This window comes from Mus musculus, chromosome 12 (genome assembly GCF_000001635.26).
Source record: "Mus musculus strain C57BL/6J chromosome 12, GRCm38.p6 C57BL/6J".
In the NCBI taxonomy this organism is placed as follows: domain Eukaryota; kingdom Metazoa; phylum Chordata; class Mammalia; order Rodentia; family Muridae; genus Mus; species Mus musculus.
Window position 1 is genome coordinate 59,933,663 of NC_000078.6, and position 72,089 is coordinate 60,005,751.

Consider the following 72,089-nt stretch of genomic DNA (forward strand, 5'->3'; position numbering starts at 1 on the left):
AGGCAACCCCAATAAAACTCATTGGTTCACCATGTTGGACTTTGGTAATATCCTTTGGTCTATTATGGTCTCCCTATCTTGGGTGAGTAGATATGTCTGCAGTGTCTCCCCAGGAAAAGTCTTGTGGGGCTGGTGAGATGGCTCAGTGGGTAAGAGCACCCGACTGCTCTTCCAAAGGTCCAGAGTTCAAATCCCAGCAACCACATGGTGGCTCACAACCATCCGTAACAAGATCTGACTCCCTCTTGTGGTGTGTCTGAAGACAGCTACAGTGTACTTACATATAATAATAAATAAATCTTTTAAAAAAAGTCTTGTGATGTAACAGCATACTATCTCCTGTGACTACTGTTTGTGATAAATATGCATCCCACCACAAACTAAAATGCTTGAGTGAGCAGCTACTATGTTACTGATAAAGAATGCACTTCTCACAAATATATATATATATATAGTCAGAAGGAGATGGCTGGAAGGAAATAGGTTGATGATTGGAAAGAAGGAATGGAGAAGAGGAAAGACTTAGTGCTTTAAGGTAACTTAAACATTTAGAAACTGAAATCAGCTAGACTTCCCAGATTCATAAGATAGCTTAGCTGCAGAAGATTTAAGCACAGTTTTAGTATAAAAGATCACAGTTTTGACACACCTGTTCTTGTTAAAATTCTTATTTTACTGAAAGAAAACAAATACACTAAAAAAAGAAGTAAATGTCACTTGGGCATATTGAATGAAACTTATATCATGTGATGATAGCTAAAAAAATTCAAAGGCCAGATGGTTTATATCAAGAAGATAAAACAGTTATTATCATGGATTAGATGAACATCAACAGAAGGTTATTGCTAAAAGCCACAGAATTGACAGAAACAATGCATACAAAAAGAACAAAGTAGCTTTTAAATGTTCAGAATTAAATGCTCTTAAATAAACTATTTAGCTTCCAAATGATGTATTTCACTCAACATTTTTTTTGCTATAAATTAATGATGTCTATTAGTTACTCATGATATCAAAGACTTAATATGATTTTATAAAGATACAAGGAGAATTAACTTGAATTTGAAATGTTAATAGAGAGAGTATAAGCTGGCCACTTTAATACTAGAAAACAAGAATCCAAGTTGTAGTTAGTGTTGGGAGGTGAGCAGAGATGTGATTTAATGCTTGAGCAAAATGTACTTTGGTCAGACAGCGAAAAGCTAGTCTCAGGAGGAATTTTATCTATAATTACATTTTATGTGTGAGAATTACAAGACAAAGGCAAGGACACTGAAGAAATGTTGAGTGAGCTGAAGGGAAACTTTCTCAGACCAGGACAGTGTTAAGAAACCTAATCTCATGAGATTCTGCACATTTAAGAGTGTTGCTTGGTGATGTGAATGTTCAGTAGTTACAGCATAATATAATTAACTGCAGTGGCGTGAGGAACTGTGAGGGGAGAGTAATTATGATAGTGATCAGTATAGCTTTAAATAAGAACATCTCTTTACTTAGAGGTTGAATGCAGAGAAGGATTGAGGAGGAAATACTTCTGCTTAGAGAGACTAGATGGAGATACATTTCACCAGAAGTGCAGGGTTGGAAACAAAAAGTTTCACAGTGGCACCCTCCTTATAACAAAATCCTTGACTTTTTAGAGGTATGGAGCAAAAGAGTCCCAGAGAATATCAAATCCTGGTTTTAGGGATTGTTCTCTTTTCCTGCAGTTGTATGCTACTGAGTTTCTCATTGAGATGTCAAATGCCCGACACAAACAATTTAAAAGAAGAAACTACTTATTTTGCCCACAGTTTCATATAAGCCCATTATATGTGCAAGGGGGTGTGGTGGAAGGGCATCATGGAAGAATACAAGCAAAGAGGGACAGTAACTGAAGGAAGTCACAGCAAGATATGGCTCCCAGGGATACTCTGAGAAGCAGGTCTCTCACCTTTGGTAGTTTCACATCTTCCCAACAATATATTCACATTTTGAACTTGAACTAAACCATAGATTAACTCTGAGTCCTTATTGTCTGTTCAAGTTTGGACACACCTATGTCATGCTTTACCGATCTAGACATTACTCAGCCCAGCTATAATGAAAGATTAACCACTGTATTATGAGTAGATATTCAAAAACACATAATAATAAACATAAGACAAAATTCTTCTAATCAAGAGAGATTTCTATATGTATGCAGCTTGAAGGGAAAAACATCAATGGGAAACTGAAATTAAAAGTGAATTCTATGGGAGACTGTTTTCCAGGAGGGTTGTCTTCTAGATGGACTCTGCAGGTAGCATGCAATGCTCTGTGTCTGTGTTTGGAAATGAGTGAGACATTTTCATTCATCTCTTTAAGAAAAATTCTGAATCTATTTGTGGTGTATTTTTTCTGGACAGAAAGGACATTTGAAATTAAAACAAAATTTTATTTTTCAACTGACACCACCCACCCCCATGTCAGAAATGGTCTCTACCATTACAGGACGAGATATTCCAGAGTTCATTGCAATGAGGAAACAGTATCTCTTCGGAATATATAGCACTGAATGCCTTGCATGTTATTTGTTCTTTTGAGTAGACATTGTATTCTCACATGGTTAGAGGTGAGGATGTCAGAGACACGAAGGAATGAGTGTATGTGTCTCCAGGCAGGAACAGATTTCTTATGCTGTTTCTTTCAAATAAAAATATGATGTCATGCCTGATATGGTTACATTCAGTGCGGGTTGGATGGTTTTCTTTTTCTTTTCAAAGTACTTGTAAAAGATTTCACATCAGAGCATCTTGCCAGCCGGAGAGATTAAGTGGACACTGACACAGACTTGATGGAATGGCGCAGAATGATACGTTGTGAAGGAGAAAGCACAGGAAGTGAAGAACCCAAGTGCTTCTGAAGAGCATAAGTTGATTCTAGACAAGAGGTTGAAAGCCTATTGAACTCGCCTATGTCAGGGTCAAGAATCCATATTTCTAGCCCTGAGTTCTATGACACATGTCCTATTCTTGTATTGATGTTTTTGCCATATATTTTATTGATTACTTATTATTGATTTATTGTGTACCTCTAAGGTGATGGTCCCCTTTGTCACTCTTTTACATTTGTTCAAAGGGTGTGTGACAGATGCTAGATGGTGGAAAGAAGAGCTGACAGTCCTTTCCTTCCTTGAGAGTCATCCTAAGGGGAGTTTTATTTATTTATTTTCAGACGGCTACTGGCGGGTATCAGGTTAATGACTTTAAATGCCAATAATAGAAAGAGTAGATATATTGTTTCTGTATCAACACTGAATGGAGTATAAAATCCATTCCTAGACATTTACAAAAATACCTTTCAGACAGGTGTGTTAGTGATACCTGAATTCATGCAAACATTAACACAGTTTAAAGTTGATGCCTGCAAACGATATCTATTTGCAATGATTTCTTCATTGTTCAAAATGATAATTGTGGAAATACGAGTGGAAGTTATAGAGGAAATTGGGCTGGAGAGTTGGCTCAGCCCTTAAAGGCTAGGCTCACAGACAAAAATATAAGCCATAGAGAAAACTAACATGTATAATATTTTAATATTAATCTCTCTTATCATTATTTTAAAAGTCTGTAAACATAATGTAAATACAGACTATGTCCACCTAACCACATTTTATGATTTTCAAAATTCAGATTAGCATTTGAATATAACGTAGAATTTCTTTTTTAACGTTTTCCTTTACTCTGATTTAAAATAGCCAGAGTGATGAAGTCAGAATTTGTAGGCCCAAACTTCTGCATCTCCAGTAATTTCACTCTATAAACTAGAGAACACGAGCTCTTCATTTGGTTTAAGAATGGAGAAGTTTCTGGAAATAAGGGGCTGCCAGCTATAGGTCTCTTGACTAAAGTCAAACCAAATGGACTGTGAAATGATTACATCCATAAAAGACATGTAAAAAGGCCAATGTGAGGATAATGGGAGATGTTCACTCTAAACTCCGAAGAAGCTCATTGTTGTGTGGATGGAGCTGGCAAACAACATCTTTGTTTAGATTAGTACATGCTGCACGAAACTGCAGGGCTGAAACTTTAGCTGCAGACTGAGTGGGTTGCTATGCAGTCATGTTTGATAGCAGGAAATGAAACGAGGCCTCTGCCTTATTTTTTTTCTAACAGAAATTCTTTTAGCTTGTGTATTAATCTGATTTCATAATATTTTATTGTTTCCTGCCTAGGGATTTGATCTAGGAAAATGTAATATTATAAGGTTACGATATTCGCTTATTGGGTGATTTAGTTGGGAACAATTTTAAATCACATCATTTAAAGTAGGAAATGATTCCCAGTCTACTTGCTTAGTTTGTTAGACCAGAAAAGCAGAGAGCTGTAAATTATCAGTATTTCACAAATGCACTTTAAGCAATGTTAGGAAATATGTTCTAAGAAAGGGATACTGCAATGAATCTTTGAAAATTATAAAGTTCAGAACACATGCTCTATGCTATGCCAGGTACATTTAACTGCAGAGGTTGTTATCATTGCCCGGTTTTAAGACAGGAGATGGGTAAAGGCTTCCTCTCTTCTTAGCCCTGAACAAATGACCTCGTCTAAACTGTTGTTAACTTTTGAGTATTAAAATCATCATTCTGGATTTATTTGTCTTCTCTCTTAGCTGTGTTTCTTCCCATTGATACTGTACTTTTACCCTGGCCCTGAAATCAACACATCCATTGGCTTTGTGGTGAACCTAATTGGAATCAAACTGAAGTTTTCATACAGAACATCCTGATATCTTCAGGAGAATTTTCATGAACATAAAAGCAATATAATTAAAATCTGGAGTTCTGGGACTGGAGAGATGGCTCAGAGGTCAAGAGGGCTTACTGCTATTCTAGAGGACTGGGTTTTGGGTCTCAATATACACAAGCTGTCTCACAACCACCTGTAATTACTGGTCGAAGAGATCCAATTTCCTCTCCTGGCCTCCTTGGCTGCCAGATTCCCATTTAGGCATAACACACACAGGTACACATGTACACACACACACACACACACACACACACACACAATTACAATTTTAAAAAAGAAATCTATTAAACTTTTTCATTGAAAATTATAATATACATTAATGTATTTACTATAGCATATTCCATGATAGCACTTATAAGATACCATGTAATTTTATTCATGTACCATATAATCGACTTTTACCTTTAAATATACTCTTACTTTTTAATTAATTAATTAACTAACTAACTAACATCCCAAGCACTTCTCCCGCCTTCCTAGTTTTCCCTCACTGAACCTTCTCTCCATCACCATCACCCCTCCCCTTCTTCTCTGAGGGGGATGTTTCCCCACCTGGCAATGTCCCTCACCTTGGCACATCAAGTCTTTTCCAGATAAGGTGCATCCTCTCCCACTGAGGCCAGACAAGGCAGCCCTGTGGGAGAACAGATACCACAGTGAGGCTACAGCTTTAGGGAGAGACTCTGCTTCAGTTTCTGGGGGGCCCACATGGAGACTGAGCTGCACTTCCGTTGCATATGTGCCAGGAGCCTCATTTCAGTAGATTTGTTCTTTGGTTTGTGGCTCAATTTCTAAGAGCTCCCAAAGGGCAAAGTTACTTGACTTTGTTGGTGGTCCTGTGGGTTCCCATACCCTTCAATTCCTCCATCTTTCCACTAACTCTTCCATAAGAGTCTCCAACCTCTGTCCAATGTTTGTCTGTGGGTATCTGCATCTGTTTCAGTCAGCTACTGGATAGAGCCTTTCAGAGGAGAGTTATGATAGACTCTTGTCTACAAGCACAACCTAATCATTAATAGTGTCAGGGATTGGTGCTTGTCTGTGGATGAGTTTCAAGTTGGGCAGGTTATTGGTTGGCCATTCCTTCAGTCTTTGCTCCATCTTTGTCCCTGTATTTCTTTTAGACATAACAAATTTTGGGTCAAAAGTTTTGTGGGTGGATTGGTGTCCTTATCCTTCCTGGATGTAGGAGGTAGCCTCTTCAGGTTACATGTCCCCATTGTTAGGCATCTCAGAAAAGGTTACCCCATTGACTTCTGGGAGTCTCTTCTCTCTCAGGTCTCTGGGACTTCTTAAAGATCTCCACCCCCCCCAACCCTTCTTCCCTTGAAGATGCAGATTTCTATTTAATCTTCTGACCCTGTAGGTCTCTGTTCTGTATCTCCCCACACCTTGAATCCTCTCCACTCTCTCCTCTCTCCCACACAGTTCCCTTCCTCCCTCTGTCTCCTATGACTAATTGGTTCCACCTTCTAAGTGTGATTCAACATCCTCAATTAGGCCTTCCTTCTCGTTTACTTCCTTTGGCTTTGTGGGGCTTGTTTATGGGTATTCTGTGCTTTATGACTAATAACAACTAATAAGTGAGTACATCGCATGCCTGTAATTTTGAGTCTGGGTTACATCATTCAGGATAATATTTTCTAGTTCCATCCATTTGCCTGCAAAATTTATGATGTCCTTATATTGAATAGATGTGAAGTATGCCATTGTGTAAATGAAACACATTTCATGTATCCATTCTTCTGTTGAGGGGCATCTGGCTTGTCTCTAGTTTCCGGCTATTGCAAATAAAGCTACTCTGATTATTGTGGAGCACGTGTCCTTGTGAAATGGTGGTGAAGCCTCTTTTGGGTATATGCCCAGGAGTGGTATAGCTGGGTCTTCAGGTTGAACTATTTCCAATTTTCTGAGAAACCGACAGATTGATTTTCAGAGTGTTTTACAAGTTTGCAATCTCACCAGTAATGCAGGGGTGTTCCTCTTTCTCTACATCTTTGCCAGTATGTGCTGTCATTTGAATTTTGATCTTAGCCATTCTGATTGTTGTAAGGTGGAATCTCAGGGTTGTTTAGATTCACATTTTCCTGATGATTAAGGATATTGAGTATAACTCAAAGTGCTTCTTGGTCACTCTGTTGAGAATTCTCTGTTTAGCTCTGTACCCCATTTTTAATTGGGTAATCTAATTTTTTTGAACTTTAATTTCTTAAGTTCTTTATATATTTTGGATATTAGCCCTTTGCCAAATGTAGAGTTAGTGAAGATCTTTTCTCAACTGTCTTATTGACAGTTTTCTTTTCCTTACAGAAGCATTACAGTTTCAGGAGGTTCTATTATTAATAGTTGTCCTCAGAGCCTTAGCCATTGGTGATCTTTTCAGGAAATTGTCTCCATGCCAGTGAGTTCAAGGCCATTTGCCATGATCTCTTATTGTATAGATTTTTATGTTGAGATTCTTGAGCAAAGTGGCTTTATATAAAATTAACTCAAAGAAATTAGTACCCATCCTTCATACAACTGATAAATGGGTAGAGAGAGAAATTAGGGAAACAATACCTTACACAATAGTCACAGATAATATAAAATATATTGGTGTAATTCTAACCAAGCAAGTGAAAGATCTTTATGACAAGAACTTCAAATCCCTGGAGCAAGAAATTGAAGAAGCTATCAGAAGTTGGAAAGATCTCCCATGCTGATGGATAGACATGATTAATATAGTGTAAATGTCCATCTTAACAAAATGAATCTTCACATTCAATGCAGTTTTCATCAATATTCCAAAACGATGTTTATAGACCTTGAAAGAACAATTCTCAGGTTCATATGGAAGAACAAAATAACCGGATATACTAAATAATCCTGAACAATAAACGAACTTCTGGGGGAATCACCATCACTGAACTCCAGCTGTACTGCAGAGTAATAGTAATAAAAACTGCAAGGCTTTGGTACAGAAACAGACAGGTTGATAAATGGAATCAAATCAAAGACTTAGAAATAAAACCACACACCCATGGTCACTTTAGTTTTGACAAAGAAGCGAAAACCCTATAATAGAAAAATGAAAGCATTTTCAACAAATGGTAATGGTCTAATTGGATGTCTGCATGTAGAAAAATGTAAATAGATCCATATATATTCCCCTGCACAAAATCTCAAGTTTCTTATTCCTAATCTAGGTGTGGTAGTGCTTTTTTGTGCTCCCAGCATTGAAAGGGCAGGGCAGGAAGGATGAGGAACTGAAGGCCAGTCTTAGCTTTACAAGATTTTAAGATAATCTATGTTCCATTAGACCATCCCAAAAAGATTTATTAAGGTCTGATGTTTTTTCTTAGTGCTATGCATTCTATTCCCAGATGGAATTTTACTTCCCCTGAGAGATGTCTTATTAATTCATTCAATCCAAGTAGTTGGATTTTTTTAAAGATCATTTTAAAAAACAAACTACTCACATTGCAAAAAGTTAGCAATCCTTGACTAATCTAACCACTTCATTGTACTTTCTTCCATCTCAGAAGTTGCCCAAGCATGTTTGCATTGAACATATGGTGAGATGAATTCGGTGATATGTTTCTGTTTCTCAGCCATTTTTGTTCATAGTTACTGATTATTAATCCTGTTGTAGGAATGGAATTCATATCTACCTCCAAACCCACTTGACTTTGTGAACCTAAAGGTACCTGATCATAGAGTTCATTCCAATATAAACATTCCCCAAATCACTAGGAAGTGCAAGAATATGGATTTCAGAACCATCTTTGGATTATATACAGGGAAATTTAGTTTATAAAATTATTGACATACCTGATGATAAATGGTGTCCTAGATTGCTTTTGTTTCTATGACAAAGACACAATGACCAAAGTCAATTTAAGAGAAGAGTTTATTTGTTTTACATGTCCTGACCATATTTAGTAACTGAGGGAAGTAAGGGTAGAATCTCAAGCAGGTGCGGAGGGAGGTACAATGGGGGAGAATCTGCTTACTGACTTGCATACTCTGGTTTGCTCACTATTTTTACACAGCCCTAGATTATCTATCCATAGATTCTATCACCAATTTCAAACAAAAATCGAGGAAATGCCCTACAGGTGTGTTCATAGTCCAATGCAATTGGAGTAACCCCTCAAATGACATATTTTTCTTCCTAGATGACTTTAGTTTTCATCAAGTTGACAAAAAATTTAACTAGTCCAATCATCATTTTAAGTTTAGCTACAGCACAAAATACTTGAAATGCTTGAAAATTTTCAGTTTTGTATGAAGGAAATTTAAGAACAGGTTTTTTTTTTCTAATTTTGTGAAAATTATAAGCATTTAAATTATTAAATCATTAATAAACTACCTGGCATCAGTAGAAGGAAAGGTCCTTGGTCCTGTGAAGGCTCGATGCCCAAGTTTAGGGGAATGCCAGGGCAATGAGGTAGGAGTGGATGGGTGGGTGGGTGGGAGAGCACCCTCATAGAAGCAGGGGGAAAGGGGATGGGATATGGAGTTGGTAGAGGGGAAACTGGGAAAGGGGATAACATTCAAAATGTAAATAAATAAAATATATAATAAAAAAGAAGAGGAGATATTTCTAATTGTGTGTGTTTGTGTGTGTGTGTGTGTGTGTGTGTGTGTGTGTATGGTTTGGTGAGTATAGCTTAGCAGGCTGTCAGCAAATGTGGCATAGTGTTTCATAGATGGATCTAAGCTGGCTTGTGGCATATTTGAAAACCAACTACTAGAGCTTATTCTTTAATAATGATGGAAAAGAGCTTAAACTTCAGAAGCAAACCCTATTTTTGTTTCTTTATTACATAGAAAGTTGAGGGATAATATTTAAATAATAGACATAAATTGCAAAAACTGTATAAAAGTGCAATTGAAAGTTGACAACAGATAGTTTCTAATAAAAAGAAGCAGTATTTTGATCTCGAATATCTTAATGAAACACTGTATCATAGACATAATTTTCAGTTTTGGAATCTGAGAAGTTTAAGATCATGGTCTCTGGTTTCGTTATGGGTTTGAGCTTCCTTCCAGGCTTCCAAAGTGCTTTTTAATTTTATCTCCATATACTCTTAAGGGACAGATGTAGAGAAATACTCCATTTCTCTTCTGAGACCACTAATCCTACCTTGTGAACCTCAACTTTCTGACCACATCTAATTCCAATTACCACCCAAAGGCAATTATCTCCAAGTGAAATCACATTGAGGTTTAGGGCATGGTGGGTAAATGGAATAGTCACAAACATTAAGTGTATAACCAAAAACCCGAAAATGTCTTGTGTGTACCCATAGAAAATAAATCTTTTTTTTCTTTTTTTGCAGGCAACTTAGAAGCCTAGAAATATTAAGTTAAAAGACCAATTTACTAGTTTCTAATTATAAAAAGAGAAGTTGTGGATCTCACTAGAGAGATGAAAAAAACCCATTTCAATATGAATATGCAAGTAAAAAAGACAAATAGTGAGATCAAACAAAATGGTAGAGGAAACATTCACGATGAGTGGAAGAAAAGTTGAAAAGTAGATGACAGTTCTAGGAAATAACTGACAGTATGTCTATTTCTCACATAAAAACAGCAATCTGAAGTGAGGCCCTGAGCAAACGAGGCTCAGAAATGACAGAAAGAAATGACAGTATCATCAGCCACTTTGCAACTAAAAACTTACAATGAGAAACCAGCTCTTCCTTGGTCTACAATGCTGAGATGACTTGGTTGTAGAAATCTCTGAGTAAAACAGATACGTTAACAAAAGAAACTAGATCTAAAGGCACGGCATTTCATTTCTATTTTATACCTCATTTAGGGTATAACATGATTTGTAGACTTGAGAGTGCAGGGAAAGGGTCAAGGTATTTGAAAATTCTTAGAATAGGTAGTTGTCTTCTATAACTGCAGCATGACTACTGAGCAAGGATGAGCCTCCTTCCCAGGTCTTATTTTTAAAGCACTTTATGGTGTCTTGTTTATAATATATTGTTTTTATACTTCTTATTTTATGTAGTTTTTATATATCACTCTTTCATGATGCAATATGCAATTTATTTCTAATTTGCCTTTCATTTCACATGCATATATAAAAGGTACTTGCATAAGACACAAGCAAAAAAATATCTGTATACATTTATTAAGATGGATTTAATTTCTTTATGTAGTTTTTATTTTGTGAGCTTCATTTATTTTTGAAACATAGTTTCTCTTTGTAGCCCCAGGCTATTCTCAAATCCATGATTGTCCTGTCTCAATCTGCTTGCTGTTGTGATTACAATTATGAGCAATTGTTGCAGGAATCTCTATGGAGTAAGGACCCTCATCAATGAAAATGGGAGATAAGAGCTGCATTGACAGATTGACTGTAGCCAGCATAGCTGCTGGAAGTCCAGAATCCAGTTTGCATTCTTATTTTATTCCACAGGTGGGCTGAGCAAGCAAGCAAGCAAGCAAACAAACAAACAAACAAACAAGCAGGACTTTCCAGAAGCATTCCCTGCAGTTAGCTTGTTTTGATAAAAAAAACTTATGTGTTTATGTCAGTAGTGGTCTCTACAATCCATGCTTAAATGGCAGAACTGTCTCTCCAGACTCCTATAATAAACAATTGTTTATTTTCTTTTTTTGGAACTCTGCATTATGAATTTTCTTTTATTTTTCATTGTTATTTGATATTTTTTTATTAGATATTTTCTTTATTTACATTTCAAAATTTGTCCCCTTTCCTGGTTTCTCCACTGAAACCCTGTATCCCATTCCCCCTCCTGCTACTCACCAACCCACCCACTCCTGCTTCACTGTCCGGGCATTCCCCTACACTGGGGCATCGAGCCTTCTCAGGACCAAAAGTCTCTCCTCCTATTTATGCCCAACAAGGCCATAGATAAACCCTTAGCCAGACTAACCAGAGGGCATAGGGTCAGTATCCAAATTAACAAAATCAGCAATGAAAAGGGAAATGTAACAACAGAAACTGAGGAAATTCCAAAAATCTTCAGATCTTACTACAAAAGCCTATACTCAACACAACTGGAAAATCTGGATGAAATGGACAATTTTCTAGACAGATACCAATTACCAAAGTTAAATCAGGATCAGATAAACAGTCTAAACAGTCCCATAACCCCTAAAGAAATAGAAGCAATCATTAAAAGTCTCCCAGCCAAAAAAAAAAAAAAAAAAAAAAAAAAGCCCAGGACCAGATGGTTTCAGTGCAGAATTCTATCAGACCTTCAAAGAAGACCTAACACCAATACTCTTCAAACTACTCCACAAAATAGAAACAGAAGGAACACTAACCAATTCGTTCTATGAAGCCACAATTATGCTGATTCCTAAACCACACAAAGATCCAACAATGAAAGGGAACTTCAGACCAACTTCCCTTATGAATATTGATGCAAAAATACTCAATAAAATTCTTGTCCACCGAATCCAAGAACACATCAAAGCAGTCATTCACCATGATCAAGTAGACTTTATTTCAGGGATGAAGGGATGGTCAATATACAGAAATCCATCAACGAAATCCACTACATAAACAATCTCAAAGGAAAAAAAAAAAAACCCACACAATCATTTCATTAGATGCTGAAAAGCATTTGACAAAATTCAATTGTTTATTTTCTTAATGTTGTCAAATTAACTTCTTTTTTCCTTACTACTCCAGATATAGAGATACAATTAAAGGAATTCATATAAATTTTATTCAATGGCTAAATAATTATTTACAATTAAACTTTTGATTCATTTTTAATTTATTCTGGGGACAATGTAACATGTGTACCCATGGTTACTAAGTTATTCCCAAAACCATTTGTTTTTTAAAAGTTCATCTTTTCCTCAATAATTCAAGATTGTACATTTATCACACATTGAATTACTGTATGTGATTGGGTGTATTTCTGTGGTTTCTTATCTTGTTACGCAGATCCTTTTCTATGTGTTTGCTATGAAACCATGTTGCTTTAATTATAGGTACTTTATTATATGATAGTATGTATAATGTTTGATAAGTACAGACTGTTGCTATTTTTCTTCTCTGGTTTCCAACTGTTTTCCCCCTCTTCTGACCTGTTTGTGCTTCCACATAAATTAGAGATGATTGCCACATTTGCATATTCACTTAGGAAAGCTTGTTATCTTTACTACTTCATAGTGTTCCCCTAACAATCTTCAGTAGCTCCTGTCTTTGAAGACACAGAAACTTACTATCCTCCACAGGTCTACATCCCTTTGAAGCTGCCACAATAAGTCTTTATTTCCTTTAGGTTCTGCTGCTCTCTAGCCAGTCTCAAGATGCTTCCCTTGGTTGTAGATTAATGGAGGTCTCTTTTGTAGGAGGACATTAGTTTTATTTAGAACCAACCAAATGACTCCATTCTGACTAGATTATAACCATTAAAATTGTGATTTCAAAAAAACAGCCAGATTAATTCAGATTTCAGATATTAAGACTTTGACATATGTATTGACAGGAAAATAGTGTTTTATCATACTATCATCTAATCTCAGGAAAATGGACAATCCATTTTTGTTTGTGTGTGTCTCTCTGTCTTTATGTATGTATGTATGTATGTGTGCATGTATGTATGCATGCATGTATATACCACATATTTATTTCACTAGGACAAATGTAGATCATTTTATATTTTCTCTCTAATATTTTTGCATATATGGAGATATTATTTTCTTTTTTTTACTTATTAGGTATTTTCCTCATTAACATTTCCAATGCTATCCCAAAAGTCCCCCATGCCCTGGCCTCGACCACCCTACACATCCACTTCCACTTTTTGGCCCTGGCGTTCCCCTGTACTGGGGCATTTAAAGTTTGCAAGTTCAATGAGCCTCTCTTTCCAGTGATGGCCGACTAGGCAATCTTTGATACATATGCAGCTAGAGTCAAGAGCTCCAGGATACGGGATCCTAAGACCTCTGGTGAGTGGAACACGGTGCCTGCCCCAATCCAATCGCGCAGAACCTGAGACTGCGGTACATAGGAAAGCAGACTACCCGGGCCTGACCTGGGGCACAAGCCCCTTAGCTCCACTCGAGCCCCGGGCTACCTTGCCAGCGGAGTCGCCTGACACCCACAAGGGCCCACACAGGATTCCCCATGGGATCCTAAGACCTCTGGTGAGTGGAACACAGTGCCTGCCCCAATCCAATCCCGCAGAACATGAGACTGCGGTACATAGGGAAGCAGACTACCTGGGCCTGACCTGGGGCACAAGCCCCTTCCGCTCCACTCGAGCCCCGGGCTACCTTGCCAGGGGAATCACCTGACACCCGCAAGGGCCCACACAGGACTCCCCACAGGATCCTAAGACCTCTGGTGAGTGGAACCCAGCACCTGCCCCAATCCAATCACGCGGAACCTGAGACTGCGGTACACAGGGAAGCAGACTACCCGGGCCTGACCTGGGGCACAAGCCCCTTTCGCTCCACTCAAGCCCCGGGCTACCTTGCCAGCAGAGTCGCCTGACACCCGCAAGGGCCCACACAGGATTCCACACGGGATCCTAAGACTTCTAGTAAGTGGAACACAACTTCTGCCAGGAGTCCGGTTCGAACACCAGATATCTGGGTACCTTCCCTGCAAGAAGAGAGCTTGCCTGCAGAGAATACTCTGCCCACTCAAACTAAGGAGAGTGCTACCCTCCCAGGTCTGCTTATAGAGGCTAACAGAGTCACCTGAAGAACAAGCTCTTAACAGTGACAACTAAAACAGCTAGCTTCAGAGATTACCAGATGGCGAAAGGCAAACGTAAGAATCCTACTAACAAAAATCAAGACCACTCACCATCATCAGAACGCAGCACTCCCACCCCACTTAGTCCTGGGCACCCCAACACAACCGAAAATCTAGACCCAGATTTAAAAACATTTCTCATGATGATGATAGAGGACATCAAGAAGGACTTTCATAAGTCACTTAAAGAATTACAGGAGGGCACTGCTAAAGAGTTACAGGCCCTTAAAGAAAAGCAGGAAAACACAGCCAAACAGGTAGAAGTCCTTAAAGAAAAACAGTAAAACACATCCAAACAGGTAATGGAAATGAACAAAACCATACTAGAACTAAAAAGGGAAGTAGACACAATAAAGAAAACCCAAAGCAAGGCAACGCTGAAGATAGAAACCCAAGGAAAGAGATCTGGAACCATAGATGCGAGCATCAGCAACAGAATACAAGAAATGGAAGAGAGAATCTCAGTTGCAGAAGATTCCATAGAGAACATCGACACAACAGTCAAATAAAATACAAAATGCAAAAGGATCCTAACTCAAAACATCCAGGAAATCCAGGACAAAATGAGAAGACCAAACCTAAGGATAATAGGAATTGATGAGAATGAAGATTTTCAACTTAAAGGGCCAGCTAATATCGTCAACAAAATAATAGAAGAAAACTTCCCAAACATAAAGAAAGAGATGCCCATGATCATACAAGAAGCCTAAAGAACTCCAAATAGACTGGACCAGAAAAGAAATTCCTCCCGACACATAATAATCAGAATAACAAATGCACTAAATAAAGATAGAATATTAAAAGCAGTAAGGGAGAAAGGTCAAGTAACATATAAAGGAAGGCCTATCAGAATTACACCAGACTTTTCACCAGAGACTATGAAAGCCAGAAGAGCCTTGACAGATGTTATACAGACACTAAGAGAACACAAATGCCAGCCCAGGCTAATATACCCGGCCAAACTCTCAATTACCATAGATGGAGAAATCAAAGTATTCCACAACAAAACCAAATTCACACAATATCTTTCCACGAATCCAGCCCTTCAAAGGATAATAACAGAAAAGAATCAATACAAGGACGGAAATCATGCCCTAGAACAAGCAAGAAATTAATCCCTTAACAAACCAAAAAGAAGACAGACACAAGAACAGAATGCCAACTCTAACAACAAAAATAAAAGGAAGCAACAATTACTTTTCCTTAATATCTCTTAATATCAATGGAATCAATTCCCCAATAAAAAGACATAGACTAACAGACTGGCTACACAAACAGGACCCAACATTCTGCTGCTTACAGGAAACCCATCTCAGGGGAAAAGACAGACACTACCTCAGAGTGAAAGGCTGGAAAACAATTTTCCAAGCAAATGGTCTGAAGAAACAAGCTGGAGTAGCCATTTTAATATCAGATAAAATCGACTTCCAACCCAAAGTTATCAAAAAAGACAAGGAGGGACACTTCATACTCATCAAAGGTAAAATCCTCCAAGAGGAACTCTCAATTCTGAATATCTACGCACCAAATGCAAGGGCAGCCACATTCATTAAAGACACTTTAGTAAAGCTCAAAGCACACATTGCACCTCACAAAATAATAGTGGGAGACTTCAACACACCACTTTCATCAATGGACAGATCGTGGAAACAGAAATTAAACAGGGACACAGTGAAACTAACAGAAGTTATGAAACAAATGGACCTGACAGATATCTACAGAACATTTTATCCTAAAACAAAAGGATATACATTCTTCTCAGCACCTCACGGGACCTTCTCCAAAATTGACCATATAATTGGTCACAAAACAGGCCTCAACAGATACAAAAATATTGAAATTGTCCCATGCATCCTATCAGACCACCATGGCCTAAGACTGATCTTCAATAACAACATAAATAATGGAAAGCCAACATTCACGTGGAAACTGAACAACACTCTTCTCAATGATACCTTGGTCAAGGAAGGAATAAAGAAAGAAATTAAAGACTTTTTAGAGTTTAAGGAAAATGAAGCCACAACGTACCCAAACCTATGGGACACAATGAAAGCATTTCTAAGAGGAAAACTCATAGCTCTGAGTGCCTGCAAAAAGAAATGGAAGAGAGCACATACTAGCAGGTTGACAAAACATCTAAAAGCTCTAGAAAAAAAGGAAGCAAATTCACCCAAGAGGAGTAGACTGCAGGAAATAATCAAACTCAGGGGAGATATCAACCAAGTGGAAACAAGAAGAACTATTCAAAGAATTAACCAAACGAGGAGTTGGTTTTTTGAGAAAATCAACAAGATAGATAAACCCTTAGCTAGACTCACTAAAGGGCATAGGGACAAAATCCTAATTAACAAAATCAGAACTGAAAAGGGAGACATAACAACAGATCCTGAAGAAATCCAAAACACCATCAGATCCTTCTACAAAGGCTATACTCAACAAAACAGGAAAACCTGGAGGAAATGGACAAATTTCTGGACAGATACCAGGAACCAAAGTTGAATCAGGATCAAGTTGACCATCTAAACAGTCCCATATCACCTAAAGAAATAGAAGCAGTTTTTAATAGTCTCCCAGCCAAAAAAAGCCCAGGACCAGACGGGTTTAGTGCAGAGTTCTATCAGACCTTCAAAGAAGATCTAATTCCAGTTCTGCACAAACTATTTCACAAAATAAAAGTAGAAGGTACTCTACGCAACTCATTTTATGAAGCCACTATTACTCTGATACCTAAACCACAGAAAGACCCAACAAAGATAGAGAACTTCAGACCAATTTCTCTTATGAATATCGATGCAAAAATCCTCAATAAAATTCTCGCTAACCGAATCCAAGAACACATTAAAGCAATCATCCATCCTGACCAAGAAGGTTTTATTCCAGGGATGCAGGGATGGTTTAATATACGAAAATCCATCAATGTAATCCATTATATAAACAAACTCAAAGACAAAAACCACATGATCATCTCGTTAGATGCAGAAAAAGCATTTGACAATATCCAACACCCATTTATGATAAAAGTTTTGGAAAGATCAGGAATTCAAGGCCCATACCTAAACATGATAAAAGCAATCTAGAGCAAACCAGTAGCCAACATCAAAGTAAATGGAGAGAAGCTGGAAGCAATCCCACTAAAATCAGGGACTAGACAAGGCTGGACACTTTCTCCCTACCTTTTCAACATAGTACTTGAAGTATTAGCCAGAGCAATTCGACAACCAAAGGACATCAAGAGGATACAAATTGGAAAAGAGGAAGTCAAAATATCACTTTTTGCAGATGATATGATAGTATATATAAGTGGCCCTAAAAATTCCACCAGAGAACTCCTAAACCTGATAAACAGCTTCAATGAAGTAGCTGGATATAAAATTAACTCAAACAGGTCAATGGCCTTTCTCTACACAAATAATAAACAGGCTGAGAAAGAAATTAGGGAAACAACACCCTTCTCAATAGTCACAAATAATATAAAATCTCTTGGTGTGACTCTAACTTAGGAAGTGAAAGATCTGTATGATAAAAACTTCAAATCTCTGAAGAAAGAAATTAAAGAAGATCTCAGAAGATGGAAAGATCTCCCATGCTCATGGATTGGCAGGATCAACATTGTAAAAATAGCTATCTCGCCAAAAGCAATCTACAGATTCAATGCAATCCCCATCAAAATTCCAACTCAATTCTTCAATGAATTAGAAGGAGCAATTTGCAAATTCATCTGGAATAACAAAAAAGCTAGGATAGCAAAAACTCTTCTCAAGGATAAAAGAACCTCTGGTGGAATCACCATGCCTGACCTAAAGCTTTACTACAGAGCAACTGTGATAAAAAATTCATGGTACTGGTATAGAGACCGACAAGTAGACCAATGGAATAGAATTGAAGACCCAGAAATGAACCCACACACCTATGGTCACTTGATCTTTGACAAGGGAGCTAAAACCATCCAGTGGAAGAAAGACAACATTTTCAACAATTGGTGCTGGCACAACTGGTTGTTATCGTGTAGAAGAATGCGAATCGATCCATACTTATCTCTTTGTACTAAGGTCAAATCTAAGTGGATCAAGGAACTTTACCTAAAACCAGAGACACTGAAACTTATACAGGAGAAAGTGGGGAAAAGCCTTGAAGATATGGGCACAGGGGAAAAATTCCTGAACAGAACAGCAATGGCTTGTGCTGTAAGATCAAGTATTGACAAATGGGATCTAATGAAACTCCAAAGTTTCTGCAAGGCAAAAGACACCATCAATAAGACAAAAAGACCACCAACAGATTGGGAAAGGATCTTTACCTATCCTAAATCAGATAGGGGACTAATATCCAACATATATAAAGAACTCAAGAAGGTGGTTTCCAAAAAATCAAATAACCCCATTAAAAAATGGGGCTCAGAACTGAACAAAGAATTCTCACCTGAGGAATACCAAATGGCAGAGAAGCACCTGAAAAATGTTCAACATCCTTAATCATCAAGGAAATGCAAATCAGAACAACCCTGAGATTCCACCTCACACCAGTCAGAATGGCTAAGATAAAAAATTCAGGTGACAGCAGATGCTGGCGTGGATGTGGAGAAAGAGGAACACTCCTCCATTGTTGGTGGGATTGCAGGCTTGTACAAGCACTCTGGAAATCAGTCTGGCGGTTCCTCAGAAAATTGGACATAGTACTACCGGAGGATCCAGCAATACCTCTCCTGGCATATATCCAGAAGATGCCCCAACTGGTAAGAAGGACACATGCTCCACTATGTTCATAGCAGCCTTATTTATAATAGCCAGAAGCTGGAAAGAACCCAGATGCCCCTCAACAGAGGAATGGATACAGAAATTGTGGTACATCTACACAATGGAGTACTACTCAGCTATTAAAAAGAATGAATTTATGAAATTGCTAGCCAAATGGATGGACTGGAGGGCACCATCCTGAGTGAGGTAACACATTCACAAAGAACTCACACAATATGTACTCACTGATAAGTGGATATTAGCCCCAAACCTAGGATACCCAAGATATAAGATACAATTTGCTAAACACATGAAACTCAAGAAGAATGAAGACTGAAGTGTGGACACTATGCCCCTCCTTAGAATTGGGAACAAAACACCCATGGAAGGAGTTACAGAGACAAAGTTTGGAGCTGAGATGAAAGGATAGACCATTTAGAGACTGCCATATCCAGGGATCCACCCCATAATCAGCATCCAAACGCTGACACCATTGCATACACTAGCAAGATTTTATTGAAAGGACCCAGATGTAGCTGACTCTTGTGAGACTATGCCAGGGCCTAGCAAACACAGAAGTGGATGCTCACAGTCAGCTAGTGGATGGATCACAGGGCTCCCAATGGAGGAGCTAGAGAAAGAACCCAAGGAGCTAAAGTGATCTGCAACCCTATAGGTGGAACAACATTATGAACTAACCAGTACCCCAGAGCTCTTGACTCTTGCTGCATATGTATCAAAAGATGGCCTAGTCGGCCATCACTGGAAAGAGTGGCCCATTGGACACGCAAACTTTATATGCCCCAGTACAGGGGAACGCCAGGGCCAAAAAGGGGAGTGGGTGGGTAGGGGAGTGGGGGTGGGTGGGTATGGGGGACTTTTGGTATAGCACTGGAAATGTAAATGAGCTAAATACCTAATAAAAAATGGGAAAAAAAAAGAGCTCCGGGATACTGGTTAGTTCCTAATGTTGTTCTGCCTATAGGGTTGCATATCCCTATAGCTCCTTGGGTATTTTCTCTAGCTCCTCCATTGAGGGCCCTGTGATCCATCCAATAGCTGACTGTGAGCATCTACATATGTGTTTGCTAGGCCCCGGTGTAGTCTCACTAGAGACAGCAATATCAAGGTCCTATCAGCACAATCTTGCTAGATTATGCAATGGTGTCAGCGTTTGGAGGCTGATTATGGGGTGGATCCTCAGATATGGCAGTCTCTAGATGGTCCATCCTTTCATCTCAGCTCCAATCTTTGTCTCTGTAACTCCTTCCATGACTGTTTTGTTCCTAATTCTAAGAAGGGGCAAAGTGTCCACACTTTGGTCTTCTTTCTTCTTGAGTTTCATGTGTTTTGCAAATTGTAACTTATATCTTTGGTATTCTAAGTTTCTGGTCTAATATCCACTTATCAGTGAGTAAATATCATTTGAGTTCTTTTGTGATTGGGTTATCTCACTCAGTATAATGCCCTCCAGGTCTAACCATTTGCCTAGGAATTTCATATATTCATTTTTTTTAATATCTGAGTAGTACTCCATTTGGTAAATGAACCACATTTTTTTTTATCCATTTCTCTGTTGAGGGGCATCTGGGTTCTTTCCAGCTTCTGGCTATTATAAATAAGACTGCTATGAACATAGTGGAGCATGTTTCTTTCTTACTAGTTGGAACATCTTCTGGATATATGCCCAGGAGAGGTATTGCTGGATCCTCCGGTGGTACCATATCCGATTTTCTGAGAAACTGCCAGGCTGATTTCCAGAGTGGTTGTAAAAGCTTGCAGTCTCACCAACAATGGAAGAGTGTTCCTCTTTCTCCACATCCTAGCCAGCATCTGCTGTCACCTGAATTTTTGATCTTAGCCATTCTGACTGGTGTGTGGTGGAATCTCAGGGTTGTTTTGATTTGCATTTCCCTGATGATTAAGGATGCTGAACATTTTTTCAGGTGTTTCTCAGCCATTCAGTATTCCGAAGGTGAGAATTCTTTGTTTAGCTCTGAGCCCCATTTTTTAATAAGGTTATTTGATATTCTGGAGTCCATCTTCTTGATTTCTTTATATATATTGGATATTAGTCCTCTATCTGATTTAGGATAGGTAAAGATACTTTCCCAATCTGTTGGTGGCCTTTTTGTCTTATTGAAGGTGTCTTTTGCCTTATAGAAGCTTTGCAGTTTCATGAGGTATCATTTGTCAATTCACGATCTTACAGCAGAAGCCATTACTGTTCTATTCAGGAATTTTTCCTCTGTGCCAATATCTTCGAGGCTTTTCCCTACTTTCTCCTCTATAAATTTCAGTGTCTCTGGTTTTATGTGGAGCTCCTTGATCCACTTAGATTTGACCTTAGTGAAAGGAGATAGGAATGGATCAATTTGCATTCTTCTACTTGATAACCACCAGTTGTGCCAGCACCATTTGTTGAAAATGCTGTCTTTTTTTCCACAGGATGGTTTTAGCTCCCTTGTCAAATATCAAGTGACCATAGGTGTGTGGGTTCATTTCTGGGTCTTCATTTCTGTTCCAATGGTCTACTTTTCTGTCATTATACCAGTACCATGCCGTTTTTATCACAATTGCTCTGTAGTAAAGCTTTAGGTCAGGCATGGTGATTCCACCAGAGGTACTTTTATCCCTGAGAAGAGTTTTTGCTATCCTAGGTTTTTTGTTATTCCAGAAGAATTTGCAGATTTTTCTTTCTAATTTGTTGAAGAATTGAGTTGGAATGGGGATTGCATTGAATCTGTAGATTGCTTTTGGCAAGATAGCCATTTTTTCAATGTTGATCCTGCCAATCCATGAGCATGGGAGATCTTTCCATCTTCTGAGATTTTCTTTAATTTCTTTCTTCAGAGACTTGAAGTTCTTATCATACAGATCTTTTACTTCCTTAGTTAGAGTCACGCCAAGGTATTTTATATTATTTGTGACTATTGAAAAGGGTGTTGTTTCCCTAATTTCTTTCTCAGCCTGTTTATTATTTGTGTAGAGAAAGGCCATTGACCTGTTTGAGTTAATTTTATATCCAGCTACTTCATTGAAGCTGTTTATCAGGTTTAGGAGTTCTCTGGTGGAATTTTTAGGGCCACTTATATATACTATCATATCATTTGCAAAAAAGTGATATTTTGACTTCATTTTTTCCATTTTGTATCCCCTTGATCTCCTTTTGTTGTCAAATTTCTCTGGCTAGGACTTCAAGTACAATGTTGAATAGGTAGGGAGAAAGTGGGCTGCCTTGTCTAGTCCCTGATTTTAGTGGGATTGCTTCCAGCTTCTCACCATTTACTTTAATGTTGGCTACTGGTTTGCTCTAGATTGCTTTTATCATGTTTAGGTATGGGCCTTGAATTCCTGATCTTTCCAAGTCTTTTATCATGAATGGGTGTTAGAGTTTGTCAAATGCTCTTTCCTAATCTAAGGAGATGTTCATGTGTTTTTTGTCTTTGAGTTTGTTTATATAATGGATTAAGTTGATGGATTTCTGTATATTAAACCATCCCTGAATCCTTGAAATAAAACCTACTTGGTCAAGATGGATGATTGCTTTAATGTGTTCTTGGATTCGGTTAGCGAGAATTTTATTGAGTATTTTTGCATCGATATTCATAAGGGAATTTGGTCTGAAGTTCTCTATCTTTGTTGGATCTTTCTGTGGTTTAGGTATCAGAGTAATTGTGGCTTCAAAAATGAGTTGGGTAGAGCACCTTCTACTTCTATTTTGTGGAATAGTTTGTACAGAACTTGGATTAGATCTTCTTTGAAGGTCTGATAGAACTCTGCACTAAACCCATGTGATCCTGGGCTTTTTTTTTTTTTTTTTTTTTTTTGGTTGGGAGACCATTAATGACTGCTTCTATTTCTTTAGGGTATATGGGACTGTTTTGATCGTTAACTTGATCCTGGTTTAACTTTGGTACCTGGTATCTGTCTAGAAATTTGTCCATTTCGTCCAGGTTTTCCTGTTTTGTTGAGTATAGCCTTTTGTAGAAAGCTCTGATGGTGTTTTGGATTTCTTTAGGGTTTGTTGTTATGTCTCCCTTTCTATTTCTGATTTTGTTAATTAGGATGCTGTCCCTGTGCCCTCTAGTGAGTCTGGCTAAGGGTTTATCTATCTTGTTGATTTTCTCAAAGAACCAGCTCCTCGTTTGGTTGATTCTTTGAATAGTTCTTCTTGTTTCCACTTGGTTGATTTCTCCCCTGAGTTTATTTCCTGCAGTCTACTCCTCTTGGGTGAATTTGCTTCATTTTTTTCTAGAGCTATTATGTGTGTTGTCAAGCTGCTAGTGTGTGTTCTCTCTAGTTTCTTTTTGGAGGCTCTCAGAGCTATGAGTTTCCCTCTTTGAAATGCTTTCATAGTGTCCCATAAGTTTGGGCATGTTGTGGCTTCATTTTCATTAAACTCTAAAGAGTCTTTAATTTCTTTCTTTATTCCTTCCTTGACCAAGTTATCATTGAGAAGAGTGTTATTCATTTTCCTCGTGAATGTTGGCTTTCCATTATTTATGTTGTTACTGAAGATCAGCCTTAGTCCATGGTGGTCTGATAGGATGCATGGGACGATTTCATTATTTTTGTATCTGTTGAGGCCTGTTTTGTGACCAATTATATGGTCAATTTTGGAGAAGGTACCATGAGGTGCTGAGAAGAAGATATATCCTGTTGTTTTAGGATAAAATGTTCTGTAAATATCTGTTAAGTCCATTTGTTTCATCACTTCTGTTAGTTTCACTGTGTCCCTGTTTAGTTTCTGTTTCCAAGATCTGTCCATTGATGAAAGTGGTGTGTTGAAGTCTCCCACTATTATTGTGTGTGGTTCAGTATGTGCTTTGAGATTTACTAAAGTTTCTTTAATGAGTGTGGCTGCCCTTGCGTTTGGAGCATAGATATTCAGAATTGAGAGTTCCTCTTGGAGGATTTTATCTTTAATGAGTATGAAGTTTACCTCCTTGTCTTTTTTGATAACTTTGGGTTGCATGTCAATTTTATTCGATATTAGAATGGCTACTCCAGCTTGTTCCTTCAGACCATTTGCTTGGAAAGTGTTTTCCACCCTTTCACTCTGAGCTAGTGTCTGTCTTTTTTCCTGAAATGGGTTTCCTGTAAACAGCAGAATGTTGGGTCATGTTTATATAGCCAGTCTGTTAGTCTATGTCTTTTTATTGGGGGAATTGAGTCCATTGATATTAAGAGATATTAAGGAAAAGTAATTGTTGCTTCCTATTATTTTTGCTTTTAGAGTTGTCATTCTGTTTTTGTGGCTGTCTTCTTTTTGGTTTGTTGAGGGATTACTTTCTTGCTTTTTCTAGGGTGTGATTTCTGTCCTTGTATTGGTTTTTTTTTTTCTGTTATTATCCTTTGAAGGGCTGGATTCATGGAAAGATAATGTGTGAATTTGGTTTTGTCGTGGAAAACTTTGGTTTCTCCATATATGGTAATTGAGTGTTTGGCTGGGTATAGTAGCCTGGGCTGGCATTTGTGTAATCTTAAGGTCTGTATAACATCTGTCCAGGATCTTCTGGCTTTCATAGTCTCTGGTGAAAAGTCTGGTGTAATTCTGATAGGCCTGCCTTTATATGTTAGTTGACCTTTTTCCCTTACTGCTTTTAATATTCTCTCTTTATTTAGTGCATTTGTTGTTCTGATTATTTCTGATTATTATTATTTTGTGTCGGGAGGAATTTCTTTTCTGGTCCAGTCTATTTGGAGTTCTGTAGGCTTCTTGTATATTCATGGGCATCTCTTCCTTTAGGTTTGGGAAGTTTTCTTCTACAATTTTGTTGAAGATATTTTCTGGCCCTTTAAGTTGAAAATCTTCATTCTCATCTTCTCCTATTGTTATCCACATGTTTGGTCTTCTCATTGTGTCCTGGATTTCCTGGATGTTTTGAGTTAGGATCTTTTTGTGTTTTGCATTTTCTTTGATTGTTGTGTAGATGTTCTCTATGGAATCTTCTGTACCTGAGATTCTCTCTTCCATCTCTTGTATTCTGTTGCTGATGCTTGCATCTATAGTTCCAGATTTTTTTCCTAGGTTTTCTATCTCCAGTGTTGCCTCACTTTGGGTTTTCTTTATAGTGTCTACTTCCCTTTTTAGGTCTTGGATGGTTTTATTCAATTCCATCACATGTTTGGTCGTGTTTTCTTGCAATACTTCTGTCTATCTATCTATCTATCTATCTATCTATCTATCTATCTATCTATCTATCTATCTACCTATCTATCACCTATTTTTCTATTTAACATCTATCTATGTTAGAGGGCTGTGTATTCATGGATTCAAACAGTACATATTTGAAACCATTTGAAACCAAGATTATGCTCATAAGTACCAACACTTAAAAGACAAGAACATTTCTTTAAGTTTGAGGCTAGCTTGAGTATGTGGTGAGTTTGGAGCTAACCAGAATTAAATGGATGATAGCAGGACCCTGTCACAAACAAACAAAAAAACAAACAAACAAAGGAAAACCCCCACACACAACCAAACAAAAAACCCAGACAGACAAATTGATAGATATATAAACACAAAATTCCATTAAAAAAAATCCTTGGATTATGATACACTTACAACATGTTTTTTTTTTCCCCCTTTCCACCTCCAAATTCTTCTATATACCTCTCCCCACACTTCTTCAAATTCATGGCCTCTTTTTGATTTAAATTATTAATGCTTGCATATTTCTAAATGTAACCTGCTCAGTCCACATAAAGCTACTTGCATGTATGATTTTGGGTCTGACCATTTGGTTTTGCACAAGCAGTAGTTGTACTCTTCCTTGGGGAATATGATCCCTCCTGATCGCAGCTTTTCTCAGGCACCTATAAATCTTTCCGTAGGGTTGAGACCTGCTGGAATTTTTTTTTCTGGGTTCAGATTTGTGTCACCTTGTTCAGCTTACATTTGGGCTGTCTTGTTGGTGAAACTTTTCTGATGTAGCCCCAGACATCACTGAGAAGTACAATCTCACAGGAGACTCCTTGATCTTCTGGTACTCAAAATCTACACCCTTGCCTTCTGAAATGGTTCCTGAACCTTAGGTGGCAGAGTGGTTAATAGATTCCCTGGGACTGGGCTCCACATCTTGCATTTTGATTGATTGTGGGTTTTTTTTTTTGTTTTTTTTTAAATGGTCTCTGATGTAAAGAGAAGGATTTTTGTTGTTGTTATTTGTGTTTTTGTTGTTGTTGTTGTTTTTGGATGAGAGGTAAACACTTCACTTGTCTGTGGGTATAAGGACAAGCGATTACAGATTGTTGTTAGGGACTATGTTGTGTTGGTAAATTAGTGGTTATAGATTCTCTTCCAATAACCATAACTTTACTATCATTAAGTAGTTTCCAGTACCAAAGGCTATTTACAGATCCGGTGCAATCCCCATCTTGTTTGTCACAGAAATGGAAAAATAAAATTCTTTATTGAAAATACTCAGACTTTTCTTTTTATTAATGTTTCCAAAAACAATATAACATAACAACTATCTAGAATTTATATTACATTATGTTAATTAGGCATTAAAACACCCTAGAAATTATTTAAACTATATGAGAAAAAATATTCACAGGATGTATGCAAATATTATCCTATTTAAATGAAGATGTAGAACAAATACAAACAGAAGTCCTGGAATGACAACTGATTGATACTGAGAGATGTTAATATTTTTGTTGTTGGTACTGATCTGATGAGATGGATCAGTAGATAAATTTGCCTGATATGAGCTCATTCCCCAAATCCACATAAAGGTAGAAAAGGAGAATCCTCTGTACACACACAGACACAGACACAGACACACACAGACACAGATACACACAGACACACACACAGACACACACACAGACACACACACACACACACACACACACACACACACACACACACATAATGAAAATTCAAACCAAACACAAGGAAATACCTATCATATTGTGATCATAAAATGCATGTTGAACTTGGCTAGTCTTTTATTCATGTATGAAGAAAAGTCAATTAATATGATGAATTTTATCAAAGACTTTCCTAGTGTTAAAATGTGTTTAAATAACTGAAATAATTGGACAACATTTTGTCATGATGATTTTGTAATGTAGTTATATATCTTTGCCTACATTTTGTTTAGTATTTTCTCTTAATATTTATAAATGACCATATTTGTAGGTTTATTTTTTATCTCAAAAAGGGTACTGACTTTATGAGGAAACTTAAAAAATTCTTTTTTATTTCTATGAAATAGAAATAAATTATGGCTCTGTGTACCAGAGGTTTTCCATGGAGATCTCTGGCCTGGCCTCACGCAAGAATTCCAGCGAAGGGAAAGCAAGTGTAGGCGAGGCAGGGGGTGGGGTGGGGTGTCATTTCCTCTTCTTAGCTCCACCTCCTTCTCTGCCAAGCCTTCCAGGTTATTGCTCTGAGTCAGGTCGGGCTGGGCTAATGAGGAGTGCAACTAGCCAATGAGGAGTGCGGCAGAGCTTTAGGCAGCACTTCAGGAAAACAGACCTCTTCCCAAGTGTTAACAGCTCAGATGACAAAGTAGTTCTTGCACCTTTAATCCTTCTGGATAGGATTCTTATATACAGTTTTGGAGTGGGTAAGGGTCGGACAACAGGTACTTCTCATTGGTTTGGTCTGAGAACTTTGGGGAAACCTTATTTGCATGTGGGAGGGCTTGCTGCTGATGGCCACAGACCTCTCTGTTGGGGGATGGAGAGGTGTGGGAGACTGTAGCTATGTGACAGGAGCCAGGGACCCAGAGGCATGGCAGAACACCTTCTGTCCCAGGCAGAAATAACCACCCACAGGATCACTGGGGCTCCAAACTTTTGCTGGACCTGGGACCAGGCTGTCTCTGCACAATCCACTGTCCCACAATAAATAGACTATATTAAATACTCTTTGATGGGTAGAGCTTTAATAACAATGAACTCCTATGGAGTTATAGAGGCTTAGTGCTTTTCCTTGACTGACTCCTTAACACTGTCTGTTTTTTTTCTGTTGTCAGCTTGTCTTTGGTACAGTTCCTTATAAAAGTATCAATTTCTTCTAAGTTCTTAATTTCACTTAGATACAGTTGAATGCAGTATTAAACAAAGTATTTTATAATTGTAAAAATACTTCCTTATGGGCTCATTATCATAGAATCTTTCTCCATTTAGTTAGTTCTGTAATTACTTTCAGTACTATTTTTGAAATTTCAGTGTTTATATCTTGAAGTTTCACATAACCTTAAATATGTTTTTTATTTTTTTTGGTGCTATTATAAATGAATTAGTTTTCTCAAGTTATTTTGGCTTTGTTTATTGCTAGGATATAGAAATAACTTGTTTGATATATGTATCATATTGCTTGTGAGGTACTGGATTTATTGTTTTTGGAGTTGTTTTCTATTTATTTTCCAAGATTTTCTATAAGGTAGATAAAGCCATTTGTGAATTGGGAGAATTTTATTTTTTTCCAATTTGGATATTGTCTTTTATTTTCCTTTTACTTAATTTCTATGGGCAGACATATAGTACTCAGCTTAAATAACAAAACATTTCCCAACAATGAAACAATTTCTTCACTGTCTTTCTGACCCCTGGTGCTATTGCCAAAGAGCACAGGCCATCACTACAGGCAGATGCCATGCAGTGTCTAAATTATGGTCTTACTCTTCCTGCAGAAATGTCACCAAGAAGTCTCCTCAGTGACACTCTGGTCATCACACCAGTGATTCCACCTTTATGAGCTGCTATCAATGTCATAGAATCTTTTTATTGTTTTTCTCATTTTGTTTTGATAATTTTAACCTAGTATGTACTTTATTTATGTTACTATTTATAAGTATATTCTCACAACCTTTATTTCTCTAGAAAGCCAGCACCACAAAGTAGGTGCATTTGCCCCACTTGGTCAGTGGTACCTCTATTTACTCAGAAAGTCTAGGAGAGTGGCTTGTACAAAATAGGTGATAAACATTCATTAAAATGAATAGTTGGGGGATTACATAGTCTTTTTTTCTTTCCATTTGGAATTAGTAAATCCCATGAAGCAGAATTAACTATATATATGTGTTTTTATATTATCTCATAATAACCCACAGAACACCATAGCTTTTGTGGTATCGTACTTAGCTTTTGAACTTTATTATTCACGTAATTTTCTTTGGCCATGTCACGACCATAACTGTATTGTGAGGGTATAAAAACCTAACCAGGACTTATTATGTTTAAAAATAATATTCATTAAAATAGTTGAAACTAAGTGAGGATGTTGACTACATGTCTTAACCCAATTTTAATTCTAAAACATAAAGATAAATATTGTTCCCTCTTCAAGGAGAATTCTCTTTGTGTTTAGATCACAGGATATTTTCATTTCTATGTCCAGCATAAAGGTAGCATGCCAGTAGTTAGAGAATTTAGAACCAGAGAAGGATCTATAATAAATAATTGAATTAAGACAATTACTTGGCAATGCCTGAACATGAGGCAGTGTAATTCTTAGACCATAAGGCCTTAACTAGTTCTCATGTCAATAGGAAACATTTATTGTTAACCAGAAGTGTCCAGTGTTCACAGTATCCTCTGCACTCAGGCTTACATTCCAGAGCGATACCTAGAAATTACGTAAATAAAATCATGACTATGGAAAAATAAAACTGAAAGGGTATTGCTCCTGAAGAATATTTTCAGAGGCTCTATGGTGTGCTGTGGTGCACACACAGATACACATATTCCTCAAAAGTCTCTGTTTAAAGAATTTTTCAACTTTTATATCATGAGCCATTGAAGTTCTGTTTAGCAAACTTCTCCCTGTGCCTACGAGTTCAAAGCTCTTTCCCACTTTTTCTTCTATTAGATTCAGTGTATCTGGCTTTATGTTGAGGTTCTTGATCCACTTTGACTTAAGATTTGTACAAGGTGACAAATATGGGTCTATTTTCATTCTTCTACATACAGACAGACAGCTAGACCAGCACCATGTATTGAAGATGCTTTTTTTTCCATTGTGTATTTTTGGTGTCTTTGTCAAAGATCAAATGACCATAAGTGTGAGGTTTTATTTCTGGATCTTCAATTGTATTCCACGGATCAACATGTCTGTCTCTGTACCAATACCATGAAGTTTTTATCACTATTGCTCTGTAGTAAAGCTTGAAGTCAGGGATGGTAATTCCCTCAGCTGTCCTTTTTGTTAAGAATTATTTTCACTATTCTGTGTTTTTGCCTTTCCAGATGAATTTCAGAATTAATCTTTCCATGTCTTTGAAGAATTATGTTGGGATTTTGATGGGGACTGTATTGAATCTATAGATTGCCTGTGGTAGGATGACCATTTTTACTATGTTAATTCTGCCAATCCATGAGCATGGGAGATCTCTCCATTTTCTGAGATCATCTATTTTTTTTTTGACAGACTTGAAATTATTCATACAGGTCTTTCATTTGTTTGGTTAGAGTTATTGGTCACTCTTCTCCTTGATACACATTTCAGAAGGATTCCTTATGTGAAAAACTATAGTATTGCATAAGGTTTTTAAAAGACATCTGAATGCAAGACCCTGGCAGTTGTAGATGTATTTTGTATGCTTCAATGGTGGGTAAAGGGCTGAGGAACCAGCACAAACCATGTTTATTCCACAGAGCTTCATGTCAGCCCTTCATACAAGCACCAACACTCATGTCTTGGTCTCATACTGGCTATTTCTTTCATTCAGAAGGACAAGCAGGCTAACTGTAAGAGATCTGTAAGTGCTGCCTTACTGCGAATTAGTCTGAGAAGTTGCTTTGTTTGTAGCAGAGTTGATCCTCTCTGCATTCTAGTGGTCTGAAATGATCACAATCATTTTGCCAACACTAGGTATTTTCAGACAGTATGATTTGATCAATGTTGTTTGCAACTATGAAACATTTTTTTCTCCTTGGCATTTTTGGGAGTGATCTGCATTTTTATTATACCAATTGATGGACTCTGCTTCTCTCCAACACAATAGACCCCACATCTGAAATATTTCACAAGACTGTACAGCAGCTGTGTGAAAAAGCTGGTTGATTTCAAAGTGATCTCTTGCTTTATGATTGTCCAGGCTCCAGCACAGAACCAAGTATGATTATAGCCTCCATAAAAGGTTACAGTCTCTGTAGAGTCCAAATCAATGCAGAGTAATACCAACATATTTTGTTCTTTGACTTGTCTGAGGCAAAAATAAATGTATAAAGCACTTGATTAACTGAATAAATATTTGTTGAGTACTTATTACATGTAAAATAGTTTTTCAATAATACCAAGAATGAAATAATGGACTCAATGTTGAATCAGCAAAACACTGAATATCTTTAGAGAAGATTTTCTTTTATATCTCTATATAATTCTATGCTGAAACATTTGCCCAGGCCATGTGAATTGGGGGAAGTATTTGGCTGTCGTTGGTTAAAGACTAGTAGTTCTGACACCATGGGCCTGATTCCATACTTGTTCTCCTGATACACCATTGTTAGGACAGTCAGATGTCATTTTGACAGTTAGGTCCTCAGGTAGGAATCTGTCAATAACTTGCCATCTACAGGTTACTTTCTGTGGAAATAGAAATAGAGTGAATAATCCCAAACAAAACTAGGAACAGATTTAGGCCATACATTTTCATATTGAAAAATGAAAGAAAATAACAGAAAAATCAAGTGTCATCAGACATAAATATCAAGTGAGTCATGATACAGAGGGATCTGTAAGCAATGAGAGATTTCATGTTGTAAGTCTGGAAAGGGTTCAATCAAAGTTCTATTTATGTTTTATTGGTATCAATAATGTATATAGAGATAAATGCAAGTGAGGACTAGACAGGGGAATGGAAATAACAACAATAACAGAAAGAGAGAGAAGAAAGAGGGTGAATATTTATGTGTCAGAAGATAAAGAACAAAGGATCTAGAGGCAGAAGCTTTATAGATGTTTATTTAATTTAAAGATGGGCACATGACATATTAGATTAAAGAATCCTGAATACCACTGATGAGTGGCACAAGAGTTAAGCCTGGTATTTGCTGTGTTTTTATGTTTAGAATATGTTCTCCAAGCCGGGTGGTGGTGGTGCACGCCTTTAATCCCAGCACTTGGGAGGCAGAGGCAGGCAGATTTCTGAGTTTGAGGCCAGCCTGGTATGCAGAGTGAGTTCCAGGTCAGCCAGGGCTATACAGAGAAACCCTGTCTCAAAAACCATTAAAAAAATGTGTTCTCCTCCCAAGTTGTGATATGCCGGGATGGGTTGGTACCCATGGAACTTCACATTCAGGAGAAGCGGGGGAGGTGATAGAAGATGTTTGTAAAGGTGAGACTGGGAGGAGAGGAGGGAAGGGGTTTGCAATCAAGATATAAAGTGAATAAATAAATTAATGAAGAAAAAGTGTGCTCCTGAAGAAAGGAAAGGGTCAATTCTATCTTAAAAAAAAAAAAAAAGGTTGGTAGTCTAGTTAAAGAATTGGGGCCCAAGGAGATGGCTCTGGCTGGTCTAGTCCATCTTGAGTCATAATTTGAGTCACAAGAGGCATTACGGAAAGCTACAGTCAGAGTTCCCACTGAATTCCCTTCTCTGCTTACCAATGCCTTAGGGTTATTGCTGGTGTGGGTTCTACAGGGGGATGGGGCAGTGATGCTGAGCCGAGGTGTCTAGATGAGTGATATGTATCACAGCAAGTTTTAACTGTGATATACTATGTGCTTTAGACTTAAAAACAAAGATTGTGTTGTCAGGTATTTGATGTGAGAAAGAATACACATTTTTAAAATAAATTAATAATTGAACTCCCTATGTACATAACATTGCAAATGTTCTGAATAACCAAAGGTTTATGTGATCTCTGCTTTCCAGATAAGGCTGAGAGTTAAAAATTGTATTGGATTCTCTTAGTGTATAATCATATTATACACTATATAATTAGTGTATTACATCACACACTAGAGAATTAGTGCATATTGCTGCAGTTTAAGAAATATTTAGAGTCCCAGAAAACAAGACAGATATTTCCCTCAGTCTTTAGCTTTTAATGGTTGTAAGAACCATATGTGTTGGCCAGGAGGACTTATACGTGACTGAGTGCTCTCCCTCATGGTGCTTCAGTGTAGCATAAGCAGTTAAGGATCCCCACCGCATCCCTGACAGGGCCTTACTGTAGCCCTAGCTGGCCTCTGTATACCTATAGAATTCCACCTGCCTCTGCCTTCTTTGAGACATTCCTCACTTAAGCCTAGCAGGGAATCACTCTCGAGTTACTGACAGATGGAATGAAAAATTTAAATCTCAGGGGATCTAAGGAAGAAAATTGCTGGTGCTCTTTCTCCAGTGAGTTCTAGCTAAAGCTCCGTGATTACTCAACCTAAGAAAACTGGGCAAAGTAAACTTCGTGGCACCAGAAAGCATGGCACCATAAGAGAATAAAGAATTTTCCAAATTAGTGCAACGTTAACCATTATAGGTGGATTGGGCAAGAGACTCACTTACTACCATTCTGGCAGTAAAAAATACATCATTCTGAATCAGCACAGTGCAGATCACTGGTGCTGCACAAGGGCAGTCCACTGCCTCGGGCATTTGAGTATAAGGAGCCAATCTTCTCATGTTTGAACTCACTGGACCCTGATCAGAACCTGCGAAGATAGATATAGGAGTCTCTCTAAGCTCCTTATGTTCAAAGTTAGAGTTTAGTTTCAAACACCATTCTGATAGAAGCATACAGTCTTTTATCCAAAATTCACTTTTGCTTGTCCTGCTTAACTACACATGGAAGGGGAAGCAAGGGGGTCTCCTGATTATCTCAGATCCTGCTATCAGCCTGGCAACAAACCCTTGGCTGACTCTGACTTAGTTGCTGCTGCATGTCAGGCTGAGCTTGTAAGGCAGAGCATTTCAGGCATCCAGTCACCCCTTGATTGTCTTCTTGTTTTTTATTTCTGCCTCAGGCTCTCCCTGAAGCCGTGGGAGCTAGCTCAGCCTGGATGAATTGATATGGATGAGAACTGCCTATAAAGTAACTATGACTCCAGGGAGGACAGTCTTGTGAGTTAAAGGCTTCCTTCCTTTCCCCCTCTTTCAGGGGGATCATTCTGAGACCCTTTCCATAGGATCCCTCAAAGGGTTTCTGGAGGCCCAAGACCCCACCATTCACAGAAGTAAGTAGCTCCATAGTGCGTGCTTCATTTTTCTTGCTTTTACACTTCTTTCCTCCTGCTTCCTGAATCCACATCTAAAATAAATAACCTGTGTCCTGGCCCCTGTCACAGATTTTGCTGTCAGGAAATTCTAATGAGGACAATCATTCTAAACATTGAATTTTTTTAGTAACAATTTTACACTACTTTACAGTTGGAGGCTGCTGGGTCGGCAGCAGAAAGCAATATGTTATTATATTTCACTACCATATGGGAGTCCTCAAAAACTTCAACTTTTAAAAAAATAGCATCAAGAACAAAGCATGCATAAAACATGGTCTAAAATCAAAAGGAAATTTGACTACTGGGAAAAGCACTACTGGAAAGTCCATTAGAGAAACTCAGCTGAAGGTACAAAAGGCCATCTTCCTATAGTACATTTGTGAAGCACTATTGTACCAGGGAAATGCTGTGTGCTAACTCCACTGAGTCTGTATAATTCCACTCATGTTCGTTCAATCATCTTGCCCATATTGTAAACAAGACTATATTTTTAGACATTTTAACTTGTACATCTTTTATAAAAATTTCAAAACTTAAGCAGTATGTTTAATACTTAATTTAGTGCACTGTACAGACGGTGCCAATGTTTTGGAATTTACCTGAGGTAAGTGAATTCCTTCACGATCTAGTTTTCTTACAAAAGGCCACACACTTTTCAGAAAGTTTACTTTCAAGCTTTCTGCCATTCACGTATATCTCAGAAGCAATTTCTATAGTGAAAGGTTAGTCTTTGAAGGGTTTCTATGTTTTCCTGTCTCCTTTAAGTGTCAAATATGGGAACATAAAAAAAGCAAACACCACGTATCAAATGATCTATCATTCATAGGAAGGTGATGGATGGGGTCAGACTTACTCAGGCAGTAAATCCATTTTCCCATCCATTTTCTCAGGAAGCTGTTGACATACTTTTTCAAAGTCTCCTCTTGATGTAAAATATTATCTCCTCCCCATTGCTCTCCTGTCCACTTCTTCCACTCAGGTCAAATTGGCAGTGAGATTGTAGAGATCTTGAAGTGGTTCTAAAAACTAAATACATCTGATACAGTCAATAAAAGTCAACGCCTGGGCACCTAGAATTTTGCAATGAAATTAAACGACCATATGAGTTGACTTCAAAATGGAAATGCGTTGGAAGTAAGGTAATTGTTTATTTCACACACGGAAACAGGTGGATCTGCTATTTGGAGATCCAAATGAACATGCCAATTAGAGCATCAGGTTTGCCACAAATGGAGCCTCACATAAGTGCCCTCTCTCAGAGAGTTGTTTTTGTGTTGGTTATAAAGTAACTTTTGAAAAATAGTACTTATGGCCATTCAGAAACCGATGGTAGAATGCTAGTGGATCAGGAAAGAATGTCCTCACAATTTATCTGCCCTCGAACTTTTCAAGATGCCAAATTTGAGAAATTCTGGGTTCTTCTACACTGAACAAAAGATTGTTGCTAGATATCCCATGGTGTGTGTGTGGGGGGGGGGGGGGGGAGCGGGAGGTTGTCACAATACTGTCAGTTCTGGTGGAGCATATATGTGTATGTATAGAAAAATATAGCAAAATTTGATGTAGGTTGTAGAGATCTTTGATAAGGGAGGCTGATTAAAGTTCTCAAGGTGTCACATAAACTAGGAAAAGACTAACACTGAGATGCCTTTTGCCTTATTTTTCTTCAGCTTTTAATTTTAATGTCAGAGGAGTGAGATGTGTTCAAAGGACTCATATTTCCCTGGGGCCTTGACGCAGAGGTTAAGCAGAGGTGAGCATGCGCTGTTCAGTGATGTTGAGCGTTTCTACAAGAGGCTTCTTTGGCACTGACACCTTCTTGAAGTCTTTGTAGTTTCGGTGAATGGGTGTGTATGAACACCCAGAAAAGGCTCCTCTCACCTTTCGATGCCAAGGGAGAGAACTTTGCCTTATGCTGGCAGCCTTGAATGGGAAACTATCAGCTAAGCAGCCCTTTCTCTGACAAGCAGTCACACTATCCTCGTGGCAGCAAGGCTATTTTGGATATTGCCCAATCACTCCAGCTTCAAGAACTACTACAACTGAAGCCAAGATCTTGTTCCAGAAATACTTGCTCAAGTCACAGCTCTCTAGGCAACCTGCACCAGCTGTGGAAGGACATATACAAAGCAATGTGAGGCTGAGCTTCAGGGGATCCTACAATGAAAATGAAGAGGAAACATGTCCTCAGAAATCCAGCAAGAAGTCAGTGATTGGAGGAACTGGAAAATGTGCTCTGATTGGGACAAACATAATTCTTTATTGGTGTGTCACAAGCTCCTTCCTGTTTATTTTGTTAGAGTGCTCTCTTCATGCTGGTAGTGATACAGGGCAGCTATAAAGATTCAGAGAACACCCAGTGGGAGAAGTGATGAGAAAAAAAGGTGGAGAAAACAACAAAAGAAGGTCCATAAAGGAAGCAGAAAGGCAGGACTATAGAAAGTGATGGTAGAGGGGAATGTGGTGGAGGGGACACTATGAATCCTTGGAACCAACAAAACTTGAAGGCCAGGGGGCTCAATACTCAGGCTAAGGAGCTACAATACCATGTAATGTAAAGGGTTCAATACCAAAATAGGCGAACATACGCCAATTGTTTTCTGCTACCACTTGCTGCTACATAGTGTCAGGAAATTTACAAGAATTTTACCAGTCCCAGGGAACTGGCCATTAGAACCCAGAACATCAAGTCTCTAACCTGACAGGCACCTTGAGCTAAATGGCTCTGCTTCTCAGGCCTGCAGTTGCAAGTTTCATATTCTCACGTTGGAGCTGCATGCATTTGTTTCTGCTTAGCACTCAGGGAAAAATGACTACTAACATCCCAAAAAGATGTTCCTCATTTACTCAAAATTTCCAGTGACGTAGAACAAAAAGATCCTAGGCAGCTCATGGAAGACAGCACATATGGATGCAATCACAATGAATGGAAAAAAAGGACATTATTTTGAAAGAAAGCCAGCATATGTTTGTAACTGGGGATGGTGTAGAGGGAGGAAAGAGAAGGGAGAAATGATGTAATTATAACCTCAAAAAAAAAACATTAACAATATTCAAAACTACAAAAAAAAAAAAAGAAAAGAAAGAAAAACAAGCCTTGAGTTTTGAAAGGCGTGTATACATGCAGGAGTGAGAAAGGGTAACTTTGAAGACATGATTTACAGAGGGCTCTGAAATCCACTTAGGAGAAGTTAAGGGAGTTTGATCTATGTTGCTATAGCAGGACAGTTCCTCTTGTTAGAGCTTTTAGATCTGAAGGGGGCTGATATTTTCTTTTAGGTCCTTGACATCTTTGAATAAGTCTTTGATATTTATTAAGACAAAGGAAGGCAGCCTCTGCTTTATTTGGTGCTGATGGGTTGGCTGTCTTGCTTCTTCGCTCTAATGGCCCTAACAAAAGATGGACAGAGGGTCCCTCAACAGACCTTGCCATTTAAACATCTCTACTGCATGTGCTTTAGTTTCCTCCTGAATAGTGTTCCTTAAGCATCTTCATTTTACAGGCAGGCTTATGCCTGCTGCTCTTCTTGGATCATACATAAGATAGACTGAAAGAAAAATATTTACTATGAAGTGAAAACAAAACAAAACAAAACAAAAAACCCACCAAACAGTCGGCTAGCTTGACTGGAAGTTTTTATTTTGACATCAGTAATACATATCATTAAAGACAACAACCAAATTTCAAGTGTTATGCAATCTGTGCTAAACGGTATCTGAGGTCTGAATGTGAGCAGCATTAATTTGCCGTTTTGTGGAGTCAGAAGTAGGCATCTGAGAGACTGTAACTTTGTTCTGCTGTTGTAATGGTCTATTTTGTTAGCACAGACTCCCAGCTGCTCCTTAATGAGATATGAGCATAAGTCAGAGGAAAACAGACTATGAAACCAAGACTATTGGGAGCAAGTGGTACAACAAGAGTTAGAACAAAAAGAAAACGGGCCACAAAAGGACTTTTCATGAGGCTACCCTGTGGTATCTTCTAACTGCAGGCAGATGCAGAATGAGGCCCAACTTGCATCCAAAAGCCCCAAATGTTAATTTGACAAATTTATAATGAAAACATGAGAAATTTCAAAATTCTAGAAGCCCTGGATCAGCCATTCTTTAGGTTGATGTTTGTGGCCTTTAAATGCATGTGGACAGTTGAAAAGATCTCTGGTGAAAGGATTCTGGAATGATATCACTGATAAGTGTATATATAATTCTTAAAAGTAAATTAGAAATAGTGTAATATTTTCAAGCACTATACTCTCCTTTTAAGGTTTTTATTTTTTATTTATTAATACTCTTTTTTTTCTTTTATTGAAAATATATTTTGTTTGCCATATAGTAAATCTGATTATGATTTTTTTCCTTTCTCTGATCACAGTTTCCATCTCCCACCAGTTCCACCTCCTTTCTGTCTCTCATTAGAAGATAAACAGGCTTCTAAGGGACCATAGTACAATCAGCTTTAGTGATTGTACTATGTGATAATTACCGAGTAACAAAGAATGCACCCGGTACCAGATTTGTTTTCACTTATTTTTGAGTCAGTGCCTCATTCTGTAGCCCAAGTTGGCCCTAAACATATCACCTATCTCAGGCTGGCCCCCGAATCATAATCCTCCTATTTCAGTTCCTGAGCACTAAGATCGTGAGTCATCGTGTCTTACTCTGTGGCATACTTTTTGAATAAATTATGAATTGCCAAATGGGTGAGCAAATAGAATCCTAGTAGAAAGGTAGACGGGTGCACTCACCAGAAAAGTGTGCTGCTCCGACTTTTTGCTAAGGAAGCTTTCTCAGGATAGCAACGTGTAAAATCTATTGCTTTGCACGTCAGAATTGGGAGTAACTCATTGAGCACCAATATTTTCCTTTAAATGTGTAGGCCATCTGTGAGTGCTATGAAAAAATATAAATGGAAGGGGGCATGGTATCTTCTGTCTTCCAGACTGTGATGACATTGTCCCAAATGGATTCTGAGAAAATGGCAATGCCCAATGAAACAAAACACTCGGCCATCACTGGAAAGAGAGGCCCATTGGACTTGCAAACTTTATATGCCCCAGTACAGGGGAACGCCAGGGCCAAGAAGTGGGAGTGGGTGGGTAGGGGAGTGTGGGGGGGTGGGTATGGGGGACTTTCAGGATAGCATTGGAAATGTAAATGAGGAAAATACATAATAAAAAATTTTTTAAAAAAGTAGCTTTCATACTTTTTCCAGTGATGGGGTACTAAGAGATTCACCTCCCCACACCACGTTAGCATGTCTTTCTGTGTCATCTATTGATTTTGTTTTAAGACAAGGTCTCAATATGTAGCCTTGGCTGACTTGGAATTCACTATGCAGACCAGCTGGCCTCAGACTCAGAGATACACTGGTCTCTGCCTTTTCAGTACTGAAATGAAAGTTTCATAAGACACAGCATCCGACTCCTAAATTGAGATAAAAAAGAGGTATTTATTATTATGTATGTGTGTCTAGTCCCTGCAGAAAGTAGATGTGAGAGCATCCCGCTAATGTGAGCTGCCATGTGACTGCTAAGAATGGAGCTAGGTTCTCTATAAGAGCAGCAGATGCTCTTAACCACTGAGCAGTCTCTTCAGCTCTCTAAATTCCTCCCCGACCCAAGGTACTTTTAATCACAGAAACATACATCATTAAGTTAAGAAAAATTATATATCCCACGCCATTTTCATATATCCCTGCATAGTCGTTAGCACTATCTGTAAGCCTTAGTGAATCACGGACCTATTCTGACTCCCTTCCTATTTTTAGGTAGCTGCAGTATTTCTGACATGAAATGGTATCAAATCCATCCTGAGACAGCCAGGTGAGTTTTACATTCAATTTCCAAACAGATAATTGTTCCCTTCAAGATTTCTAAAATGGAAAGTTTATGTAAATTTTGCAGCAATTTCATTATACAGGGCACATAACTTTTTTTTTTTCATGTCTGCTCCTGATGTTAAAAGAAACTTGTCTTGCTGTTTAACTGTTTTCCTTTATCTCTAAGAGTTAAGGGTGTAGGACACCCATAGACACCACAGGTGCAGGTGGACAGGAATGCTTCCTTCCCAGTGCAGGGCTTTTGCCTTGCTGGCCATCTTTCAAGAGCCCAGACCTGTTCTATCTTATTCCAGGAATTCTTCAAGTAGTACCCCTGGCTCTGAGAAACGTTGTAACACAAGTGCAGAGCCTCTTTCCTAATGTGAGACAAGCTAAGGAGAGTTATAAGTCATGGGAAAGCAGGGGATGCTTTTGGGTGCTAAGCTGCAAAAGTATAGAGATGTTATTATGACTAATCAGGTTGTTTCTGAAAGCTTCTGTGCTTCTCGCTTACACTCCCATAAGAAAGAGCTAGACAAGTAAGTTGTAACTTTTCCTTACGACTAATACTATGTCATTCTTTTCATTTTGAAGAACAATATAAAAATTCCTTGCATGAAATATTTATAGGCAGAATGTGCGCACAGGTGTGTGTGTGTGTGTGTGTGTGCGTGAACATCTGTTCTAGGGAGTGGTCTTGCACACATACATATTTGTGTTTTGTTTTAAGAAATTTTCATCTCTTGAAGTACTAAACCAAAACCTAATGCTTAAGATTAAAGTTTGGGAATATTTAAAAGATCTAAATCTAAATGCAATATATTTTTATAATCACTATCAAAAATGGTTTAATAATGTTTAGTTATATTAAAAATGAAAATTAGGTTGTTTTAGAACTTCAAAAAATTAAAATGTCATGTATAAATATGATGAACTATCTTTTTCCTTTAAATATTGAATTTTCAATGGACAAGTTCTCCTAAATACTAAACAATTATATAAACATTATGTATAATATATAAATTTTGTAAAATTGAATTTCACTTAAGAATCAAGTAATAAAATTAGTTTGACATAAAAATCACAACTTAAAACATTAATTCAATTATTTATTATAAATTAAGTAACCAAAACTAAATTTATTCATAAAATACTTCTAAGCATTAGAAATTAAGAAAAACCCTCTTTATTGTGAAATATTTCTTTAAATATGAAATTATTATGATGTTTAGATGTTTTGCTAATATTTGTTTTTTAAGGGATAGGAAGTTCTTCTGTAATGTAAGCTAGCCTGGAATGCACTATGCGGTTCAGGCCAGTTTTTGATTCATAGGACTCCTCCTGTCTTAGTTGTTGAGTCCTGAGAATATTGGCATGTGACATCATGCAGGCATTTATAATTATGTCATACCTTCATTGAAAGATGCATAACTACTATAGAACTATGTGTACCATTTATACAGCTTTGGGGATGCCTCCTATACAGTATAATTTAGTATGTCTTTTTCTAGAAAAAAAATGCCACAATATCAAGTTTAATGGTTTTATGGCTCATATATATATATACACATATATATTCATATTAATTGTACATAGTGATATGTTTTATAAGCCAACTTTTCCAATATATCCTTATTATATTAGCTGTATTTTGCCATAACTCACACTCTGATTTATTTCCATGCTTCCTTCCCATCCTGGTCTTCTTCCTTTACCCAGCCTCCTCTCTGCCTCTATATCATTCATATGTTTAAATGATTTTATGTATTTATATAAAACTAACATTTAAAATACTGTCAGAAAGTATCTGACATTTATATCAGTCTGCCTTAATTCACTTAAAATATTGATCTTTAGCTACATCCATATTCTTGAAAATGATGACTTTATTCTGGTTTGAGTTGAATACAAGTTTCATGTATATATTCCAGATTTTTCTGTGTGTTCATCTGTTCATGCACACCTAGGTTGATTCCATGACTTACTTGTTGATACTGCTACAGTGACCATGGATGGACAGATATCTCTGTGGTAACTTGTCTTGTTGTTCTTTGGGCATATAATTAGGAGTAGTACTTCTGTTTTCATGTAATACCTCTATTTTCAGTTGTTTTTTATTTTGAGAAACTTTCATAGTAACATCTGTAGTGACTGCCCAAGTTACCATTCCCAGAAGCAATGATCAAAGAGTCACTTTCACCAGCATTGTTGATTGTTTCTTAATGTTAGCTGTTCTGACCAGTAGTATAATGTTAATTTGCATTTCTATGATGGTTAATAGTTTTATGTGTTTATTAGCCATTTCTTAGAACTGCATTTAGAGGCGAAATCATTATTGGGCATCACTGGGAGGGGAGACTCTTCTTCCTGTAATGGCTTGATGACCCAGGGTAGGGGAATGCTAGGGTCCTGAGGCAGGAGTGGGTGGGCAGGTGTGGGAGCACCCTCATAGAGTAAGGGGTAGGTGAAGGAATAGGGGGTTTGGGGAGGATAAACTGGGAAGGAGATAACATTTGAAATGGAAATAATAAATAACAATAAAAAAAGAAAAAAATGAAAATTAAAATAAAATCACCAATATTTCTAAGGCAGAAACACTTATGGTGATAGAATCAGTTTTTACTTTAGATCTTATTCTTTAAGCAAGTTGTGGAGAATGGAGAGAAGAAAGTAGGTTATTTACAGAAGATATCTACACATCTTATTTTAATATTTAAGAATACTCAGGTACAAACTTGATGACAGAAAAGACTTCAGAACATGCTGGCATCTCAAAAGCAATACTCAAAGGTTTAGTTTTCTCAGTTTCTGGCAATGCCTAAGATCCCTTTTCATCTTTGATCTGGGGAGCCAAAAAATACTTTAACTGTACCATGTCAGTAATTTTATGCTCTGCAACAAGAGGTACATCTGCAGATATCCTGTGTGTTACTATAGGAGACAGTGGAGTGGCTTTTGTGTAAAAGTTCAGATACCTCAGAGCAGAAGTTTGCTGAACTGACTCTTTCATCTCTGTTTGCAGCTTCTTTATCAACAGTACTTGTTTGTGACAACTTAATGTTTCCATTTCCATTTTCTCACTCTCAGAAAACTTCATCCCATCCTTTGCACAGGATATCACAACAGCATCTCCAACATGGCTAAGCTCTCGGCATATCTGTGCATATTTACCAAATGGCATCTTCACTACACAGCTGTACTCCTGGGATTCCAAGCTGCTCAACATCTAAATCCATTAACTTCATTTCATAGTTTCAAATTTTCTCTTGATGTGGTGCTTCAAATACTAGTGCTAAAGTATCAGTGTTGTCTTTTTTCTAATATTTATTTTGAAAGCCTTTTTTTAAAAATTTAGGTGTGCTGTAGCTTAGTGAGTTTAACTCTGAGTTCTTTCTTTTATTCTGTTGTTGTACATCCCTGTCAGTATTATGTGATTTTTGTTGGTATTATTTGTAGTATAGTTTGATGTCAGATATGGGGAAACCTTCAACATTGTTCTTTTTGCTTGGGATTGCTTTGTTCATTTGGGATCTTGTATGTTTCCATAAGAATTTTATGTTTGGTTTTTTATCTTTGTCAAGAATGTCATTGGTATTTTCTTAAGGATTACATCTGTAGCCTGTAGATGACTTATAGTGGGTGAGTATAGCCATTTCACAACATTAATTCTGCTAATCATTGAACATGGATTCATTTCTTTTGCATTTCTTTGTTTTGCAGTGTAGTCATCTTTCATCTTCTTGGTTGATTTGATTAGCATATGTTTTTGAAGCTCTTTTGAATAGGATCATTTTCATTCTTTTTTTCAAAGTATTCATTATTCTTATACAGAAAAGCTATTCATTTCTGGATATTGATTTTATATCCTATATTTTACTGAAATGGTGCATCTATATCTCACAGACTTTGAGGTAAATTAGAAAACAAAAAAAAAGTTTGCTATCACTAGTAAAAATGGAAATGAATAAAATTTCCATCATTTAGCAGAACTACATTACACAGTAGTGGTTGGTTTACATGGAGATGGAGTATAAAATATTTAAAATAAAAATCTAGTTTTTGCAGTGTGAACATTAACAGCACCACAAAGAATGTCTTACTCTCAAGTTCCATTAGGTTGAGTTGGAAGGATGCAGCAATTCTTTTAATGTTAACCAAAAGCCATAAATTATCTAAGCAATGGATATTCTGAATAAGAATTGGATAATTCACTTTAAGAACAGTTTTAAGTGGATTTTATCATCATTTGATAGACCATCAGAAAAATCCCAGATTTTAGAAGATAAAGTAACTAAATGCTATTTTCATTTATTTACTTAGCATTGGTGGGCAGGGTGAACCATATGGGGGTGGAAGTAGAGGACACTGTGAAGTTGGTTCTCTCCTTCCACTGTCTTGGTTTTAGGGCCCACCTCCAGATTCACAGTCCTAATAGTAAGTTCCTTTACAAGGTAAGGCATCTCTCCCGCATAAGGGAACAATTTTAGGATATCCCCCCTTTTACTAGCATTAGTTAATGTACAAATATGTTTCAATACAATATTTATATATACCTTTATTATACATTGTGATCCTGCTCACCCCCACTACTCTGTCTTACTCTCAATCACCCCCATATCCTTCTTCTTGCATATCCTCTATAGTCACCTTTTTATCTTCATGTATATTTTCCCTCTATTTAAGTTATGAGACAAAATGAGTGATACTTTCTTTGTGTGGATATTTATGAGTTTACTTCCTTCCAGTTTTTCTTCAAGCAATCTGATTATTTTCCTCTGTGATTTAATCAAGCCTTTATGCAATTTGAAAAATACATATATAGTGGCCACATATATTTATACTCTACTAGTATTCCATACACTCAACATTTGAATGCTTAATGAGGCTATAGCTTGAGACCCAGTTTCTGCCCCACCTTTATTTGAAAGTGATAGACATGTTGCAGACAAATCTCTAGCTATGTTTAGGTTCGCCTTTCTATGAATAGATGTATACGATGTTAGTCAACATATATACAGTAAGTCAAAAGAAAACAATGAAGACTTTTAAAATGCTTGTCCTTTTATTGGTCTGATAAAATAAAGTTAATAGGAAACTGTATTTACCTCAAGGCAAGCTGTTCTAAAAAGTACTATAACTTCTTTCTTTGTTGTTCACTGAGTTATGTTGCTCCTCAAAATTTCTCCACTGAGAGCAGAAAGTGGACATGAGCTCCCATCCCTAAACAGAAGCTATCTTCAATTGACATCCACTTACAAAGGAAAAATGGCTTTCTCCAATGGAGGCTAATGGGCACATTAATCACATTTAATGGTAGGTTCCATACCCAACAATAAATGGTCAACACAAATAAGCTCAATGCTATCTTTACAGTTGTTTTTGTCATATTTCTTTGTTTGGATATTCTTTGTCTTAGTGGTCTTTTGTTTGTATATAATGGTTTCTGATTTTGTGTTTGTGTCTGTATGTTGTCTGTGTGTTGGGGGGGATTGTCAGATTTTTAATGTCACTTTGACTGATGAAACAGCTTAGACTTACAACACAAATGTAAAGCTTCATATAAGGGAGTTTGGACACAATAGTTCACATTTCTTTTGTTTTTTTTTCTCTTTTTTTATTAGATATTTTCCTTATTTACATTTCAAATGTTACCCCATTTCCTAGTTTCCTCTCTAAAAATCTCCTATTCCCTTCCCACTTGCCCTGTTCCCCAACCCACCCAATCCTGCTTCCTGGCCCTGGCATTCCCCTGTACTGGGGCATAGATTCTTCTCAGGACCAAGGGCCTCTCCTCCCATTGATGACCAACTAGGCCATCCTCTGCTACATAGGCAGCTAGAAACACCATGTGTTTTCTTTGATTGGTGTTGTAATGTCAGGGAGCTCTGGTTAGTTCATATTAGTTCCTCCTATAGGGCTGCAAACCCCTTCAACTCCTTGGTATTTTCTCTAGCTCCTTCATTGGATACCTTGTGCTCTGTCCAATGGATGACTGTGAGCATCTTCTTCTGTATTTGTCAGGCACTGGCAGATCCTCTCAGGAGACAGCTATATCAGGCTCCTGTCAACAAAATCTTGTTGGCATCTGTAATAGTGTCTGGGTTTGGTGGTTGTATATGGGATGTATTCCCAGGTGGGACAGTCTATAGATGGTCATACCTTCAGTCTTTGATCCACACTTTGTCTCTGTAACTCCTTCAATGTGTATCCTGTTCCCCCTTCTAAGAAGGATCGAATTATCCACACTTTGGACTTCCTTCTTCTTGAGTTTCATGCACTCACTGATAAGTGGATATTAGCCCAGAAGCACATTTTCTACTTCATACTTTGTAAAGAAATAAGACCACCTACCTACTATTTTTTAGATTAAGTCAATATTTCAGGTACTTTCAACGACATTGTTGAGATTGGCATTAGAGTGCTCATGAGACCCCCTTGTCTTCCCTCTGAGGAGTGTGCTGACATGAGCTGTTCCCCTTCTAGCTCATTCCTCACTGTGCTCATCTTTCTCACTTCTACTCAGCCTGAGTTGAATTCATTTTATTTAATATTTTACTCAGGTAGAAGCTGAGTTCTATGATCTCTACATTTTATTCTTAATATAGACATTGGATATAATTTTTTCTTTTAATAGCCATAGTATTGATACTAAATTTATGTTTACTTCTGTGTTTTTAAGTTCAATTCTCTTCAATATCTTTTAGTGTAATTCAAAATGTGATGAACATTCCTTTGCTGTTTAATGTTTTGAACACTTGCTTTGTGGTGTGTTCAATGAGTGTCTGTCAATGCTAGCTTATTGTGGTGCTTAGTTATTCCACATCTTTATTCACTCCATCAATTATGAGGAAGGGAAATCTTCAGTGGTTATTCTAAGCTGTTTCTTTTCTTTCTTTTTCTTTTTTTTTTAATTTATGTTTTTTTGAGACAGGGTTTCTCTATATAGTCCTGGCGGTCCTGGAACTCACTCTGTAGACCAGGCTGGCCTCAAACTCAGAAATCCACCTGCCTCTACCTCCCAAGTGCTGGGATTAAAGATGTTTGCCACCACCTCCCAGCTTCTAAGCTGTTTCTTAAATCTTGCTTTACATAATTTGAAGGTCAAACATAGGAACACATACAATCTTGTTATAATCTGGCTTGTAAAATTGTTTACTGTTTTCCCTCATTATCTATGACTATATTCTTTGTTTTGAAGCCTACCGTATGATACAAACAAGTACTCATAATGTTCTTTTTAATATTATTTCTACATTAGAAGCAAAAAGAATTTTCCATATACTTGAATTTTGCTTTTTATCTAGTCTTATACTATGTCATTTTAAAAAAATTAGATCATTTACACTTAGTGTAATTACTGATATGAATGAATTTTACTATCTTATTCTTTTATTTCTTATTAAAGTTAAAATTTTCAGTAGTTTATTTTCTTATGTGTGTATATTTTGCTGGCATATTTTTGTACCAATGTATTCAGTACCTGTGGAAACAGGAAAATGGCATTAGATCCCTGGAGCTGGAGTTACAGATAGTTGTAAGCAAGAAATAGAATGTGGGTGCTCTGGAAGAACTTTCAGTACTTTTAAATGCTAAACCATTTCTCCAACTCCTCAAGTTAAAACTTATATACACTTTTGCATCGCTGTTTGAAGTTTGTTTTAAATTTTATTTTACTGATTGTTTTATTTATTGTGTTATTGATTGACTATCTGGGGAGTTAGTATCGCATCTGTATAATACAGGAAGGTTGAAGTATCTCATTTTTCTAGTTATGTTTGTGCTTTTACTGTCCTGAATGGGGTTTCTTCCTTCCTTCCTTCCTTCCTTCCTTCCTTCCTTCCTTCCTTCCTTCCTTCCTTCCTTCCTTCCTTCCTTTCTTTCTTTCTTTCTTTCTTTCTTTCTTTCTTTCTTTCTTTCTTTCTTCATATTTTCTGATGTACAATATTCACAGCTTTTGAATAAACTAAATTTAGAAACTATCAACTAGGTTTTTCACAATTTTGAAACTAGAAAACTTTAAATTTAATAACATACATACAATATCCTGGTTCTTTGTTATCATTGGTAAATCCAGGTTATTTGTAATATTAATTTTTCTTGCTTTAAAAATATCCCTTAATACACATCAATGCAGATTTTTGAAGACAAGTTTTATCATATTTTCCTTGTCTAATATATTTTTGCTTCCCACTTAGTTTTAAAATTTTTTGAATGTGTGATTTTTGGTAAATATGATTTTATAAGTTTTGAATATAAAAGACATAAAATTATTTATTGTCTTAATGTTTGATTTATTCTTGATATGTTTGTGATCAATTTTATTTATATTCTGTTTTATATGATGTCTATCCTCATCTGTTTTGAAGGCTTGCCTCTTCTAGTTAAATTTTAGCAATTTAATTATGAAAAGCTTCCTGTAGTTTGTTTATTATTTTTATGTATATCTTTATATGTAGAAAACTTTTTTATTTTGAAATCAAATTATGGTTTTGATCTTTATTTCATCAAACACCTTTTGCTTATGACTCCATGATTGACATCTTCTACTCAGTCTGCTTAAAGAGGTTTTTTCTGTATTTTATGTGTGGACTGTCTGTTGTTTCAAGTTCACTGATTCTTCTCTTTAAAGTTTCTAAAATACTGTTCAATTCAATGAGCCATTTTATTCCCTTGTAAATACTATTTTTTAAAAAATTTCTAGAAATTCCATTCAGATCTTAAAAGCATGTGCAGAAATTAAAACATGATATATTATATTTTCTTTTCTATTAGATATTTTCTTTATTTACATGTCAAATGTTCAGTAATATATAACACATTAACCTCTTTTTTAAATTTATTTATTTTTATTACATATTTTCCTCAATTACATTTCCAATGCTATCCCAAAAGTCCCCCATACCCTCCCCCCCCCATTTCCCTACCCACTCATTCCCATTTTTATTTTTTGGCCCTGGCGTTCCCCTGTACTGGGGCATATACAGTTTGCATGTCCAATGGGCCTCTCTTTCCAGTGATGGCCGACTAGGCCATCTTTTGATACATATGCAGCTAGAGTCAAGAGCTCCGGGGTACTGGTTAGTTCATAATGTTCTTCCACCTATAGGGTTGCAGATCCCTTTAGCTCCTTGGGTACTTTCTCTAGCTCCTCCATTGGGAGCCCTGTGATCCATCCATTAGCTGACCGTGAGCATCCACTTCTGTGTTTGCTAGGCCCCGGCATAGTCTCACAAGAGACAGCTACATCTGGGTCCTTTCGATAAAATCTTGCTAGTGTATGCGATGGTGTCAGCGTTTGGAAGCTGATTATGGGGTGGATCCCTGGATATGCCACAAATTAACCTCTTATTTTCATTAAAATTTTCATGGGTTATACTGTAATGTTTCCAACATTGAGTTTTATATTCTAATGTATATGTTATGCTAAGTCTATTGTTTGACTTCAAATAATTAAATATCTTAAAATTATTAAATATTATTAAATTTTTATTATTAGTTGGAGATTAAAAAATGTTCAGTTTATTTCCTAATCTTGGCCATTTGTATCACATTTTTGACGTGGGAAGGATATTGGAATGATCTTTTCAGCATCTTTTTCTTAATTCTATTATTTAACTCATCCATGGTTCTACTCCATGGTAAGTTTTTATTCTGATTACAGATTGTTGTATCAGGTTCTTGACTTTTAATGCTATTCATAGAGACTTGTTGTGTGTGTCAGTAACACTCAATTTGGTCTACTTGGATTAGTTAGTGTCTGTCTTGAAGACAGTTGATTACATTTATATTTTGGTGTAGTTTCCACTGTGAAGATCATGGCCTTTTGCAAACTTTATTTGATCTGTATTTTATGAGATCCTGATATTCTTGATGATAGGAATAGAAACCATGCTTGTCCTTGTGTAAGCTTTGGTAATTTTTTTGTGTCTTTTCATTTTGGTAGTTCTTTCTCTGGAAAGCATGGTTTCTGTCTTTGTAGTGACAGTGACAGGACTGAATTCCCCATCATCACCCTTCACCACTCTGTGCTTCTTCTTCTTCTTTGGCAATAGACATCGCTACCGTATGATCTTCAGCTCACAAGTGAAACTACCAGGCTCTGTGTGAGTCCTTTTACTTTTGGAGCTATAGCAAGTGGCTTTAGGCAAATAACTGGTAATAATTTTAGCTTGCTAATTTCTATTTTCTCAGTGCATTCAGTTCTTACCTGACACACACATATACCTTAATATATCTATGTATATTATATATATGTATATATATTATACATCTATAATCTCTCTCTACACACACACACACACACACACACACACACGCACACACACACACACACACACACACACGCACGCACACACACACACACACACACACACACCTTAATATGCCTATCTCTTTCCATTAATTGCCAACAACTTCTCTATTCAGTTTCTATGACCAAAATTGTCTCTACATATTGTCAAACATTTTTTACGAAGGAGAATAAATGGTTAAGAACTAAATTACACAATCTGAGCTTGCGCTGTCAAAATCTAACCTTTAAATTAATCACATAATATATGATTCTTACCTCATCACATGAACTTGTCAAATGCTAAATGTTGCATTTTCCTAGTTCTATCTGCATTTAGAGAGTATATAAGTATGTGCATTTTTACACTTATTGCCAGAGCTTTAAATCTGCTTTTCTATATCATATGTGCTTACTTGTGTTGTGTTATTTTAATTCCATAGAATCAAAATTCCCATAATTCATTAAAACTGACTTTCCATATTATCTTTTGCCTTGATTCTTTATTTACATCTTTCAATCTGTATATTCCCTGCTGGAACTTACATTTTGCAAAATTAGAAAGTGCAGTGACAATTAAGAAAGGTTTCCTATATCTTTGGATGATAATCTTGACCTTGTATCAAAGATCACACATATTTAGTTTTATGTTAAGGATAATTATTCATAAATTTTTAATATATTTTCTGCATTCTAAATCTTAAGGATATATTTATTCAATTTTATTTACTTTTCTGTCTCTCATATATACTTCATTAACAATATTGAAATGGAAGCATAGAATTCATCATGTTGCCATATTAACCTGGGTCTCTTCAGATAATTTTTTAAAGGTTTGGCGAGAAGATGGAACACTAAGATTAGTAAACTAACAGAATCCTTATTGCTTCATTTGTTTTAGAATAGGAAATTAATGGATATTATTCATAATAAATAATTTATTTGCATTTTTAGTTTTTAGAATTGTTCTTGCAATCCTACCAAAATCTAAAAATAACCAAATATTTCTGAGACTGATGAATTATCTATGTTAATAAACAAGTCCTAACAAGTTTGAGATTCAATCACACATTTTTAGCAACATTGCCATATTTTGAGAAATACATTATTAGCCAGTTTTATCACTATACAAACATCAGTGTGTACTCATACACACAAGGACATTAGCCACTTCATGTCTTTTGATGTAGTCAAGAGACTTGGTATAAACGGCCCACATGAAATGACACAGTTTTCCACTAGTATTTGTTTTTTGTTTTATAAGTGTTGTCCTTCTAAAAGAACAATAAAATGTACAAAGTAGAAATATAAGCCATGAGCATAGTCATTTATTATCATTATCACCTATGATTTATTGTCAATAATTGTATGCACTTTGCTTCTACTGATTGGCAGTGTAGTAGGTTTGATTTTGTCAGAAGCACAAATGATTGAGTAGTGTTTTTTCAGCACTGTGACAGTTATAGACTCACTGGGGACAGACATGATTCATCTTTATTGTAATTGCACCACTGTCTAATTACAGTCTGTTATTGAAGGAATGCTGATATGTAGGTGTCTGATCGTATTGGTTTCATCAAGGTTGTTCATTACTCTTAAGGTATAACTCCTACAGTTGTCACCCAAAATATGGGGTTCAAGCAAGCTGCAAAAATGACATTCCTGAAGCAATCACTCATTGGTAAGTACAGATAAAAGCAATACTGTCCTACTGCACACCTGTGATTTTGGTATGGCAATGTGGTACACAAGTGTAATCCCTGGAGGAGTGTGATGCAGGACAATCAAAATTTCTAAGTTGTTCTGGGATACACATTGAGACTTGTTTGAAAACAATATATTTGTAGTATTTTCTCTGTCTCTCTCTCTGTCTCTGTCTCTGTCTCTGTCTCTGTTTCTCTCTCGCTGTCTCTCTGTCTTTCTCTCTGTCTCTGTCTCTGTCTCTCTCTGTCTCTGTCTCTCTCTGTCTCTCTCTCTCACACATACACACACACACATAATGTATATCAATATGATTTTTAAGTGCTAGTCCTTTGATACATGGTATTTTCCACTTAATTATATTTCATATATTCTGAAAAGTGCAATTAAGGCTCATTGTTAAATATAATTAATTAGATACATACTGTTGGTTAATCACTATTTCTGATGTTTTGACTATACCACAAGTCAAAGAGTTTGATTCCAGAGCTCATTAATACTTCCATTAATTTTTCATTTCAAGACCAGAAACAGTATATTTTTGAAAAATAACCCAAGTTCTGAATAACTTTAATCAATACCTGCATATTAATTTATAACCCATACACAATCATTCTTTGTAAGTTCTCACTCTATTTAAGCCCCTTAAACAAGTCTGTTATGATTTCTATGCCCTAAAGAGAAACATGCCTCTACTTTCATTATTTTCTTATTTTGTGTTACGCTCTTTTCCTAAGGCATGCAATTGACCTCTTAAAAATAGTAAAACACCGGGGCTGGAGAGATGGCTCAGCGGTTAAGAGCACTGACTGCTCTTCCAGAGGTCCTGAGTTCAATCCCCAGCAACCACATGGTGGCTCACGACCACCTCTTCTGGGTATGTCTGAAGACAGCTGCAGTGTACTCACATACATTAAATAAATAAATAAATAAATAAATAAATAAATAAATAAATAAATCTTAAAAAAAAATAGTAAAACACCTAACATTCCTAGCCCTCTTCACTTGTACCATTCGTAATGTGTCTTTCAAGGCCCACTGTGCAGTGATAGTATCATGGTTGATCCTAGAAACCCAGCCAATGGACCTAGAACTAGTAAAGTCATGGACCTTAGAAAAATTAATAGTAAGTGCTAATTTCAAAAGCTATTTACAACTTTCAGGGATTGTTAAGGTTTTTACTCAAGTGAAAAAAAGGGGGGGGTGTCCTACTTCTTAATGTTCAGTAGAAATTTATTCCTTGCTATCACTTTAAAATATAGCTGAGAATTACTGGTTATAGAATTCATGAAAATTGTATTTAGAGAGTAATTTCATATTGACATCAACAACTTCTGCCCTTTTGTAAACTCAGTATCTGGAGAATATTTTTATAGGAGACAGAAAGAATTTCTTATTTCACAACATTTTTGGTGATATTTTTTCTAGTGTGTAAGATACATGAGCTGAAAGGAAGTATGAGGAATTTCTATAAAGAAGACTAAATTTATTTTGAATAATATTTTATGGGACACATCACTGTAATAAAATATTTTAATATCTCAAATTGATGTATAGTTTTTCTGCCATACTACTACAGTCAAAATACTGAATTTTAATACATGTGTAGGAACAACTGAAGTTATTTTATTACCTCTTCCATAGATTGTAATTACCAATATAATAATCTTAGTAAAGTTATAAAGTTATACAGCCATTGCAACATCCATTGTAGAATACTCATGTGGTTAAGTTCATTGTTTCATTGAAGTATAATATTACATTGTGTAGGTATGCCACATTTTATATGCTAGCCAGTGGTAGAATGTTTTTTTTTTCAATTCATTTCTGAGAATATTCTAGATAGATTTCATAAAGAAATATATCTTCCATGAATAAAAACTATTCTAGAAACCCTCTGTAAAATATTTAAAGAGATTTTTGAAACATGACTGGACCATGTTTAAAGGATATTGAGGGCAACGTATTTACAGCACAGGCACTCTGCTACAGAGGGTGGGACTGCAGAGCTACTGAAGACTTGTATCTACTCTCAGGAGCTAGCTATGGAGAGTGTGCCACCTCTTTGTACAGCATTTCATGTTCATTTTCCCATGTATATCTAGCAGATTAAGATGTTATAGCCTATGGGCCAAGCCCACTCTGTGTCCTGTTTTATATGCAAGCTAGCAATTATGTGGGGGAAAGAATTATTTTTATTATTTTTAATAAGGAGTATGTGAGTGTGTCTGTGTGTGACAGTATATGTAGATTGGGGCACATGTGTTTGGAGGCCAGAGGTATGTTGTGAGTCAACTGGCATAAGCACCGAGAAATGAACTCAAGTACTATATAAAAGCAATATATTCTCTTAACCACTGAGCAATCTCTCCAGTCTTAATCTAGAGAGATGGCTTATGCAGTAAGAGGGCATGTTGGTTCTTATACAGAAATGTTTTTTTTTTCCAACACCCAAATAGCTCACAGTGGATTGTAACTACAGTTCTGGGTAATCTAGTATTCTTGAATACCAGGCATATCTGTGGTACATGTACATCCAAGCAGAGGTAATATACACACATAAATAAAAAACAAATGAATCTTTAAAAGAGGAGTATTTGATTTAAAAAACAAAACAGCATTCGGCTTTCAAGGACTAATATACTTGTTTTGTATCCATGAGAAGAAAATAGTATGTTGTATATAGGGTTAAAACAAAAATTTGTTAACCAGATCCTAGCATAATTCTATGTGTACAGTGGCTTCTTGCTTTGTGTATTTCATCTGATCTTCCATTCATATTGGAAGTACATCCATTGATTTTGACTGATGGTTGATTCATGTGGCTAGTGGATGATGCTCTCTGCTCCCTGGGAAGTCAGCTGGGACTGTTTACCAGCACACCTGCACTTGACATTTCTATGCAGTTTATACTTCATTTTCTCACAGCAGGGCTCTGGATGCTTAAATGAAGTATGCTAACAGTAAACATTCCAAAAGGTGCAGGAAGAGGCTGCAATGTTTTCCATACGTAGCCTTAGAAATTATAGAGCTTAATTTCTGCTGCATTTTATTTGTATTTTTTTGTTTTATTAGATACTGTCTTTATTTACATTTCAAATGTCATCCCCTTTCCTAGTTTCCTCCCTGAAAATCCCCTATTACCTCCCCACTCACCCTGATCCCCAACCCACCCACTTCTGCTTCCTGGCCCTGGCATTCCCCTATACTGGGGCATAGAACCTTCACAAGACCAAGGGCTTCTCCTCCCGCTAATGACTGACTAGGCCATCCTCTGCTACATATGCAGCTAGAGACACAAGTTTCACCATGTGTTTTCTTTGATTGGTGGTTTAGTCCCAGGGAGCTCTGGGGTTACTGGTTAGTTCATATTGCTGTTCCTCATATAGGGCTGCAATCCTCTTCAGCTCCTTGGTTACTTTCTCTAGCTCCTTCATTGGGGACCCTGTGCTCTAATGGATGACTGTGAGCAGCCACTTCTGTATTTGCCAGGCATCAGCTAAAATTCAGTGTGGCAAGTGTCCAACAAAATTGTGAGTGTTAAGAAGTGTCATTCTTTGTTATTGGTACCTCTGGGGACTCACTGGCATATTGCTCTAATAGAAAGACCACAGTTGTGCCTTTCCATCCCAATACAAAATATACCCAGCTCCTTTTAAGACTCTCAGTGCTTTGAATCATTACTTTATCAAAATAGATTTAAAATATAGATTTTTATCCCCACATCAGTCCATGTGTAAATTAGATTTATTAATTAAGATACTACTTTATCAGAAGATCAGAAAAAAAAAAGACAGTTTGCCTGCCTCCCACATCTTCAGTACTGAATGGTGGGATGTGATTAATGCCATGAACCAGATCATTCAAAGTGATAAAAGGAAGGAAAACAGTAGTCCCTGCTTGATGCCAGTTGGGCTCAGGGACTTCTGTGCTCTGGTTTCAGAGACATGTGCTCATGGAGGGCCAGGTTTGCTCCTTGGCATTTACTTCACATTCTTTTTTTTATTAGTTATTTTATTTATTTACATTTCAAATGTTATCCCCCTTCCCAGTTTCCCCTCCCTCTCTGCTGTGCTTCTATGAGGGGGCTCCCACACCCACCCACCGCCTGCCTTACCACCCTAGCATTCACCTAAGCTGGGGTATCAAGTCTTCACAGGACAAAGGGTCTCCCCTCCGATTGATACCAGATAAGGCCATCCTCTGCTACCTATGCAGCTGGAGCCATGAGTCCCTCCATGTGTATTCTTAGGTTGGTGGTTTAATCCCTGGGATTGCTGGGGTAGCGGGGGTCTGGTTGGTTAATATTGCTGTTCTTCCTCTAGGGTTGCAAACCCTTTCAACCCCTTCAGTCCTTCCCCTAACTTGGTGGAGCCACACTTTTTCTTCCATGGTAAATGCCTCATATTCACAACCTAGGACCTACTTATAGAAATGCAACTAACATATTTGAAATTGGGGTTTTAGAGATGGCTCAGCAGTAAAGAGCAGTCACAGTTCCTGCTGAAGACCCATGTTTGATACCCGGCACCCAAGTCATGTGTTTCAAACAAACTGTAGTGCCCATATCTGTGGGCATCTGCAGTCATTTGTGCATAACTCACACAGACAGACAGACAGACAGACATAAACACACAAAATATTGAAGTAAATTTTCATATATATTATTTATATACACAGGTAACTTAAACTTTTTCAAATGTTATTTTTTATGTTTTGGTCTTTATTTTATTTAATTTATTTTCCTTTTTATTAGATATTTTCGTCATTTACATTTCAAATGCTATCCCCAAAGCCTCCTATACCCTCCCCTTGCCCTGCTCCTCAACCCACCCACTTCTGCTTCCTAGCCCTGCCATTCCCTTGTACTGGGACATATGTTCTTCGAAAGACCAAGGGCCTCTCCTCCCACTGATGGCCGACTAGGCCATCCTCTGCTACATATGCAACTAGAGACACAGCTCTGGGGGGTACTCAACAATATGAGCTAATCAAAATTTATTTTTAATGGTGGTTCTTTTTTTTTCCCGGTTTTTCAGGAGAGAGTTTCTCTGTATAGCCATGGCTGTCCTGGAACACACTATAGATCAGGCTGGCCTTAAACTCAGAAATCCCCCTGCCTCTGCCTCCCAAGTGCTGAGATTAAAGGCATGTGCCACCACTGCCTGGCTTAATGATGGTTCTTAAATGCTTTAACCTCCCACCACCCACCACCCACCAGAGTAGTGGAAAATAAAGGACACAGAGGGAAATGGACCTGTTTAGAAAGGTTCTTTGGAGCAACTTCCATATGTGTTGTCTGGAAATTGGAACTTCAATTCACAGGTTAGCAGCAGCAGCTTGATCTTCTGGCAAACACTTTATGGATACACCAGCAGTCTAGTTCAATAGAGTCAGGTTAGCAACAGTGGTGAAATGACATAGCAGAGAAAGTCAGGCCTCAGCCTTTGCTGCAGTCAACAGAAGGGGCCAACAGGAATACCAGTTGAAGTTCTTGGCTGCATATCTCTCAGGGAAGCAAAGATAAGTGAAGACTTGAGACCCACAATCATTGCACAGGTAGTGGTAGTAGAAGTCAAGCTGTCTCCATCACTGCATCGAATGCTATTTATAGCCTACAAACATCTTGTGCCCTCTATGTGCCTTGCTTCAGCATAGGTCTTGCCTTAACATGAGTCTTGCCTCAGCACATGCATCCACTCAGCCGGAGTACATGGAGTCCCGAATATTAAATGCAAGGCAGACCAATATATGCATGTTATTAGCAAATAATCCTTCATGACGTGTCTTATCTTGTTTCTTGCTTTAACCAAACATCCTCTCTCCTGTGTCTGCTTCAGTGAAACCTTCTTCCATGATTCTGCTTTAGTCTTTCACCAGTGTCCACTTAAGGAAAACACCCATTCACATGTTTGCCCTAGCAAACACTATTCAACACAAATGACTCACCAAAGAATCCTTGAGTTTCCACTTCATATATTCCTCCACCCAACCACACCTCATATCTTTCTGGATGGTTTAGTCCAGTAATATCCCTAACTCTTACTCTACATGCATCTTTCTCCATGCAACAGGTGTAGCCTGGGTCCCACATCCAGTGCCTGACCTTGTCTGGCCATACCAACCTGTACTTCAGCCCTTTTCTAAGATTCAATCAGGACTCTGCTTAATTGGCAATATATCACATGACCTCTTCATTCACCCATGTCTCCCACATCCTTCTCCAGAGTATAGCCTAGTGAGTCTCCCTAACCTTTCACATCTATGTTCCCTTCTCAACCAACATTATTTAGCCTAGGCTTAATGTAATAAGTCCTATCTGCACCAAAATCAATCTAAAGGTGTTTGCCAAGACTCATTCTACCTATCATCTAAGAGATAGGCCCATCCCCCATGATATACAAAGTTTTGCCTAGCGAAATTACACCCACACTCTGTTAGGACCAGGAGGCCAATTATGCAGAGCAGCCCAGCCCTATCTCTTCACATGACTTTATTCCATACAAGTAATTTCCAACTTCTAAACCCACCCCCACATCCTCTATTGTGCCTCAATCTGCTCTATTATCAGATTAGAACTGACAAAAGAAGTCCACATGCCCATCCAGCATTGCAAAAATACCAAAAATACAAAATATCAAGTCAATGTCTTCTCTTCCAAACCTACTAGATCTGTAGACATGATGGAACAAGAATCACCTTTATGGGCCATAGGGAAAAGAATTTAAAAGAACGAATAGATTATAGCACACTTGATCTTAGCCAAAAGGCTGATAAGTGATCGAATAGATTATAGTAAATAATAAAGAGGACATAAAGAAAATGCTCAATGAAACTAAAGAGGAAGAATCTAAGGAGAATAAATGCCTCAGTGGTATCCAAGACATAAGCATAGGCTGATAGAAACTATACAGACAAACCAAGACTTCAGAGCAGAATTAAATAAAGTGATAGCAACATTGAAGAGGTCTCAAGCTGAAATGAAGATGAAATTGAAAAATCCAACACCTCAACTACAAAACGCAAAGAAAAGTCTTCTAAGTACAATGGCTCTAGAACATAGCTGACTAGGTCTTGAAGATAAAGTAGAGGATCTAGACCAAATAAGCAAGGGATATAAAAATTTAATTTCAAAACCAGAAAGGAACATATAGAAATTGTGGAACACTATGCATAAAAGAACCAAACAGCAAACATTTGAATAATAGGCATAGATGAATGAGACAAATTCCAAGACAGTGGCATAGATCAGACTTTCAACTACATCAGAGAAGAAAACAACCCCAAACTAAGGAAAGATACACTCATAGAGATAGAAGAAGCACATAGAACACCAGATAAGACCAGAGGAAAAGATATCCATAGCATACCATAGTTATAACACTTTTTTTTACATAGCAAAGAAAATCTACTGAAAAAACACAAGTTACATATAAAGGCAAACCAATCAGACTAACAGTTGGTTTCTCTTTGGAAACTTTAACAGCCAGAAGAGATATAATGCATTCTAAGTCTTAAAAAATCACAACAGCCAGCCTAGGCTACCATGCCTTTCAGGTACAGGGTACAGAGACTCCTGAGTTGCAACTGACCCTAATGCCTCCTCTCTGAAGTCCACCTTTCCTGGTACCAGAAGCTTCCATTTAAGTGTCCAAAAGGAAGGAAGCAGCCAGCAGTCCTGCTCAGATATGCATGATAATTTTAAGGGTGCGATACTGGCTCACATACCTTGAAGTAACCAACAGCTTTCTAATTGGACTTTCGATCCACTTAAGAGGAAAATTATCCTGGTATCAGAAACAGTCAATTATTCAGTGCTAGTGAAGTCATGGATCTCTGAAGACAACCTACAACCACAACTTCATTAAACTAGCATAATCCATGACTTCATTATAATGATTTATCCTATACCCACAGATAAGCAGAGTTCTTACACCACATGAAGGAATCTTCTCTTTTCAACAGATAGAGATGGTTAGAGAAAGCCACACAAAACAAAATTAAGAGTTGTGGAGTCTGTTCTCAAAGACTGTATTTTCAAAAATAACCTCTTGTACCTCAGGTTTAGGAAACATTGCAGAAGAGGGGTAGACAGATTGTATGAGCCAGAGTTATCAGATAGTTTGATATGAAACTGTGTTTTCTATTAACAATGGAAACTACATCTAGAAATTCTCATTAATAGAACTGCTTAAACATGATCTGAAAGAGGACAATAGCAATAGGTATGCTAAGGTTGGACTAGAGCAAGTCCAGGAAAGCTCAACCCAATAGAAAGATCTACAAGCAACTAATGAATGATAGAAATGGAGAAAAAGTCTTACTTAACCAAGGAAAAGCACGCTAATTAGTTATTCATAGAAATGGTCAACCCTGACAACATATAAATAACACTATAGAAAGTGAGAAGGTTGTATTTAGAAATATAAATGTTTATGTGTCTGTGTGTGTTTACACATTACAATAATTAATGAAAAATAAGCCATGAATTTGAAAGATGGCAAAGAAGTATACATGGAATAATTTAGAGAGAAGAAATAGGGGGAATAATGTAATTATGTTATCATATCAAAAATAGTAATAGTCAACAACAGTAGTAATAATAAAGACTTTGGTATATTTTTATTTGCACACTCTGATCCTTACGTTGAAGGTTAGTACAATTATTTCAGATATTAATCTGACATATTAAATTGAAAAATTGTTTCTTTAAATCGATCTACATCTACATTTCTTTTCTGAGATAGTACTTTTCTACCTGGGTCACTAAAGAAGTTTTTAATGTTATGAGTTCTTTTCATGTTCGGGAAAGAAAATCATGAAAGCACATCCTTAAGATCTTGGAAAATATTTCCTCTAGCTGAGAGGGTCTAAGAGACATATTCTTGTTATTCTTAGAACTTTGATGTGGGAGGAGAAAAAGGAGAAGTACAGAGGGTCAGGAAATTGAACAGAGATGTGTAGCAGTAGGAGATGAAGAACTGGGGGTAGCCATTAGAAAGTGCCAGATCCCAGGAAAGCTAGAGGCTCCCAGGTCCCAACAGGGCTGGCATTAGCTGGAATACCCAATGAAGGGGAGAGAGAACCTGCATTGACCATATCTAGAGGTTATGCTTGGCTGCCAGTTGAGGAATGGAGCCACACACGTATCTCAAAAATATTAACCCAGAATTGTTCTTATCTGAAGGAAATTCAGGGACAAAGAGCGGAGCAGAGGGTTGGGGAGCAGGGTGGGGAGGGGATAGGGGGCTTTGGGGATAGCATTTGATGTAAATGAAGAAAATATCTAATTAAAAAAATGCTTAAAAAAAAGAGTGGAAGAGAGACTAAAAGAAAGGCCATCCAGAGACTGCCCCACCTAGGAATCCTTCCCATCTGCAGACACCAAAACCTGATATTATTGCTGATGCTAAAAAGCTCTTGCTGGCTGGAGCCTGGTACTTCTGTCTCCTGAGAGGCTCTGCCAGAGCCTGACCAGTACAGACTTGAATGCTCTCAGCCACTCATCCAACTGAGCACAGGGCCGCAATGGAGGAGTTAAGGAAAAGACTGAAGAAGCTGAAGGGGTTTGCAACCCCATAGGAAGAACAACATATCAAGCTACCAGATTCCCCAAAGCTCCCAGGGACTAAACCACTAACCAAAATGTGTACATGGATGGACCCATGGCTCCAACTGTTTACATAGCAGAAGATGGCCTTATCTGTCATCAGTGGGAGGGGAGGCCCTTGGTTCTGTGGAGACTTGATGCCCCAGTGTAGGGGAATGTGAGGGTTGTGAGGTGAGAGTGGGTGGGTGGGTGAGCACCCTCATAGAGGCAGGGGGAATGGGGGGCGTGGGATAGGGGGGTTGAGGAGGGGAAACTGGGAAGGGGGATAACATTTGAAATGTAAATAAACAAAATAACCAATTAAAAAGAAAAAAAAAGAATTCCTTTTCCTTTCTAGATATGGAAGTCTCAATGAACTGTCTTACCTCTTTCTGAAGTTTTAAAAGAACTGAAAGAGTCTACTAAAGATCTCTAAATCTCAAATTTACCTGGAGTCCACATTTTACCCAAAGATTGAAGAATTTTGGTGTTTGCCCACATGTTTTCTCTTACTTTGAAAACCCTGTGTTTTCTGGAGGGGACTGGGTGCAAACAAACAAACAAAACAAGACTGTATTTTTGAGCAAGGAAGTCTTTCTTCCAGTTCATCTAAATTTTGTTAAATGTTTTCTTAGCACTCTGTATCTTCCTTCTTTCTCTGTCTGTACTCTTTTCATATGCAGCCTAAAATAATGCCCCCCCCGGCATTGTCAATATTCTTTTGGGAAAAAATTCTATGCTGTATCAATGTTCTCTGGTAAAAATTTTTGATACCCCAGACAGTAATGTACCAAATAGGGTCAATGGTGGGATTGCAATCTATGGTAAAGGAAACAATGGAGCACATATTGTTTGTAGGGAGTTAATGGATACAGACAATATGGTTCATTTACACAATGAACTACTACTCAGATATTAATAATGAGGACACCCTGACCTTTGCAAGCAAATGGATGGAACTAGAAAATATCATCCTGAGTGAGGTAACTCATACTCAAAAGGGCATGGATGGTATGTACTCACTAATAATAAGTGGATATTAGCCAAAATAAAATAAAATAAAATAAAATAAAATAAAAAAGAAAAAGAAAAAGAAAAAGAAAAAGAAAAAGAAAAAGAAAAAGAAAAAAAACCCATACAGAATACACAAGATAGAGTCCACAGAATTCAAAAGGCTCAACAAGCTGAAGTGTCAAAGTGAGGATGCCTCAGTCCCACTTGGGAGAGAGAAGAAAGCAACCACAAGTGGGAAGGGAGGAAGGGACCTGGGAGGGAAAGTGGAAGGCAGGAGGGGTGGAGGAGCAATGGGGTGGGGGGTGGGGGAGAGTGGAACCTGATCTGGTATTGGATGAGGGAAAAAGACTGAAGCCTGGAGGGCCAGCAGAAAGAATGTAAACAGGCAACCTCAGAAAATGGGAGTTTGGGGGACCCCACACACACAATGCACCAGAGACCTGGGAGGTGAGAGACTACCAGGACTCATAGGGAGAGACCTTTGATGAAATGTTGACAGTAGGGAGAGGGAACTTATAGAGCTCACTTCCAGCAGGAAGACAGGACATCAAGTGAGGGATGGTGTTGCCATTCCACAGTCACACCTCTGACCCATAATTGTTTCTGTCTGAAAGAATTACAGGGATGGAAGTGGAGAGGAGCCTGAGGAAAAGAAGTGACAGGCCCAAAGTGGGATCCAGCTCAAGGGGCAATCCCAAGACCTGTCACTATTATTGAGGCTATGGAATTTTTTTGTGAAAAAAGGGATCTACCTTGACTCTCCCCTGAAAGACCCAACAAGCAGCTGAAAGAATCAGATGCAGCTATTAGCACCCAACCAATGGACAGAAGCAGCTGACCCCTGTTGTTGATTTAGAGAAGGCTGAAAGAAGTTGAGGAGAAGGGCGATTCTATAGGAGGACCAGTAGTCTTAATTAATTTGGACCCCTGAGATCTTTCAAATGCTGGACCACCAAAAAGACAGCATACACCAGTTGATTTGCAGCCCCCAACACACATACAGTAGAGGACTTCCAGGTCTATGTTTATTTAGAGATGAAGAGTCTAACCCTCAAGAGATTGTAGGTCCCAGGGAGTTTAGAGGTCAGGTAGGGTGGGAGTTGGGGGTATGCACATGGAGATGGGGTGGGATGGGGAGATGTGGGATGTGGAGCAGTCAGAGGTTGGATGGGAAGGGGTCAGGAATGAAATATGGACTGTAAAAAATATATTACAAATAAATTAAATAAAAGAATAAAAAATCATACTGAAACAAAGTAAAAGCCATTCTTTATATTATTGCTGGGAGGGAGCAATGGTCAACAATGTTATTAAAAACGTTTCTCCCTGTAGACTGCTCTCTTTAATCTCTCTTGTGGATATCATTCCCAAGACTATATAATGGCCTGTGGCAAGAACTTTTACAGGTGTAATTAATGTCTCTAATCAGTGATGCATAGACTCATGATCAAACTAAGTACTTCCTAAGGGGATATAGTGGTCAGAGTCAGAAACTGAGTATTTAACCTTGCTAGCATTGAAAAATATATCCAGTTTATGAATCAACTATGAGTGCTATGATTTGATTTTATAAGGCTGCCCAGCTGCAGTGTGCCTGAATTTTTGTTTTAAATTACCAAATATATCATACTTTTACTTCAATATAAAAAAGTATTCTACTTGTGTTGATATTTTGCTGTGTTATGGATTACAATGGTATAATAGTTTATGAATATAGAGTAGTGTTAAGCTACAAAATCCATTGGTATATTATCTTGTTTACCATATTTTGTGCTGTTCTTGAGTAAATAAAAAAAATCAATTTAAGAGATAAGTACAGGGTTCTCTAGATATATACCTGAAGAAAAATTGTCCTTGAAGGTTTTGAGATCTTTTGCATCATGGTGACATCTGTGCTGGGCCTAGAAGATAAATAAATAAGACAGGAAGACAGAGGAGAAAGGACATTCTGGTTGGCATGCTTCAGTAAGAGAGCACTGTATGCCTGGAGGTACGGAAAGGAAACAGAATGTGAAGTAACATCACCTCAAAATTACATTCACTAATAAGGGTCTAAATTCGGAGGGTAAATTTCTTTCTTTGAGTTAGTAATGGATAAATGCAATTAAAATATAAGTGCAATCTTGATTAGAGATTTTACTGATGTGATAAAAAATAATGACCAAAACCAGCTTGGTTAAGAAAGGTTTAACTTCATCCTGTAAGTTTGTGGTTACATTCCATCACCAAGAGACATCAGGGCAGGATCTCGAGGCAGCAACCTAGAGAATGGAAATAAAGAAGGTGATATGGAGGAATGCTGCTTCCTTAATTGCTCATTGTGGTTTGCTTAGCCTCCTTTCTCATATAACCCAGGACTTCCTGTCCAACACCCACATTATACCTGGCCCTGCCAAACCAATCATTGATCAAGAGAATTACCCAGAGACCTTGCCTATAAACAGCTAATGGAGTCAGTTTCTCTTGACAGATCCTTATATCTTGGGTCAAATTGACAAGGAAACAATGAAGACAATTGACTTCTTGACACATCAATGAAAACACAACCCTTCCTTTCTTGTTTATGTCCAAATTCTTTTATAAAGTATTCTAACTTTCTAAGTACCACAGTCTTAAAAAAATAAATCACTCTAAAATTTCAGTTTCTTTGATATGCTCAAAGTATCTTCAAAACTTCAAAATATAAAATATACAAAAATCTTTCAAAAAATCCATAGTCTTTATAAAATATCCCAAATATCTCAACTATGAGTTCCTGTAAAATCCAGAATACAAGTTAAATACCTTTTTTATTTTAAGACACAAGAATCAAGCCATGGTCACATTCAAAGCAAAACAAAATCCAAGTTCAATAGAGTAAAGCTTAGAGATATGTGTTTGGGACTCCTGAGCTTCTGAGCTACAAGGGGCCTAAGAATCTCTACTTCTCTGACTCCATAGCACATGGAGCTTGTCTCATAGGCATAGCTGCCTCCATTTCATAACTGCTCTCTCCTTAATGCTGTTCTATGTTACAAGTACGTCCAGTATAATGAGCTTGCCACTGAAACTGGACTTCAGTTTTACCAATCATCTCTCCTTAGCTTTCTTAAGGGACCCCGGCTCTACTATATTATGCCATGGCTTACGTTTACTTGTGACTCTTACAATTGTGGGTCCACCAATAAACTACTGTTTCATCTTCACCAATGGCCTCTCCTAGCCTCTCAGAATGCCAAGTCTCAGTTGATCTCCCTTATTCCTTTCATGCCTGTTGTATGCTGGCCTGCAGCTTACAAGGACTGGGTACACCAGGGAGGCAGGCTGGGGCTGAAAGAGACTTAGAGGTGAGAGGTTAATGGAGCCAAGACATGATTCTGTTCAAGGCCCTCAGTTTACTAAGAGAGTGTGCTTATAAAAGGGGGGAAAGCCCATCTCCTTCAGTCCATTTTTGGTGTCTGGAGCCAGCTTGTAGGTGACAGCCTATAGGTGCAGAATAGGATGTTCCTCCGGAATCTATCAGGTGCTTCTCAGCAGGTAGCAGTGTCTTGGAGAGAGCAGTGGCAGGTGGCAGAACAAAAGAGCCATCTAGATCAGAAGTCTCCATATCAGCCTACTTCAGAGCTGAGGGAAGCTACACATGCCTTCAAAACTAATACCACCTTGCAAACTCTTGTACATTGCCAAATTTGGCTACCATCATGAGGGACACCCTTGACCTTCTCTGGGCCACAAAATCTATGTCCTTACCCTGAGGAAGTATGTGCCATCTAGACCTCTATCATTTATGCTGTTTTTGACCATTATCTTCCCACTTCCTACATTAATCTCCAGACACCCCAATGTTTTTTCTAGTTCAAAATTCTAAACTCCTTGTACAATATTTCTCTAAATAATACATTAATACCTTATTCCTGGTACTAATTTCTAATTTCATGTTTCCATTGCTGTGATAAAATGTCATGATAAATAGCTACATGGGGAAGAAAGGATATATTTTATTTTATATCTTGGGTCACACTGTATCCATTGAGATAAGTCACAGCATAAACTCAAGGTGAGGAATGTGGAGGCAGGAACTGAATCAGAAAACAGAATGCTGCTTGCCGGATAGCTATTTAAATCTTGCTCAGCCTACTTTTGTGTACAAGACTCTTCACTGTGACCTGGACACTCCAACACGAATCATTAATCAAGAAAACACTTACCTCTCTCCTACAGACAATCTAATGGAGGCTTTTTTTTCAAACAAGCTTACTCATTCCAGATAACTCTAGCTTTGGTTAAGTTGAGGACATATACATCTCACAAGAAGTCACTGGGCAAATTAAAGACAATATCTTGTGCTTCTGAACTTTCTTGTTGTTAATACCATATAAACTATGAGAGTAGGTCAAAGAATTTAGAAATAAAAGAAATACATATTTCTTCAGCCATAATAGCAACATCAGGTAAAATGATATTTACATAGTTTTGATGTCTGCATGATTTAGACTGTTATATTTGCTTTCATGTTAAAGGGCTCAAATCATTAGCTTGTGAGAATCCCTGTACATTTAAACTGTTGTGCATATAAAACTATGTGTTTTATACTTTAAAACCTCATAACACATAATAAAAATTTATGTCATTCATGAAGGAAAAAATCATTTAACTGTAATGTGTAAGATATTTAAGATTAGACAGGAAAATTTTAAATAGTGTAATTTATTTTATCATTGTATTTTTGTATGAAACTAGGAGAAAAATCAAAAAGAATTTCAGTGACAATCATCTTAACAACTTGAAACACGCAGCTCCAGTATTCAAACACTATTTTTCAAGTAACTCATCATTATTGTGCCTTTTCTCCTTTATTCAGAGAGTAATTCAGAAATTTGAGCAACCAGAGTAATCACAGGAGAAGTCACCAGGATTTACAATGAATAATTAAGAAAATGAACTTTTCCTATTTTATATAACTTATGGAATTCATCAAATGAAGCTTAATTTTTAGGAACATTCTTCATTTTCTTGTTTCCATTTAACCTTGACTGTTGTCTTATTTATTATGTTTAAATCCTTTTTCTATTAGGGAGTTGGGGGTCAAGACCTCACACAATGCATAATCTCCTATTTGGGATCAAAGGCATAGGTCAGTTAGACCACTTCTCTGTCGTTTCATATCTTTGAATCTTAAGACTTCTGGTATGACCCCTGTGATTGTTAGAAATTTCTTTGCCGCTCAAAAGTGGTTCTTTAAAGTCTGCTGTCTGAAAAGGCTCTTTACCCTGAATTAAGATTCACAAAATGCATATAGATTACAGCTATTCATTCTCCTTCTTTTCCATTCTTTTTAAAAATAGATATTCTGTTGGTTCTAGGAAGGCTTGATGCCCCAGTGAAGGGGAATGCTAGAACAGGGAAGAGGGAGTGGGTGGGTTGGTGAGCAGGTGGAGGGGGAATGGAATAGGGGGTTTTCAGAGGGAAAACCAGGAAAGGCTATAACATTTGAATTGTAAATAAAGAAAATACCTAATAAAAATAGATACCCTGTCATAAATATAGCTTTGATGATAGAAATCCAGTATACTAGGTGATTTTCTGGTAACTTAATGGTTGAGTACAGGTTCTAGTTTAAGTTTTATTTTTAAAATCTCTCTGTGATGAGGAAGGCTCAGTATTGATGTATAAGAAGTAAAAGGCATTAAATCATCACCTTGCTTAAGGCAATTGTCTTAAAGTTTCCTAGTAACATTTTTTATGTAGTTGAATTTTTATTAAATGATAGTTTTATTTGTACCCAAAACTATCATACAAATTTGTTGAGTCAATGTTAAGATCTATGATTCCCAAAGGTTAGAATGGTATTATGCATGTATTGAAGCGATCTGAGTTATCTGGTATATCTGTGCCTTGTCCTTCCAGAAAAAAATGAAGGGCTATGTTGCATTGTCTGTTCTTATTTGGCAGAACAAAAGAGCCAGGAAGCTTGTAACTTGAAATGAATCTTTTCATTTCCATTTAATGGTCAGTGTCAAATAATTTAAAGTCTGTAGATAGGAAATTATCATGACTCTGTCTTTCTAAAGGGAATATAACAATAATTAAGACATTTTTAAAACAAGAACAAACATTATGACAATCTTAGCACTCAACAGAGGTGGTTTGCTCCTCTTTTATCATGGTTATCTTAAATGGGTAACGAAGTGTTGTTAGAACAAGGACGGTTTGCCACTGATTAGCAGTTTAGATGCTCCACTGGTCTGTCTCCTTATGCAGACAGTGCAGTATGGTGTACTTGAACTTATGAGGTACAGAAACATGTAGCTTCCTTTTACCTCTGAACCGATAAAAGTTAAAACATATGGTGGAATACAAAAGAAACCATATAGGTTTTCTTATATATTACCTTATATTTCTTTACTTTCATTTTTCAAGATTATTTTTGCTTTAAATTGCTTGTATATGTACATGTTTTTAAGTGAGGGTATTTGTAATTAGTGAAGGTGCCTAGAGAGACCAGAGATATTTGATTCCCCTGGAGCTAGAAAGAAATAAACCTACATTTTTCAGTGTTCCTATGAAAAGCTACCATCTCCTAATAGAAATGTATATGAAAAATTAGAGTAGCTAAATATAAAGGTTTGTAGCCATCTGTATAAATTTATTACACTGATGTAAGTGTATGTGGTGCTATAGAATTCCTTAAGTCCTTACATCATAGTTCAATGTGTCAGAAAGACATAGGACTGTTACCACCACATGTTTGCACTTCAAATAAATGAAGGTCAAGTACAGGGCTACTTCTAGGTCACAAAGGTTAAAAGCAGCCATGTTTGTGTGACACTTAGACAAACATAGATGAAGATGAGAATCTAAGATGTTTCTCAACCCATCTCTGGGCTGCAAAAGAATAGGCTTCCCTTACTCTACATATAAATCCAATGTTGTATGGCATCAAATTCCACAGGATAAAATTTGCACTCAGAAAACATTTTTACTATCTTGTATTGCTTCAGCTCACAGGATAAGAATCAGAGCGTAGAGGCAGAGCATCCAAAGTCCTTGTTTTTTTAAGTGGCTAATAATGTCCCATTTTGAATTACTGTGTAAATTCTTGTAAAATTAATAAAAAGAAATAATAAAACTTTACATGTTGTACATTTTTAAACATGTTTCTCTTAGAGAAATAGAATTGGAGTTACCCCCATGCTTAAAACTAGACTCAGGAAAGTTTGAAAGAAATCATATTCCTCGAGGGGACAAGCAAAGTATATTAGATGTGATTCAATATTTCCTCACTTTGCTCCTTTCCTCCTTTTTGGAATGGTAACACACAGCCTCTGCCACAGTATGCTGGAAGAATGTAATTTTCATTTTGCTTCTACAAGAGTTTATAGTTAAGAGATTGCCTTTGGTCTTAGGTGAGGCTTTGAGTTTGGGGTTTTTTAAACAGTTTTGAGTTTATGAAAGACTACGGGGACTTCTGAAGTTGAATTAAATGGATTTTTCTTATGATATACCTATACACCTATAAAAGCAAGTGGAATATGGTGGTTTGAATGGTAATGACCCCCATTGGTTCATATGTTTGAATGTCTGATTCCTAGTTGGAGGAAATGTTTGGGGAGGAATTTGGAGGTGTGGTCTTTTTGGAAGAAGTTTGTCTCTTAGAATGGGGATTGATATTTCAACAGCCCATGCCAGGACCCGCAGTGCCAGCAGAAACAGTCTCTCTGTGTCTCTCTGTCTCTGTCTCTGTGTCTCTGTCTCTGTCTCTGTCTCTGTCTCTCTCTCTCTCTCTCTCTCTCTCTCTGTCTCTCTCTTTCTCTTTCCCTCCCTCCAACTCTTAGATACGATGCAAGCTATTAGCTATTTCTCTCAGTGCCATGCTTACCTTCTTGTTACTATGCTCCCAGCCATGATGATCATGGATTCACCCTCTGAATCTGTAAGCAAGCCATCAACTGAATGCCTTTAAACAAACAAACATTGTCATGATGTTCCTTTAGAGCAATTGAAATTTAATTAGGACATTAGATTTCTGTTGCTGTGACAAAATACCTGCGGTAATAAACTTATAAAAAATACAGATCTACTCTCTGACATTTTTAGAGATTTCAACATATGATTGCCTGACACAGTCACTTTGGATCTGTGGCAAGGAACAACATCTCAGAGAGACCACCTGGGATAGCAAAGCTGTTCATCTCATAGATGCTCAAAGGAAGAAGCTCAAAGAGGAAGGCAGAGAACATAATATATTTGTCAAGGATTTACTGCCAATAACCTATGGATTTACTGCCAATAACCTATTTTCTCTAACTAGTCCCCACCATGACCCAACGACACCATGAACTGTGGACAAAAGATTTCAACACATGAGCTTTTGGGGAGATTGATGATATTAATCATAACTCTATACTTTATGTATATAGGCTTCTTAAAATACCAAAAATATTGTGTGGATATTGAGACCATAGTTTACACATACAAACATTCACTTGTATGCTTAATGTAAGTGAGTGTGTAGGTACTAGTTCTAAAATGCCTCCTGGACAGAGACCACTCAATTTTATCAAAAGCCAGTTAATCAATCCTAGCTTATTTAAATGAGTACAAATGCCTATTTGTGAATAATAATGAACATAAATGAAAACATATTTTTTTAGATATCATGTAAAAGCTCCTGTCACTTAAAATAGACTTTACTGTCAGTATTATAAAAATTCTTGGTGCCTGACACTTTTGTGACATTCTTTTGTGCTTTAGGTGAAAGTTCTAGAAGGAGTTTCACTTCTTACAGTTACATAGTTCTTACTTTTCTAAACAAGCAGTTATTTGAGCGGCTTTATGATGTGGGATCATATTCCCAGAAGCTGAAATCATGCAAATTCTGGGATGCTCAAGTGACCTTTAGTCATACCTACAATTTCCAGTATACTAACTGTGACTCTCATAAGCAGCACATTTAATCTCCTTCCAACCTTGAGCTAGTTACTCATTCACAAAGGCTCAATTGGAATTCAGCATTGACATTCATACACTTGAACTTAGAATAGAAGCAGAGACGTTGCATGAATATAAAAATGATGAATTTCAGAATTTAATTAACTGATAAATGGTTTCATTGTTCTTCTCAATGTTTTTTATTCCATCTCTAGTTTTAAAACTAAGGCCTTATGCTATCATCTTTACTGATGTTGGTGAAAATTAATCACTAAGCCGCTTCTTTCCCTGTTGGTAGCAGTTTTCCTTGGCTTACACAAAAATTTATTCAGTCAAAC

The 72,089-nt window shown here is 37.3% G+C and overlaps 1 pseudogene; it reads right to left on the reverse strand.

Annotated features, from left to right (window-relative positions):
• Positions 1–43,067: 43,067 nt before the first annotated feature.
• On the reverse strand, positions 43,068–46,648 carry Gm29809 (annotated as a pseudogene).
• Between the last annotated feature and the right edge of the window lie 25,441 nt (positions 46,649–72,089).